Consider the following 72,089-nt stretch of genomic DNA (forward strand, 5'->3'; position numbering starts at 1 on the left):
AGTTGATATTGGACAAGGAAGACAACGTAATGAGTTATGTCTTGCTTACATCTGAGATAAAGTATGTTGTCATGGTTCCTCTAACTTGTTGAGCTTGCCTTTCCCCCTCATGCTAGCCAAATTCTCAGTACCAAGTAGAAATACTACTTGTGCTTCCAAATATCCCTAAACCAGTTTTGCCATGAGAGTCCACCATATCTACCTATGGATTGAGTAATATCCTTCAAGTAAGTTGTCATCGGTGCCAAGCAATAAAAATTGCTCTAAATATGTATGATTGATTGGTTTGGGAGAAATAAGCTTTATACGATCTTGTGATGTGGAAGTAATAAAAGCGACGGACTGTGCTACGTCTTGAGCTTGCGTTGGTTTTCCCCGAAGAGGAAGGGATGATGCAGCAGAGTAGCGTAAGTATTTCCCTTAGTTTTTGAGAACCAAGGTATCAATCTAGTAGGATGCCACACGCAAGTCCCTCGTACCTACACAACACAAAGAGCTCAATGCAACCAACGCGATTAGGGGTTGTCAATCCCTTCACGGTCACTTACGGAAGTGAGATCCGATAGATAATATTTTTGGTATTTTTGATATAAAGATGCAAAGTGAAAAGTAAAAGGCAAAGTAAAAACAAAACAAGATTAAAGTGATGGAAATTGATATGATGAGAATAGACCCGGGGGCCATAGGTTTCACTAGTGGCTTCTCTCGAGAGCATAAGTTTTCTATGGTGGGTGAACAAATTACTGTTGAGCAATTGACAGAATTGAGCATAGTTATGAGAATATCTAGGCATGATCATGTATATAGGCATCACGTCCGTGACAAGTAGATCGAAATGATTCTGCATCTACTACTATTACTCCACTCATCGACCACTATCCAGAATGCATCTAGAGTATTAAGTTAAAAACAGAGTAACGCTTTAAGCAAGATGACATGATGTAGAGAGATAAATTCATGCAATATGAAATAAACCCCATCTTGTTATCCTTGATGGCAACGATAAAATACGTGTCTTGCTTCCCCTCCTGTCACTGGGAAAGAACACCGCAAGATCGAACCCAAAGCTAAGCACTTCTCCCATGGCAAGAACTACCAATCTAGTTGGCCAAACCAAACAGATAATTCGAAGAGACTTGCAAAGATAACCAATCATAAATAAAAGAATTCAGAGAAGATTCAAATATTGTTCATAGATAGACTTGATCATAAACTCACAATTCATCGGTCTCAACAAACACACCGCAAAAGATGAAGATTACATCGAATAGAGCTCCACAAGAGAGGGGGAGAACATTGTATTGAGATCCAAAAAGAGAGAAGAAGCCATCTAGCTACTAACTATGGACCCGAAGGTCTGAGGTAAACTACCCACTGTTCATCAGAGAGGCTAGGATGATGTAGAATCCCTCCGTGATGACGGCCCTCTTCCGGCGGAGCTCCGAAACAGGCCCCAAGATGGGATCTCATGGATACAGAAAGTTGCGGCGGTGGAATTAGGTTTTTGGCTCCTGTTCTGATCGTTTGGGGGTACGTGTGTATATATAGGAGGAAGAAGTACGCCGGAGGAGCAACGAGGGGCCCACGAGGCAGTGGGCGCGCCCTAGGGGGGCGCCCCCCACCCTCGTGACCGCCTCTTTTGTTCCTTGGAGTAGGGTCCAAGTCTCCTGGATCACGTTCGGTGAGAAAATCACGTTCCCGAAGATTTTATTCCGTTTGGACTCCGTCTGATATTATGTTTCTTCGAAACACTGAAATAGGCAAATAACAACAATTCTGGGCTGGGCCTCCGGTTAATATGTTAGTCCCAAAAATAATATAAAAATGGAAAATAAAGCCCAATATAGTCCAAAATAGTATATAATATAGCATGGAGCAATCAAAAATTATAGATACGTTGGAGACGTATCAGGCATCCCCAAGCTTAATTCCTGCTCGTCCTCGAGTAGGTAAATGATAAAAAGAGAATTTTTGATGCGGAGTGCTACTTGGCATAATTTCAATGCAAAATTTCTTAATTGTGGTATGGATATTCAGATTAGAAAGATTCAAGACAAAAGTTCATATTGACATAAAGAATAATAACACTTCAAGCATACTAATAAAGTAATTATGTTTTCTCAAAATAACATGGCCAAAGGAAGTTATCCCTACAAAATCATATAGTCTGGCTATGCTCTATCTTCACCACACAAAGTATTTAAATCATGCACAACCCCGATGACAAGCCAAGCAATTGTTTCATACTCTAACTTTTTCAAAACTTTTTCAATCTTCACGCAATACATGAGCGTGAGCCATGGACATAGCACTATGTGGAATGGAAGGGTGGTTGTGGAGAAGACAAAAAGAGGGGAAGATAGTATCACATCAACTAGGCGTATCAACGGGCTATGGAGAGGCCCGTCAATAGATATCAATGTGAGTGAGTAGGGATTGCCATGCAACGGATGCACTAGAGCTATAAGTATATGAAAGCTCATCAAAAGAAACTAAGTGGGTGTGCATCCAACTCGCTTGCTCACGAAGACCTAGGGCAATTTGAGGAAGCCCATCATTGGAATATACAAGCCAAGTTCTATAATGAAAAATTCCCACTAGTATATGAAAGTGACATAACGAGAGACTCTCTATCATGAAGATCATGGTGCTACTTTGAAGCACAAGTGTGGTAAAAGGATAGTAACATTGTCCCTTCTCTCTTTTTCTCTCATTTTTTATTTGGGCCTTTTCTCTTTTTTTATGGCCTCTTTTTTTTCTTCCGGAGTCTCATCCCGACTTATGGGGGAATCATAGTCTCCATCATCCTTTCCTCACTTGGGACAATGCTCTAGAAAATGATGATCATCACACTTTTATTTTTCTTAAAACTCAACAATTACAACTCGATACTTAGAACAAATATGACTCTATATGAATGCCTCCGGCGGTGTACCGGGATATGCAATGAATCAAGAGTGACATGTATGAAAGAATTGTGAATGGTGGCTTTGCCTCAAATACGATGTCAACTACATGATCATGCTAGCAATATGACAATGATGGAGCGTGTCATAATAAACGGAAAGGTGGAAAGTTGAATGGCAATATATCTCGGAATGGCTATGGAAATGCCATGATAGGTAGTTATGGTGGCTGTTTTGAGGAAGGTATATGGTGGGTGTATGATACCGGCGAAAGGTGCGCGGTATTAGAGAGGCTAGCAATGGTGGAAGGATGGGAAAAAGTGCACATAATCCATGGACTCAACATTAGTCATAAAGAACTCATATACTTATTGCAAAAATCTAGAAGTTATCAAAGCAAAGTATTACGCGCATGCTCCTAGGGGGATAGATTGGTAGGAAAAGACCATCGCTCGTCGCCGACCGCCACTCATAAGGAAGACAATCAATAATTAAATTATGCTCCGACTTCATCACATAACGGTTCACCATACGTGCATGCTACGGGAATCACAAACTTTAACACAAGTATTCTTTAAATTCACAACTACTAAACTAGCATAACTCTAATATTATCACCTCCATATCTGAAAACAGTTACCATGCTTCAATCTTCTCTTAGTATTCAACGCACTCAAAAGAAAATTTCACATATCTTGAACACCAAGCATATTTATATTAAGCAAATTACCATGCTATTGAGACTCTCAAAATAATTTAAGTGAAGCATGAGAGATCAATAGTTTCTTTTAAAACACACCACCACCGTGCTCTAAAAGATCTAAGTGAAGCACATAGAGAAAAATTATAACGCTCAAAACATATAAGTGAAGTGCATAGAGCAAAACTACATAGCTCTAAAGATATAAGTGAAGCACATAGAGTATTCTATCAAATTTTAATTCATAGATGACTCTCTCAAAACGTGTGTACAATAAGGATGATTGTGGCAAACTAACAAACAAAGACACAAATAATACAAGACGCTCCAAGCAAAACACATATCATGTTGGTGAATAAAAATATAGCTCCAAGTAAATTACCGATGGAAGTGGACGAAAGAGGGGATGCCTTCCGGGGCATCCCCAAGCTTTGACTTTTTGGTGTCCTTGGATTATCTTGGGGGTGCCATGGGCATCCCCAAGCTTAGGCTCTTTCCGCTCCTTGTTCCATAATCCATCAAAAGAACTCACCCAAAACTTGAAAACTTCACAACACAAAATTCAATAGAAATCTCGTGAGCTCCATTAGAGAAAGAAAACATAAAACCACTTCAAGGTACTGTAATGAACTCATTCTTTATTTATTTTGGTGTTAAACCTACTATATTCCAACTTCTATATGGATTATAAACTATTTTACTAACCATAGATTGATCAAAATAAGCAAACAACACATGAAAAACAGAATCTGTCAAAAACAGAACAGTCTGTAGTAATCTGTAACTAACGCAAACTTCTGGAACTCCAAAAAATCTACCAAAATTAGACGACCTAGATAATTTGTTTATTGATCAGCAGCAAATGGAATCAGTATTTTATTACGTTCTGATGATTTTTAGTAATTCGGGCACTGAACGAAAAGTTTCTGGAAATTACAGCAAGATCAAATAACTATCATCCAAGAAGATCCAATAGGTCTAGCTTGGCACAAACACTAATTAAAATACAAAACCACATCCAAACAGAGGTTCGATGAGTTATTTATTCCCTAACAGAAGAAAAACACAAAAAACAAAAAAAATAAAATTGGGTTGCCTCCCAACAAGCGCTATCGTTTAACGCCCCTAGCTAGGCATAAAAGCGAGGATAGATCTAGGTATTGCCATCTTTGGAAGGCAATCCATAAGTGGCTCTCATGATGGTTTCATATGGCAATTTTATTTTCTTTTTTGGAAAGTGTTCCATGCCCTTTTTTAATGGAAATTGGAATCTAATATTCCCTTCCTTCATATCAATAACCGCACCAACCGTTCTAAGGAAAGGTCTACCAAGAATAATAGGGCAAGAAGGATTGCAATCTATATCAAGAACAATGAAATCTACGGGCACATAATTCCTATTTGCAACAATAAGAACATCATTAATTCTTCCCATAGGTTTCTTAATAGTGGAATCCGCAAGATGCAAGTTTAGAGAGCAATCATCAAGATCGCGGAAATCTAGCAAATCACACAAAGTTTTGGGGATAGTGGAGACACTAGCACCCAAATCACACAAAGCGGAAAACTCATGATTTTTAATTTTAATTTTGATAGTTGGTTCCCACTCATCGTAGAGTTTTATAGGGATAGAGACTTTTGACTCAAGTTTTTCTTCATAAGATTGCATCAAGGCATCAACAATATGTTCGGTGAAGGCTTTCTTTTGACTATAAGAATGCGGAGAATTTAGCACAGATTGCAACAAGGAAATACAATCAATCAAAAAGCGAATTTCATAATTAAATTCCTTGAAATCCAATATAGTGGGTTTAGCAACATCTAAATTTTTATTTCTTTCAATCCCACTTTCGTCAATTTCATCATAAAGATCTAAATACTCCAATTTTTTGGAACGCCTTCTAGGTAAAGGAAGATCATATTCAGTTTCATCAAGATTCATATTGCAAAACAAAGATTTGATAGGGGACACATCAATAACTTTTAGATCTTCATCTTGATTTTCATAAGAATTAGAAGAACACGCTTTAATAAAGGCATCTTTGGAAGCACGCATCCTGGCGGTTCTTTCTTTACACTCATCAATTGAAATTCTCATGGCTTTTAGAGACTCATTAATATCATGCTTAGGTGGAATAGATCTAAGTTTCAAAGCATCAACATCAAGAGCAATTCTGTCAACGTTCGTAGCCAAATCATCAATCTTAGGCAATTTTTCTTCAATCATAGTATTAAAATTCTTTTGCGAAGAAATAAATTCTTTAATATTAGATTCAAAATTAGAGGGCATCTTATTATAATTTCCATAAGAGTTGTTGTAGGAATTCCCATAATTATTAGAAGGATTACTAGGATAAGGCCTAGGATTAAAATTCCCTCTATAAGCGTTGTTACCAAAATTATTCCTACCAACAAAATTCACACCCACAGATTCATTGTTATTCTCAATCAAGGTAGACAAAGGCATATCATTAGGATCAGAAGAAACACTCTTAGTAGAAAATAATTTCATAAGTTCATCCATCTTTCCACTCAAAACATTGATTTCTTCTATCGCATGCACTTTTTTATTAGAAGATCTTTCAGTATGCCATTGAGAATAATTAACCATAATATTATCTAGGAGTTTAGTAGAATCTCCTAAAGTGATTTCCATAAAAGTGCCTCCCGCGACCGAATCTAAAAGATTTCTAGAAGCAAAATTCAATCCGGCATAAATTTTTTGTATAATCATCCACAAATTTAAACCATGAGTAGGGCAATCACATATCATTAATTTCATTCTCTCCCAAGCTTGTGCAACATGTTCATGATCAAGTTGCTTAAAATTCATAATATCGTTTCTAAGAGAGATGATCTTAGCGGGAGGAAAATACTTAGAGATAAAAGCATCTTTGCACTTGTTCCAAGAATCAATACTATTTTTAGGCAAAGATGAAAACCAAGCTTTAGCACGATGTCTAAGCGAGAAAGGAAATATCTTCAATTAATGACATCATTATCGACATCTTTTTTTCTTTTGCATATCACATAAATCAATGAAGCTATTCAGATGAGTAGCGGCATCTTCACTAGGAAGGCCGGCGAATTGATCTTTCATAACAAGATTCAACAAAGCAGTATTGATTTCACAAGATTCAGTATTGGCAAGAGGAGCAATCGGAGTGCTAAGAAAATCATTATTGTTGGTATTGGTGAAGTCACACAATTTGGTAGTATCTTGAGCCATCGCGACAAACAAGCAATCTAACACGAGCAAACAAAAGCAAATGGGCAAAAAGAGGCAAATAGAGAGGGAGGATAGGGAGAGAGAGGGTGAATAAAATGGCAAGGGTGAATTGGGAGGAGAGGAAAACGGGAGGCAAATGGCAACTAATGTAATGCGGGAGATAGGGATTGTGATGGGTACTTGGTATGTTGACTTTTTGCGTAGACTCCCCGGCAACGGCGCCAGAAATCCTTCTTGCTACGTCTTGAGCTTGTGTTGGTTTTCCCCGAAGAGGAAGGGATGATGCAGCAGAGTAGCGTAAGTATTTTCCTCAGTTTTTGAGAACCAAGGTATCAATCCAGTAGGAGGCCACGCGCAAGTCCCTCGTACCTACACAACACAAATAGCTCAACGCAACCAACGTGATTAGGGGTTGTCAATCCTTTCACGGTCACTTACGGAAGTGAGATCCGATAGATAATATTTTTGGTAACCTCTGCTTCCCTCTGCGAAGGGCCTATCCTTTATTATTATCTTCTACCTTATGCAAGAGTCATGGTGATCTTGACCTTTTCTTTTTCATTTTATCCTTTGGCAAGCTCAGCATGTTGGAAAGAACATGATATATATATATATATATATATATATATCTAATTGGATGTAGGGGAGCATGAACCATTATTGTTGACATTACCCTTGAGGTAAAAGGTTGTGGGGCAAAACTATAAGACCCTATCTTTCTCTGTGTCCGATTAAAACTCTGTAACCACAAGTATCACGTGAGTGTTAGCAATTATGGAGGACTAAATGATAGTTGAGTATGTGGACTTACTTTTTAGCTCTGACATAGACTCTTTCCGATGTTATGATAAATTGCAATTGCCTCAATGACTGAGATTATAGTTTGTCGGAGCCCAATAAGGTTTATGATTTATACTTTTGCATTGTGAATAGATCATCACTTGAGCATAAGTAATCATATGACAAAACCTATATATGTTGCTGTTATAAGAATAATCATGATGCCTTCATGTCCGTATTTTATTTTTATCGACGCCTCTACCTCTAAACATGAGGATATATTTATTGTTATCGGCTTTTCGCTTGAGGACAAGCGAGCTCTAAGCTTGGGGGAGTTGATACGTCCATTTTGCATCATGCTTTTATATCGATATTTATCGCATTATGGACTATTATTTCACTTTATGGCACAATACTTATGGCTATTCTCTCTTATTTTACAAGGTTTACATAAAGAGGGAGAATGCCGGCAGCTGGAATTCTGGTCTGGAGAAGGAGCAAATATTAGAGACCTATTCTGCGCAACTCCAAAAGTCCTGAAACTCCACAGAACGTCTTAAAAGAAATAAAGAAAAATCCACACCAAAGATGAAGGCCAGGGGGCCCACACCCTGCTCACGGGGGTGGGGGGTGCGCCCCTTAGGGCGCGCCCCCCTATCTCGTGGGCCCCCTGGTGGCTCTCCGATGCCCATCTTTTCCTATATGAGGTCTTTCGATGAGAAAAAAATAAAAAGGAACTTTTTAGGACGAGACTCCGCCGCCACGAGGCAGAACCTTGGCGGATCCAATCTACAGCTTCCGGCAGAGCTGTTCTGCCGGGGAAACTTCCCTCCCGAAGGGGGAAATCATCACCATCGTCATCACCAACGCTCGTCTCATCGGGAGAGGGCAATCTCCATCAACATATTCATCAGCACCATCTCATCTCCAAACCCTAGTTCATCTCTTGTATCCAATTCTTGTCTCAAAGTCCGGGATTGGTGCTAGTAGGTTGCTAGTAGTGTTGATTACTCTTTGTAGTTGATGCTAGTTGGTTTAATTGGTGGAAGATCATATGTTCAGATCCTATATGCATATTATTACCCCTCTGATTATGAACATGAATATGCTTTGTGACTAATTACGTTCGTTCCTGAGGACAAGGGAGAAGTCTTGCTATGAGTAGTCATGTGAATTTGGTATTCGTTTGATATTTTGATAAAATGTATGTTGTCTAGCCTCTAGTGGTGTTATGTGAACGTCGACTACATAACACTTCACCATTATTTGGGCCTAGAGGAAGGCATTGGGAAGTAATAAGTAGATGATGGGTTGCTAGAGTGACAGAAGCTTAAACCCTAGTTTATGCGTTGCTTTGTAAGGAGCTGATTTGGATCTATATGTTTCATGCTATGGTTAGTTTACCTTAATACTTTTGTTGTAGTTGTGGATGCTTGCAATAGAGGTTAATCATAAGTGGGATGCTTGTTCAAGTAAGAACAGCACCCAAGCACTGGTCCACCCACATATCAAATTATCAAAGTATCGAACGTGAATCATATGAGCGTGATGAAAACTAGCTTGACGATATTCCCATGTGTCCTCGGGAGCGTTTTCCTATTATAAGAGTTTGTTCCGGCTTGTCCTTTGCTACAAAAGGATTGGGCCACCTTGCTGCACTTTATTTACTTTTGTTACTTGTTGCTCGTTACAACCTATCTTATCACAAAACTATCTGTTACCACTTATTTCAGTACTTGCAGAGAATACCTTGTTGAAAACCGCTTATCATTTCCTTCTGCTCCTCGTTGGGTTCGACACTCTTACTTATCGAATGGACTACGATAGATCCCCTATACTTGTGGGTCATCATATACCGATCTTGGATGCCTATTATATTAGGACTATATTCTTAACCAAAGAAAATTACCATGCTGTTCTAAAGGACTCTCAAAATAATATAAGTGAAGCATGAGAGATCAATTATTTCAATAAAATAGAACCACCACCATGCTCTAAAAAGGTATAAGTGAAGCACTAGAGCAAAAATTATATAGCTCAAAAGATATTAGTGAAGCACATAGAGTATTCTAACAAATTACGAATCACGTGTGTCTCTCTCAAAAGGTGTGTACATCAAGGATGATTGTGGTAAACTAAAGAGCAAAGACTCAAATCATACAAGATGCTCCAAGCAAAACACATATCATGTGGTGAATAAAAATATAGCTCCAAGTAAAGTGACCGATAGACGAAGACGAAAGAGGGGATGCCTTCTGGGGCATTCCCAAGATTAGGCTTTTGGTTGTCCTTGAATTTTACCTTGGGGTGCCTTGGGCATTCCCAAGCTTAGGCTCTTGCCAATCCTTGTTCCATATCCATCAAATCTTTACCCAAAACTTGAAAACTTCGTAACACAAAACTCAAATAGAAAATCTCATGAGCTCCGTTAGTATAAGAAAATAGACCACCACTTCAAGGTACTGTAATGAAATCATTCTTTAATTATATTGGTGTTAAACCTAATGTATTCCAACTTCTCTATGGTTTATAAACTTGAAAGTGCGTTATATCGACTAGAGGGGGGGTGAATAGGCGATTTTTATGAATTCTTCACTGAGGAATTTTAGGGTGAGGAAATTCCTTGGCGGAGAACTACTTGCAGTGGAATAAGTACTCAGAAGTAAACATAACAGAACACAAGCCTGGTCATCATGATGAAATGAAGACAAGCACAAAGTACGGAAAGCGTAAACACAGGATGACACAGGATGAAGACAAACAGACTGAAGAAATTGAATTGGGGAAATTGAGAAAGTCCTCAGTCAAAGTCTTGAAACATATATGAACAAGCACTCAACACATAAATGAGAAAATGGAAGGGTTGAGGAAATGGAACCAGGTAGCTTGGTGAAGACAATGATTTGGTAGACCAGTTCCAACGGTTGTGATAGTTGTACGTCTGGTTAGGGCGGCTAGGTATTTAAACCTGAGGACACACAGTCCCGGACACGCAGCTCAAGAAACTTAGTCCTCACCGTATTCCCCTTGAGCTAAGGTCACACAGACCTCGCCCAATCACTCATGGTAAGTCTTCAGGTGACTTCCGAACCTTCACAAACTCAGTCACTCGGCGATCCACAATTCCTCTTGGATGCTCTAGACCATGATGCCTAACCGTCTGGAAGATGCACAGTCTTCAAAGGTAACAAGCGTCGGATCCATGCAGGATCAATCTCTTCAGTAATGCTCAATCACTTTGGGTTTGTAGGTGTCTGGGTTTGGGTTTCCTCACTAAAGTCTTCACGCTTCATGTTCCTCGAATGAATACCAAGTCTTCAAGGTCACACCAATTTCTTCACTTTCAAAGTCTTCAGAAAGTCTTCTTCCAAAGTCTTTAGTCGAAGAACTTCATTTTTAGGGGTCGTCTTTCTCTGTAAATATCAAACTCCTCATAGTCTTATAGACCTGTGTACACTCACAAACACATCAGTCCCTTAACCTATAAGTCTTCAATATACCAAAATCACTAAGGGGCACTAGATGCACTTACAATCTCCCCCTTTTTGGTGATTGATGACAATATAGGTTAAGTTTTCAATGGGGATAAACATATGAAGTGTAAATACTAATATTGAGGAATTTGATTGCAAGATATAGAAGAACTCCCCCTGAAGATGTGCATAGTGAGGAATTTGCTTTTAAAGCAATGCACACTTGAAGAGTTGAATCATGGAGATCTCCCCCTATATCTTGTAGTTCATAAACGCATTTGACATAATATGAAGAATTTGAAATGCATGATGAAATATGGTGACTGAGTAATTCAACATGCGTGCATTAACATATATGAGGAATAAGCATGCAGAAAAACACATCAAAAGTATCAGAGCAGCATCGGGTTTAAGTTTACAACTCAATCCAATAAAGTTTCAGAAGAGCGAGAGTGATAACTTAGCCAAAAAAACGCCCATATAAGATAGACCCGCTTGAAGACTAACTCAAATTTCTCCCCCTTTTTCATCGAATGACCAAAAGGATCGAAAATGAGGACTAATGCCCGTGAAGGATGTCAAGTTGAGGAAGGAGTGCCAGCGTTGTTGGGGTCGTTTGTTGATGTAGGGCCTACCGCAGTGTCGTCCAAGTCTTCATGCTCATCGGTGTCGCGCGATGAAGAATATGAGCTGGCCTCCAAGGAAGGAACTTTGACCTTCTGGAATTTCTTCGCTGGAGGTGCAGACCAGTCAAAATCTTCCTTGAGACCCATTTTCTTCAGATCTTCTGCACTATAGACATGGGATAGAATAGCCCAGGTGCGACCAAAGACCTCATGGAGGTAGTAATGGTTTTTATTCACTGCATTGTGTGTAGCGGTCATGTTGTGAAGAAATGAACCAAACTGATGCTTAACCCATTTATGGTTTCGATCCACCTTCTGGTGAAGACTAAGCAGAAGCTCATGACCAGTCATCACACGAGGAGCAGTGGCTTGAGGATTTGGCTTGGAGGCATGGGCAGCAGAATCATGAGTGGCAGAGTCATCATTGGTGGAATAAGATGCAGCTTTGCGAAACTGACCATCCAATGGACGAATGCCTTCATCAATGAGAGCAGGAGCCTTGCCCTTTTCATCAGTTGAAGTGAAATTCTGCTTGAGGACTTCAATCGGGGGCAAGTAGCTGAGGTGATTCTGAAAATCAGCCTTGTAGTTGAGTGAAGACCTTGTCCTGAGGAATCTCATAATCCAAGGTGCATAAGGCTTCAGCTCAAACGGAGAAACTGCAGCATTTGCCAGAGTCCTCATGAAGAAATCATGATAGTTGATAGGAATGCTATGAATGATGTTGAATAGCAGATTCTTCATGATGCCAACTATTTCCTCATCACATGAGTCGTGGCCTTTGATAGGACTCATTGTCCTCGTCAGAATGCGATAGACTGTTCTGGGCACATAGAGTAAGTCCTTTACGAGGAATTTGGTCCTTGGGGCTTAACTGGGCTTCAGAGGCTTCATTAACACTTGCATGTAATGAGCAGTGAGTTCAGGTTCTTGGTACAGGCAGTGAGCTCCTTCACTGGGTGGACTGATGGGCAGGGCGTGAAGCAATTCAGAGGCCGGTGCCTTATAATGAGTATTATTGGTCATCCAGTCCAAGACCCAGGTGTTCATGTCTTCAGGACCACCAGTGATGTGCAGTGTCGCATAGAACTGAAGAATGAGCTGTTCATTCCAATCAACAATGTCATAGAAAAAGTTGAGGAGGCCCGCGTCATGAAGCACACTGAGCACAGGAGTGAAACAAGGCAATGATTCCATGTCCACATGAGGAATATGCTCATGGTAGAAGATTTTGTCCTTGCTGAAGAGTAGTGAAGAATAGAAATTGGCCTGGCTGGCAGTCCAGAAGCGCTTCTCCTAAGACGAGCAGAATCATAGGGATTGTAGTCAGTGAAGAACACGTGCTCGCCGAAGAAATCATCAGCCTTGAATTTCTGCTTCTTTGAGAATGGATCCTTTGGTCTGGGGTGAGGAGTGTTAGTCAATTGCATCACAACCTCAGGAATCTCGATCTCGGGTTCCACGGGCTGAGGAATTTCCGGTACTTCTTCAGTGGCAGCCTGGGACTTCAATTCTTCATTTAAATTTTCATTAGCACTAGTGGCTGGAATTTCTTCATGGATAGACGGAGTTGCACGAGGTTCTTCAGATCCCATTTGGACCTCAGTAGGTACCGAGGACTGAGGAATTTGTTGCAATGGTGTGAAGAGTGGAGAGTTGGGGTGCTGACTTTCCCAAAAGCCATGACTTAGCCCGGTTGTGGTACAACCAGTGTCCACATCTTCATCTTACATTTTTTTCAACGCCGGCCTCTTCAGCAGTAAACTGAGGCATATGCGAGGAGACAACTGGTGTTGAAGGGATTGTATCCACTTCAATTTCTTCATCCATCTGCTCTGACGAAGCAGCAGAGGGATTCTCTTCATCGGATTCACTTGGAATCTCATATTCTTCATTAAAAGAAACAAGGTCCTTCGATGGCATGGTTGAGATAGGAACAACATCAATTGGGTTTGCAAACGAGCTGGTCAAAGACTTCATCTTCTTTGAAGCTGAAGAATCTGATGAAGTTGATGCCTTCCTTTTCTTCACTGCTACACGCTCTACAGCCTTAGTCTTCTTCACATCTGAAGCAGATGGAAGGATCGGAGTTGGGGTAGGCGCATGAGGAGCAGAGGAATTTGGTTGAGTTTCTTCAGGGACAACTGATGCAGTTGCCCTGACTTCTTCATTTTCTTCAGGCGCACCACTAGTGGATGCCCTGGCAATTTCTTCAGTGGTTGGAATGCAGTCATCAGCCCTGGAATTAGCATTTTCTTCAGCAGCCTGATTATCATCAGCGGTGCTGGAATTTTCTTCAGTCGGCTGAGCAGATGCTTCAGCCTGAGGAATTTCATGTTGCACTAGGGCTGCAACAGTGGAAGTGAACTTTTTAGTCAATTTCACAAACCTGACTTTGGCTCCAAGCCAGTCAGCACGGTATGCATCAAATTCATCATTGAGTTTCTTGAACTCTGATTGAATTGTGACAAGTTCTTCTGTTGTCATAGATACAACGTTCTTCTTCAAGAAACACTCCTTTTTGTACTGCGCCCTCTTGATCTGCCTGGCCTTCTCAAACTTCCATTTTTCTTCTTATATGAAATGAGTCAACATATGACTTTGGCCAGGAGTCAGCTTGAAATCAGGCATAGGAGTATTTGGGTCCTTGTGCCATAAGTCAATGTACTCAAGGATCAACTCTGGATCCAAAAGTAGAGGCACACTTGTGCCCTTGGCTCTAGCAGCCCTGACTTTCCTGTCTCTGAGGATTTCGGCAAGTTCCTCATCATCAGCTTAATCTTCATCAGAGGGCACTTGGAAGGCGACCTGCTTCTTTTGAGGACTTGGTTGAGAGCCTCATCCAGCAGTTGCCTTGGTCTTCAACAGAGGTGGACCAATTGAAGAATGCAGTGGTGCTGAGGAACTAGCAGATGCTCCTGAGGCAATAGAGATGCTCGTCGTCCTTTGGCATGTGGCGAGATGCGCAGGTGCTGAGGATTTTGTCGGAGCAGCTAAGGACTTTGGCGGAGCAGCATGATGACTTAGGAGCAGCATGAGGAGTCGGCCGTGAGGGCTTTGAAGAGTCTGGCTGAGAGGGCATTGTTGAGGAACTTGTCCGTGAGGGCATTGCTGGTGAAGCACTTGGCTTGTGAGCAGGCTTCTTTGGCATGGCCTTCTTTGGCTTGCTTGCAGATGCCTCAACAGTGGCAATAGTAGCAGCAGAGTCTTCATTGAATTTCCTCACTGCTTCTCTTGCTTGTCCAGCCAACTTGGCCTGGCGCTTGGCCCATTCATCAGGATAATCCTCACCGCGCTTGAGCCTGGTGGGATCTGCTTCTTGGCCAGGTGCCAACAGAGGTCTTGGTCATGGAGGATTGATAGCGAATTTCCTCATGTATTTTGGAGTAACATATTTGTACTCCCTCCACTCTCTTGCCCATCTCCTCTCTATTCTTTGGATGCACACTTTGCACTCATTCTTGGTTTCCTTTCCATGAGTGGCCTCATCAGGAGTGCAATAGTCCTTGTATATGTCATCAGGGATCTCAAAAGCAGTATTGACCTCATGCCTCTTTCCTCCTTTCTGTGGCTTCTTACCGTCAGCTATTTTCTTCAATTGAGGAATTTGAACAATGGAATTCTCTGAAGATGTATGCAACTTTTCTTCGAGGAACGCTGCAAATGAGTTAAGTTGATGAGAACCTAGTGATTCAGCAGCTGACATGAGTACCTGTGAACAGAGTATAGTTGCGAGGAATTTGGAGAGGTCATATGCGTTCTCAGAGGGCTTTTTTTCAAAAAGGACAAGTTTGAGGAATTTGACCAGACGAGTCTTGAAGAATTTCACTAACCGTTCTTTGTCTTAGGTTCCAGAGATGTATAGATCGAAAATCCACACATTTGAGGAATCTTGAAGAAAACATAGCTTAGAGAAATGAATCAAGAACAGATGACATGTGAGGTGATTTAGTGTGTGAAGATTTGAAGAAAAACACCTTTGAAGATTTTGTAGAAATCATTTGAATCAAAGAGGGAAGTAAAAGTAACTTTTAATTACCCTGGACGAAGAACTGGGAAGTGGAGATGTGAAGTTCGTCAGTGTAGATCTTCCATTCCCTAACTCGGCAGAGGAAGACAGCTACGGCGGCAGCGGAGTGAAGAAATCCGCAGCAGGCGCGAGTATGACGGCGACGAGGTCGAGGCAGTGAAGCTCTTCCTCACCAGTGACGATGAAGTAGCGGCGGCGCTAGGGTTTGAGAAGCTCGAGCTGGAGTGAGGTCGAGTGGAGTAAAAGAGAAGTGAGGAAGGGGAGGGGGTATTTATAGCCACTGTGAAAAACTGTTCGCCTGAAGAATTTGGACGAACGTGCCCCTGACCCTTCTCATTCGCTTGACATGTGTCACCCATGTACTGAGAAGTGGAGATCGTGGGTGAATGGATAAGTGTTGTCGTGGGATGTGGAATGGTTTGAGCGGCAAAGCCGAAAATTTAGATAAGATAGGTTTTAAAGTTCCGTTCGCAATTTCTTCAACTGACAAGGACACAGTGAAGATTTTGAACGAGTTTCAAATAGAACGCACATGAAGAATTTGTGAATAGAATGGGTTGAGTTTAGCATAGAGGGGGTAGGGTCCGATCACATTCACTTAGAAAAAAAACAACTTGAAGAATTAGCCATAAGTGAATGCTGTAGAGGACATAAACTTATATATATGTATATATATATAGCCAATGAAGAAAAACGTCGGAAATCGGAAACAGTGAAGACAATGCAAAGTTGAAAAACAACTGAGGAATTTCAAAGAACTGAGGAAAAGCTCAATTGAAGATTATCCACTTTTTGGTGGTGGCGTGACCCACCGTATAAGAATGATGATTTCAGACACCGCGCACAATTGTCGTAGGGTTCTGAGAATCAAATTCTTCACACTTAGAGTGTTAGTCTTCATTGATTGAAGAAAAACGTTTCTTCATGTGTTGCACATCTAAGTCATCAATTTTGCATATGTGTTAGGATGAGTGTCCCTTTTCAAAGAACATTCGAAGATTCAAAGATATTTAGCTCACACCGCAACTTTCTAAATCTCTTCTCATCCAAGGGCTTTGTGAAGATATCGGCTAGCTATTCTTCAGTCTTCACATGCTCAATAGAAATGTCGCCCTTCAACACATGATCACGAAGAAAATGATGATGAATCTGAACGTGTTTTGTCTTCGAGTGCTGAACTGGGTTGTGAGAAATCTTGATGGCACTCTCATTGTCACAGAAGAGAGGCACATTCTTCACATTGACGCCGTAGTCCTTGAGAGTTTGCTTCATCCACAGCAATTGAGCACAGCAAGAACTAGCAGGAATGTACTCAGCTTCAGCAGTAGACAGTGATACGCAGTTCTGTTTCTTCGAGGACCAACAAACCAAAGATCGTCCGAGGAAATGACTTGTACCAGATGTTGACTTGCGATCTACACGATCACCAGCATAGTCAGAGTCAGAATATCCAATGAGATCAATAGCCGAGCCCTTGGGGTACCATAATCCAAGTGTTGGTGTGTGAGCTAGATATCGAAGAATATGTTTCAATGGTGTGATTCCTTCGGTGTAGCTTGAAATCGGGCACACATGCAAACACTAAGCATTATATCTGGCCTAGATGCACATAAGTACAATAAAGAACCAATCATGGAGCGGTATACCTTATGATCGAAGTCAATACCATTTTCATCAGTGCACAAATGGCCATTTGTGGGCATAGGAATTTTGACGCCTTTACAATCTTGCATGTCGAATTTCCTCAGTACATCCTTGAGGTAGTTCTCCTGAGATATGAATATGACATTGCATTATTGACGAATTTGAAGACCTAAGAATAATTTCAATTCTCCCATCATAGACATTTGATATTCTTCACTCATCATATAGGCAAATTCATCACTATAACGTTGGTCAGTACAGCCAAAGATAATATCATCAACATATATTTGGCACACAAATAGTTCACCATTATAAGATTTAGTGAAAAGAGTAGGGTCGAGTGAACCGGGTTTGAAGCCTTTCTTCACGAGGAATTCCTTCAAAGTATCATACCACATCCGTGGGGCCTGCTTGAGGCCATGGAGGGCCTTATTGAGTCTGAAGACTTTGCCAGGATGCTTTGGATCTTCAAAACCCGGGGGTTGAGCAACATATACTTCTTCCTCAAGCTTACCATTGAGGAATGCACTTTTCACATCCATTTGATATAAAGTGATATCATGATGGTTAGCATAAGCAAGTAATATGCGAATAGCCTCAAGTCTAGCAACAGGTGCAAAAGTTTCATCGAAGTCAATTCCTTCAACCTGTGTGTAGCCTTGAGCTATAAGTCGTGCCTTATTCCTCACCACAAGGACATTTTATCTTGCTTGTTACGGTAGATCCACTTTGTGCCGATGATATTGTGCTTGCGAGGATCTGGACGTTTCACCAGTTGCCAGACAATGTTGAGCTCGAACTGATGTAATTCTTCTTGCATGGCCTGAATCCACTCAGGTTCCAGAAATGCTTCATCTACCTTAGTGGGCTCTGTGATAGAGACGAAAGCAAAGTGCCCACAAAAGTTAGATAAATGTTAAGCTCTTGAGCGTGTGAGAGGACCTGGAATGTTGATGTCGCTGATGATTTTCTCAATTTGCACTTCATTTGCGACGCGAGGATGAGCGGGTTGACATTGAGGAATTTGATCAGCATTTTCTTCAGCACCATTTTCCTTAGGTGCATCAGCATGACGTTCTTCATGTTCTGGAATACCTTCTTCAGCAGATTCTTCAGTAGGAATGACATCCTCTTTAGCCTTGAGCTTAATAGATTCCTCAGGAGGTATTTCATCTGTCACAGGAGGTAGGTGCTCTCTTTGCGAGCCATTAGTCTCATCGAACCGCACATATACAATTTCAACAACCTTGTGATGACAGGTGTTGAAAACTCTGTAGGTGTGCGAGTCCTTACCATAACCAAGCATAAAACCTTCATGTGCTTTCGGTGCAAATTTAGAACTGTGATGAGGATCTCTAATCCAACATTTAGCACCGAAGACTTTGAAATAACTCACATTGGGTTTCTTGTCAGTGAGGATTTCATAGGCAGTCTTCTTGAAGAATTTGTGAAGATATACTCTGTTGATGATGTGGCACGCAGTATCAATTGCCTCATGCCATAAGCGAGGAGGCGTCTTGTACTCATCAAGCATATTGCGGGCCATCTCAACAAGAGTCCTATTCTTGCGCTCCACGACGTCATTTTGCTGAGGAGTATAGGGAGCAGATAGCTCATGAGTGATACCAAGTTCATCAAGATAGTCATCAAGGCTAGTGTTCTTGAACTCAGTTCCATTATCACTCCTGATGTGCTTGATCTTCACACCAAAGTTAGTTGAAGCCCTCGAGGAAAATCATTTCAAGACTTCCTGCACTTCAGTTTTGTAAGTGATAATATGGACCCATGTATATCGAGAATAATCATCAACAATAACAAAGCCATATAAGGATGCAACATTAGTAAATGTGGCATAGTGAGTAGGGCCAAAGAGATCCATGTGAAGCAATTCAAATGGTCGAGTAGTAGTCATGATAGTCTTTGCTGGATGCTTGGCCTTGGTCATCTTTCCAGCTTCACAGGCTCCACATAAGTGATCCTTGAGGAATTTGACATTTTCAATGCCAATTACATGCTTCTTCTTCGCGAGCGTGTGCAGATTCCTCATGCCATCATGACCAAGTCAGCGATGCCATAGCCAGCCTTCTAAAGCTTTTGCAAGTAGACATGTAGCAGGTTGTGGTCCTGTAGAGAAATCAACAATATACAAATCTCCTCTCCTAAAGCCTTCGAAGACTTTGGAATTGTCAGCTTCCATGATCACAACACAACGATACATGCGAAAGACAACCACCATATCAAGATCACAAAACATTGAGACAGACATGAGGTTGAACCCTAAGGAGTCAATTAGCATGACTTTGTCCATGTGTCGATCCTTTGAGATTGCAACCTTACCTAGACCCAATACCTTGCTTTTGCCTTTGTCAGCGTAGGTGATGTGCTTCAGATGTGATGGAGATAAAGCAGTGTCCATCAATAAGCTCCTGTCACCAATCATGTGATTTGTACATCCACTATCGAGGACCCACTTAGTGGCTTTGGGTTGATCATCCTACAGATGAATTAGTGCAACTTACGAACTCATATACTTCATCAGTGAAGAATATGATATCAATTTCGTTAGACAATAGAACAGATAAAACAGTATGAGGACGTGAGAAATGAAAATTCATTTCTTCATGATTGTGTTGCGTCCTTTCAAGCATATTCAAGTCTCCAGCAAATTCTTCAGAAGATTAAGTTCGTCTGGAGACCTAACCCTGCATAAGAGGTTAGTTCTTTTTCTTCACCACCCACATCTGAAGGGGTGACAAAGAGTTCATCATTCTGCGAGCTCCATAAGAGAAAGGTGGCATAGATGCCAATCCACTTCGTTTCACATAAGAGTGGTTAGGGTAAGTATTAGAGTAAGCAGAGAAATTTTCGAGGACTTATGAACATAATGATTTGAAGAATAATGCACATATCCATAATCTTTAGATCTTCCCTACGAAACATATGGGTTAGCATGATGATGTTCATATGAGGGCATTGATCCTTTTGAGGAATTTGATCCACATGAGGAGTTTGGTTTGTATGAGGACTTGGATCCATATGAAGAATTTGATCTGGGATTCCTATTCTTCACAGGTGACGTCATGATGACATTCACCTGAAGATTTTCAAGGCATCTTTTGGAAACCCAGATTTTCTTCATAGGAGGATCGCTCTTGCAGTTAGTGCCAACATATCTAGCAAATACTTCACCATTCTGATTTTTGAACAGTTTATAATTGGAGCCAAATGACTCATTAGAAGAATATGAAGATTCACACGTCAAACCAGATAAGGTAGATGGATCCACTGAAGGTCCCTTTGCAGAAACCCATGAGGTTTTGGGATACTCCTCAGGTTTCTAGTGGGTCCGATCAGCATTGATTTTCCTTTCAAAGGCAATACCCTCTTTCCTAGGGTTCCTGTTGAGGATCTGCTTTTTAAGCACGGCACAAAGAGCCTGATGCCCTTTGAGGCTTTTGTACATGCCTGTCACATACAATTCCTTCAGCCCTGCATCATCAGTGATACTAGCAATGTCCTCAGATGAGGAATTAGTGATAGCAGAGTGTAACGCCCTCGATGCGGCTATATCTCCTACGTGTCGAAGCATGACTAAGAGGCATAACCGCATTGAAAGCAAATGTCGCAAGTGAGGTAATCTTCACACAACCCATGTAATACATAAGGGAAAGAGATACATAGTTGGCTTACAATCGCCACTTCACACAAATACATGAATAAAGCATTACATCAACCAGATACAAACATGGTCCGACTACGGAACCCAAAATAAAAGAAGACTACCCCAAATGCTACACAGATCCCCGATCGACCCCAACTGGGCTCCACTACTGATCAACTAGAATGAAACAATACAAAGGACAAGATCTTCATCGAGCTCCTCCTTCAGCTTGGTTGCATCATCTGCACGATATCATCGGCACCTGCAAGCTGGTTTTGGAGGTATCTGTGAGTCACGGGGACTCAGCAATCTCACACCCTCGCGATCAAGACTATTTAAACTTATGGGTAAGGTAAAGGTATGAGGTGGAGCTGCAGCAAGCGACTAGCATATATGGTGGCTAACATACGCAAATGAGAGCGAGAAGAGAAGGCAAAGCACGATCGAGAAACTATGATCAAGAAGTGATCCTAGAACAACCTACGTCAAGCATAACTCCAACACCGTGTTCACTTCCCAGACTCTGCCGGAAAGAGACCATCACGGTTACACACGCGGTTGATGCATTTTAATTAAGGTCAACTTCAGGTTTTCTACAACCGGACGTTAGCAAATTCCCATCTGCCCATAACCGCGGGCACGGCTTTCGAAAGTTCAAATCCCTGCAGGGGTGTCCCAACTTAGCCCATCACAAGCTCTCACGGTCAACGAAGGATATTCCTACTAGCGGGAAGACCCGATCAGACTCGGAATCCCGGTTACAAGACATTTCGACAATGGTAAAACAAGACCAGCAAAGCCACCCAGATGTGCCGACAAATCCCGATAGGAGCTACACATATCTTGTTCTCAGGGTACACCGGATGAGCAAGACGTCGGGTAAGCCAGCCCAGAGTTGCCCCTGGTAGCCTCGGACATCGCTCAGTTGGACCAACACTTAGAGAAGCACTGGCCCGGGGGGGTTAAAATAAAGATGACCCTTGAGTCTGCAGAACCCAAGGGAAGGTGGTAGGTTGTTAGTGCAAATGGTAAAACCAAGGTTGGGCATTGCTGGAGGAGTTTTATTCAAGGCGAACTGTCAAGGGCTTCCCATTATAGCCCAACCGCGTAAGGAACGCAAAATCTGGGAACATAACACCGATATGACGGAAACTAGGGCGGCAAGAGTGGAACAAAACACCAGGCATAAGGCCGAGCCTTCCACCCTTTACCAAGTATAGAGATGCATTAATTAGATAAGAGATATTGTGATATCCCAACAAGTAAACATGTTCCAACAAGGAACAACATCTCCATGTTCCAACAAGGAACAAACTTCAATCTTCACCTGCAACTAACAACGCTATAAAAGGGGCTGAGCAAAGCGGTAACATAGCCAATCAACGGTTTGCTAGGACAAGGTGGGTTAGAGGCTTGGTTCAACAATATGGGAAGCATGATAAGCAAGTGGTAGGTATCGCAGCATAGGCATAGCAAAAGAGCGAGCAACTAGCACGCAAAGATAGAAGTGATTTCGAGGGTATGATCATCTTGCCTGAGATCCCGCAAGGAAGAAGAAGAGGCCATGAAGAAGACAAACGAACGTAGTCGAACGAATCCTCACAAACGCGACGTTATCAGAACTAACCCGAAGAAGCAACACCGAAAAGAAGCAAACAACATAGTAAACAACCAACACATGAACATGGCATGATGCACAACTAAGTATGATGCATGTCCGGTTTAATGATAGATGGCATGTCAAAGTGCACGAACAACACTACAAATTAAGTGGAGCTCAATATGCAACGAGTTGCATATTGACGAAACACCACATGACTTATTTAGTTCTCTCTCGTTTATGTACCCAACAAGATTAAATGTTGTTAGCATGGCAAGAGACGAAGCATAAAGGGATTATCTATCTAAACAATTTAAATGGGGCCGGATATAGCAAACAACAAATCCGGTAAATCCCCATCTGCATTAGTAATTTGATGCAACAACAATTTAAGCCATCTTAATGTTGTTAACATGATGCGGATGACATGCTCAATTTTTATGCAATTTTAAGAAAATTTGACAAGAGCATATTAAGAAGCATTTGGTTGCCATGGCGGAACAAAAGGGGTGTCACGGCAACTACAACGGAAATGGTGCCACGGCAACATTCCGGGTGATCCGACAACTCATTGAGATGTCGGTGCAAGAGAAAATGTGGATGAACGGATCATGCGAGGATGGTGGGGTAATCCTGGATACCGGTTTTCCCCTGGGTCGATGGCATGGCAACCGAGGAGGAATGACTAACGTACACGGGCGAAAACAACAACTAAACATGCATATCATACAACACATGCTTTCGTCCACGGGTCATCGTCTCGGCGGTTATACCTTCCAGGTGCATTCTCGGAGCGGTTCGGGTTCGTAGAGGAAGTAGTCGTCCACGACGACGGTGGTTGTACACAGGCCTTCGGCCACGGAAGTAGTCGTACAACGTTTTCGTAGAGGGACTTGACGAATCCGAGTAACTTGGGTTCGAGGGTGGTCGTCCACATCCATAGTCGCACTAGGTTCCGTCATATCGGTGTTATGTTCCCGGATTTTGCGTTCCTTACGCGGTTGGGCTATAATGGGAACCCCTTGACAGTTCGCCTTGAATAAAACTCCTCCAGCAATGCCCAACCTTGGTTTTACAATTTGCACTAACAACCTACCACCTTCCCTTGGGTTCTGCAGACTCAAGGGTCATCTTTATTTTAACCCCCCGGGCCAGTGCTTCTCTAAGTGTTGGTCCAACTGAGCGATGTCCGAGGCTACCAGGGGCAACTCTGGGCTGGCTTACCCGACGTCTTGCTCATCCGGTGTGCCCTAAGAACGAGATATGTGCATCTACTATCGGGATTTGTCGGCACATCTGGGTGGCTTTGCTGGTCTTGTTTTACCATTGTCGAAATGTCTTGTAACCGGGATTCCGAGTCTGATCGGGTCTTCCCGCTAGAAGGAATATCCTTCGTTGACCGTGAGAGCTTGTGATGGGCTAAGTTGGGACACCCCTGCAGGGATTTGAACTTTCGAAAGCCGTGCCCGCGGTTATGGGGAGATGGGAATTTGCTAACGTCCGGTTGTAGAAAACCTAAAGTTGACCTTAATTAAAATGCATCAACCGCGTGTGTAACCATGATTGTCTCTTTCCGGCGGAGTCCGGGAAGTGAACACAGTGTTGGAGTTATGCTTGACGTAGGTTGTTCTAGGATCACTTCTTGATCATAGTTTCTCGATCGTGCTTTGCCTTCTCTTCTCGCTCTCATTTGCGTATGTTAACCACCATATATGCTAGTCGCTTGCTGCAGCTCCACCTCATACCTTTACCTTACCCATAAGTTTAAATAGTCTTGATCGCGAGGGTGTGAGATTGCTGAGTCCCCGTGACTCACAGATACTTCCAAAACCAGCTTGCAGGTGCCGATGATATCGTGCAGATGATGCAACCAAGCTCAAGGAGGAGCTCGATGAAGATCTTGTCCTTTGTATTGTTTCATTCTAGTTGATCAGTAGTGGAGCCCAGTTGGGGTCGATCGGGGATCTATGTAGCATTTGGGGTAGTCTTCTTTTATTTTGGGTTCCGTAGTCGGACCTTGTTTGTATCTGGTTGATGTAATGCTTTATTCATGTATTTGTGTGAAGTGGCGATTGTAAGCCAACTATGTATCTCTTTCCCTTATGTATTACATGGGTTGTGTGAAGATTACCTCACTTGCGACATTGCTTTCAATGCGGTTATGCCTCTAAGTCGTGCTTCGACACGTAGGAGATATAGCTGCATCGAGGGCATTACACAGAGGCAGTTGAAGAATTTGCAGCAATGGAAGTATTTGAGCATTCAGGTGAAGAATTAGCAGTTTCACGTTCAATGCACTTCAAACATGGTGGAACAAATTCATCCTGAGTAGCGCTGATCTGTTGAGCGAGTAATGAATCACGCTCCTTCTGCAGATCTTCATAACTCACTCTTAACTGCTCAAGATCTTGCTTTCTTTAAAGAAATTCATAAGTAAGCTTCTCATGATCAGATAGGAGAGTGTTATGATGACCTTGAAGATTGTCAAACTTGGACTGAAGTCTTTGAAGATTTTCAGCCAAAGCCTTGGAGCGATCCATTTCTTCACCCAATATATCGTCGCTCTCATTTAGCATATTCTGAACTTTTTCCAAAGCTCTTTGTTGTTTAGTGGCAAGGGAAGCAAGTTTGACATAACTGGGTCCAAATTCATCACCAGATTCATCATCACTGGACTCAGATAAGTAGCATTCAGTTACCTTGGCACCTTTTTGCCATAAGGCATGGTGCAGAGGATGATGATTCTGGATTGAAAGTCATAGCCTTGCGCGATTCCATGAGGTCCTCGAACCAGGGTTCATGGCGAGATCGATGACTTTCATAGACCTCAGAGAGTCGGTCCCAGATGAGTTTCGCATGGCTGAGGTGCATAACGTTCCTGAACTGGTTTTGTGACAAGCTGGAGCAGATGATGTCCTTCACCGTGAGGTTGAGTAGCATGTACTTGCAAATATCATCAGCCTCCGCCATCTTGCATAGGTCAGTAAGACCAATTTCGGTGACGGTCTAGAGTTCGCTGTTCATCGCCATGAGGCGCTTCTTCATCATGGCCTTCCACTTGGGATAATCATGACCGTCAAAGATGGGGCATGTCACAGTCTTCATTCTTGTAGTCAACATAACTAAAACTCCAGGTGGTTAAACCAAAATCACATACAACAAGGGAGTACCTTGCTCTGATACCAATTGAAAGTGTGTTATATCGACTAGAGGGGGGTGAATAGGCGATTTTTATGAATTCTTCACTGAGGAATTTCAGGGTGAGGAAATTCCTTAGCGGAGAACTACTTGCAGCGGAATAAGTACTTAGAAGTAAACATAACAGAACACAAGCATGGTCATCATGATGAAATGAAGAAAAGCACAGAGTACGGAAGTCGTAAACACAGGATGACACATGATGAAGACAAACAGAATGAAGAAATTGAACTTAGAAAATTGAGAAAGTCTTCAGTCAAAGTCTTCAAACAGATATGAACAAGCACTCAACACATAAATGAGGAAATGGAAGGGTTGAGGAAATTGAACCAGGTAGCTTGGTGAAGACAATGATTTGGTAGACCAGTTCCAACTGTTGTGATAGTTGTACGTCTGGTTAGGGCGGATAGGTATTTGAACCTGAGGACACACAGTACCGGACACCCAGTCCTGAACACGCAGCTCAGGACACTCAGTCCTCACCATATTCCCCTCGAGCTAAGGTCACACAGACCTCGCCCAATTACTCATGGTAAGTCTTCAGGTGACTTCCGAACCTTCACAAACTCGGTCACTCGGTGATCCACAATTCCTCTTGGATGCTCTAGACCATGACGCCTAACCGTCTAGAAGATGCACAGTCTTCAAAGGTAACAAGCGTCGGATCCATGCAAGATCAATCTCTTCAGTGATGCTCAATCACTTTGGGTTTGTAGGTGTTTGGGTTTGGGTTTTCTCACTTGATGATTTTCACTCAAAGTCCTCGGAGGATGGGATGCTCTCAAATGACAAGTGTCAGTTTCTATCGGAGTAGCCAACCAGCTAGTGGTTGTAGGGGGCGGCTATTTATAGCCTAGGGAGCAGCCCGACATGATAAGACATAAATGCCCTTCAATGATATGACCGTTAGGTGGGTAGATATTTTGGGACAGCTGGCACAAAGTGCAGCAAAGGTCGGAAATTTGAGTATCAAATTCCTCAGGGCTATCATGTTCCTCACTATGTAGGCAATCCGCACTGGCGAATTCCTAACTCCTCAGTCAGAACAAATTCCTCAGAGACCAGAAGAACTTCGTCTCTGTCACTTAAGAATATGACTGAACTGTATGAGATTTCCAATGGCTTCACTCGAAGGGATTGGTAGGTGTAGGATTTTGAGTTGAGCATCACATGGAAATTTTTCCTTAGTATTTCCTCGACCCCCTTTAACAATACGGTGTTTCCTATGATTCAAGAAAGAGAAAATGAAACAACGAAAACAAAAGTCTTCACGCTTCATGTTCCTCGAATGAATATCAAGTCTTCAAGGTCACACAAATTTCTTCACTTTCAAAGTCTTCAGAAAGTCTTCAGAAATCCAAAGTCTTCAGTCGAAGAACTTCATTTTTAGGGGTCGACTTTCTCTGTAAATATCAAACTCCTCATAGTCTTATAGACCTATGTACACTCACAAATGCATTAGTGCCATAACCTATAAGTCTTCAATACACCAAAATCACTAAGGGGCACTAGATGCACTTACAAAACACTTTTACTAGCCATAGCTTCATCAAAATAAGAAAACAACACACGAAAAACAGAATCTGTCAAAAAAAGAACAGTCTGTAGTAATCTGTAGGTTTCGACCACTTCTGGAACCCAGAAAATTCTAAAATAAGTTTCTGGACATGAGGAATTTATCTATTAATCATCTGCAAGAAGAATTAAATAAATATCACTCTCCAGTAAAAAAGGCAGCAATTCTCGTGAGCGCTAAAGTTTTTGTTTCTTACAGCAAGATCACAAAGACTTTCCCCAAGTCTTCCCAAAGGTTCTACTTGGCACAAACACTAATTAAAAGCATAAAACCACATCTAAACAGAGGCTAGATGAATTATTTATTACTAAACAGAATCAAAAAGCAAGAAACAAAAATAAAATTGGGTTGCCTCCCAACAAGCGCTATCGTTAAAGCCTTTTAGCTAGGCATAAGATTTCAATGATGCTCACAGGAAAGACAAGAATTGAAGCACAAAGAGAGCATCATAAAACACATGACAAACACATCTAAGTCTAACATACTTCCTATGCATAGGCATCTTATAGGCAAACAAATTATCAAGGCAAGCAAAAACTAGCATATGCAAGGAAGCGGAAAGAAACAATAGCAATCTCAACATAATGAGAGGTAATTTAGTAAGATGAAAATTTCTATAGCCATATTTTCCTCTCTCACAATAATTACATGTTGGATCATAAGCAAATTCAACAATATAGCTGTCACAAAACATATTCTTAACACGGTCCACAAGTATGCAAAGTTGACACTCTTCCAAAATAGTGGGATTAACATTAACTAAAGTCATGACCTCTCCAAACCCACTTTTATCAAAAACTTCATAAGATTGAACATTCTCCAAATATGTGGGATCTAAAGTTGACACTCTTCCAAACCCACTTTCAATAATATTGCAAACATTATTATCAATCTCATATTCATCATGGAGAGTAAATAAAATTTCAAGATCGTAAGAAGAATCACCCCAATCATGATCATTGCAACAAGTAGTAGACATAGCAAAACTAGCATCCCCAAGCTTAGGGTTTTGCATATTATAAGCACAATTGACATTCATAGAATTTATAATAACATCATTGCAATCATGCTTTTTATTCAAAGATCTATCGTGAATCACTTTATAAAACACTTCATCACAATTTTCAGATTCACGGATTTCAAGCAAAACTCCATAAAGATAATCTAGTGCACTCAGCTCACTAGCAATTGGTTCATCATAATTGGATCTTTTAAAAAGACTAGCAAGAGGATGAGGATCCACAACAATAGATTTTTAGCAAGGGAAGATGCAAGCAAATAGAAGGCACATGGTAACACGAGCAAACAGAAGGATGAACGGAAGAGGGGCGAAGAAAATGGCAAAGGTGAAGTGGGGGAGAGGAAAATGAGAGGAAAATGGCAAATAATGTAATGCGAGGGATAAGAGTTTGTGATGGGTACTTGGTATGTCTTGACTTGTGCGCAGACTCCCCGGCAACGGTGCCAAAAATCCTTCTTGCTACCTCTTGAGCACTGCGTTGGTTTTCCCTTGAAGAGGAAAGGGTGATGCAGCAAAGTAGCGTAAGTATTTCCCTCAGTTTTTGAGAACCAAGGTATCAATCCAGTAGGAGACCACGCGCGAGTCACCTCGTACCTACACAAACAAATAAGAACCTCGCAACCGACGCGATAAAGGGGTTGGCAATCCCTTCACGGTCACTTACGAGAGTGAGATCTGATAGAGATAATAATAATAATATAAATATTTTTGGTATTTTTATGATATAGATTGAAAGTAAAGATTGCAAAATAAAATAGATTGGAAACTTATATGATGGAGAATAGACCCGGGGGCCATATGTTTCACTAGTGGCTTCTTTCAAGATAGCATAAGTATTACGATGGGTAAACAAATTACTGTCGAGCAATTGATAGAATTGTGCATAGTTATGAGAATATCTAGGTATGATCATGTATATAGGCATCACATCCGTGAAAAGTAGACCGACTCCTGCCTGCATCTACTACTATTACTCCACACATCGACCGCTATCCAGCATGCATCTAGAGTATTAAGTTCATAAGAACGGAGTAACGCTTTAAGCAAGATGACATGATGTAGAGGGATAAACTCATGCAATATGATATAAACCCCATATTTTTATCCTCGATGGCAACAATACAATATGTGTCGTTTCCCCTACTATCACTTGGATCGAGCACCGCAAGATTGAACCCAAAGCTAAGCACTTCTCCCATTGCAAGAAAGATCAATCTAGTAGGCCAAACCAAACTGATAATTCGAAGAGACTTGCAAAGATAACCAATCATAGATAAAACAATTCAGAGAAGATTCAAAAATTGTTCATAGATAATCTTGATCATTGAGGGAGTCCTGGATTAGGGGGTCTCCGGACAGCCGGACTATATCCTTTGGCCGGACTGTTGGACTATGAAGATACAAGATTGAAGACTTCAACCTGTGTCCGAATGGGACTCTCCTTGGCTTGGAAGGCAAGCTTGGCAATACGGATATGTAGATCTCCTTCCTTGTAACCGACTCTGTGTAACCCTAGCCCCCTTCGGTGTCTATATAAACAGGAGGGTTTTAGTTCGTAGGACAACAATCATACCATAGGCTAGCTTCTAGGGTTTAGCCTCTACGATATCGTGGTAGATCAACTCTTGTAATACTCATATCATCAAGATCAATCAAGCAGGAAGTAGGGTATTACCTCCATCGAGAGGGCCTGAACCTGGGTAAACATCGTGTCCCCCGCCTCCTGTTACCATCCGCCTTAGACGCACAGTTCATCACCCCATAGCCGAGATCTGCCGGTTTTGACACCGACATTGGTGCTTTCATTGAGAGTTCCACTGTGCCGTCACCATAAGTCTTGATGGCTCCTTCGACCATCGGTAACGATGCAGTCCAGGGTGAGGTTTTCCTCCCCGAACAGATCTTCGTATCTGGTGGCTTCGCACTGCGGGCCAACTCGCTTGGCCATCTGGAGCATATCGAGAGCTACGCCACTGGCCATCAGGTCAGGTTCGGAAACTTAAACTACACTGCCGACATCCGCGGAGACTTGATCTTCGACGGATTCGAGCCCATGTCAGGTGCGCCGCACAATCACGACGAGCATGGCGTAACTCTGCCGTCGGACAGTGTTCGGGAGATCACACCCGCAACTACTCTGGACCTCAACCTGGAGCAAATCGCGCCATCCGAGGACGGTGGGATAGACCCCGCCATGGAAGCCACACTCTCAGTGGCGATGGAGCTAGATACTGACTTCACCCCTTACGAGAGCCGTGTTGCTGAACCACTGGATTCATCTCCGGCCACAGACTCCGAGCCGCCTGCGTCCGTGCCTATCGAATCCAATTGTGCACCGACCATGGAGTTCACCTCAGCGGATATCTTTCAGCACTCACCCTTCGGCGATGTGCTAAATTCATTAAGGTCTCTCTCCTTGTCAGGAGAACCTTGGCCGAACTATGTCCGGCTAGAATGGGATGCGGACAACGAAGAAATTCGCTCCCCACCCACCACCCACTTAGTAGCCACTGTCGACGATTTAACCGACATGCTCGACTTCGACTCCGAAGACATCGACGGTATGGACGACGATGCAGGAGACGAACAGGAACCACCGCCCACAGGGCGCTGGACCGCCACCTCATCATATGATATATACATGGTGGACACCTCGAAAGAAGGCAATGGCGACGAGACAACGGGGGATGACCCCTCCAAGAAGCAACCCAAGCACCGACGTTAGCGGCACAGCTCTAAGTCCCCCCATAGCAAAAGTAGTGATACCGGCACAAGAGACAATAACACTCCGGATAGTGCCGAAGAAGACAACAATCCCCTCCAACATGATTTAGAGCGGGAGGGTGAACAAGCTAGCCCTCCAGAGTGGGCAGCAGATAGAGAATTGGAGGAGGACAATTACATGCCTCTCTCCGAAGACAAGGTGAACCTCGGCGACGAAGAATTTATCATGCCTGAGGATCCCGTCGAGCAGGAGCGCTTTAAGCGCCGGCTTATAGCCACAGCAAATAGCTTGAAGAAAAAGCAACAACAGCTTCGAGTTGATCAAGATTTGCTAGCAGACAGATGGACCGAAGTCCTTGTGGCCGAGGAATACGAACTCGAGCGCCCCTCCAAGAGTTACCCAAAGTGCAGGTCGCTACCCTGACTTGAGGAGGAAGAATTGAAACCTACATCACTAGTGTACAATGCGGCTGACCGGCCACCTCGTGGCCGAGCCAGAGAGGCGTTTCAGCCTGATGTTCAGCCTGCACCCCGCCGCCACTCAAACAAAAATACCAAGGCCCGGGGCAACACACGGGACCTACGAGACGTATTAGAAAGCAGGGCAAAACATGCAAGGTCGATATACGGGTCACGGGGGCACACGCCAACGCGGGACGATGACCGTCATGCCAGATACAGTAAAAGTAAATCCGGCCGAGCCGAATACAGCAGACAAGACTCATATGAACTGCGTCGTGATATAGCCCGGCATAGAGGCTCCGCACACCCCTATGCTTCACTGATGAAGTTATGGATCATGAATTCCCGGAGGATTTTAAACCCGTAAATATCGAATCGTATGATGGTACAATAGATCCCGATGTATGGATTGTGGATTTCCTCCTCCACATCCACATGGATCGCGGTGATGATCTGCATGCCATCAAGTACCTCCTAGTAAAACTCAAAGGACCAGCTCGGCATTGGCTGAATAGCTTGCCAGCAGACTCCGTCGGCAGTTGGGAGGATTTGGAAGACCCATTCCATGACAACTTCCAGGGCACTTATGTGCGACCACCGGATGTTGATGACTTGATCCTTATAACTCAGCACCCAGGGGAATCGCCCAGGCAATTCTGGACACGGTTCCTAACTAAGACAAACCAAATTCTCGACTGTCTGGATGCAGAGGCCTTAGCGGCATTCAAGCATAACATCCGTGACTAGTGGCTCGCCCGGCACCTCGGCTAGGAGAAGCCGAAGTCTATGGCAGCCCTCACGACACTCATGACCCGCTTTGGCGCGGGCAAGGATAGCTGGCTGGCTCGCAGCAACAACACATCAAGGAATCCGGGCACTTCAGATATCAAAGATGCCAACGGCAGACCATGTCGTAACAGACACAAGCACCGCAACAATGGCGGTAACGCCGATGATACGATAGTCAATGCCGGATTCAGAGGCTCTAGATCCGGTCAGCGGAAAAAGCCATTCAAAAGAAGTACTCCGGGCCCGTCCAGTTTGGATCGCATACTCGATCTCTTGTGTCAAATCCACGGCATCCCCGATAAGCCAGCCAATCACACCAACAGAGAATGCTGGGTGTTCAAGCAGGCCGGCAAGTTGAATGCCGAAAACAAGGAGAAGGGGCGGCATGGTGATGACGAGGAGGAGCCCCGGCCGCCGAACATGGGAGGACAGAATAGGTCCCCCCCCCCCCCCGCAAGTGAAGACGGTGAACATGATATACGCAACCCGCATTCCCAAGAGGGAACGGAAGCGTGCACTAAGGGACGTCTGTGCGATGGAGCCCGTCGCCCCAAAGTTCAACCCATGGTCCTCTTGTCCAATCACCTTCAATCGCAGGGACCACCCCACTAGTATCCGTCATGGCGGATCCGCCGCATTGGTCCTAGACCCCATCATCGATGGATTTCACCTCACTCGAGTCCTTATGGACGGCGGCAGCAGCCTGAACCTGCTCTATCAGGATACAGTGCGCAAAATGGGTATAGATCCCTCGAGGATCAAACCCACCAAAACCACCTTTAAGGGCGTCATCCCAGGTGTAGAGGCCCATTGCACGGGCTCAATCACACTGGAAGTGGTCTTTGGATCTCCGGACAACTTCCGAAGTGAGGAGTTAATCTTCGATATCGTCCCGCTCCGCAGTGGCTATCACGCACTGCTCGGGCGAACCGCATTTGCAAAATTCAATGCGGTACCACATTATGCATACCTCAAGCTCAAGATGCCAGGACCTAGGGGGGTCATAACAGTCAATGGAAACACAGAACGCTCGCTCCGCACGGAAGAGCACACTGCGGCCCTCGTAGCAGAAGCACAAAGCAGCCTTTTAAGGCAAACCGCCAATTCGGCGATACAGCCCCCGGACATCGTCAAGCGAGTCCGAAGTAACCTGCAACAGGATAGCCTGGCATGTTCAGAGCTCGCCTAGAAATTTGGCCCCCGTCCCAGTCCCAGTCAAGCGACAAAATCTGTGCCGCACGTACATAATTACGCACTGAAAATACCATGGGCATAGGCGGGGGCACGATCAGGGCACGTCCCGCAATGCGGCTTAACCGCCCTAGGGGCTGCATACCTTTATCATTTTTTCTCTTTTAGGACCTTACTCTCTGGAAGCCCTTTCCGGCAGTATGATTGCCGGACACATTACGGGAAGGAACAACCAAGGAGGCAAGAAGCTAAGACGTACAAGGGAACCCCCAGGTGGTCTCTAATAACAATCGATATACCCGCTTTTTACTACCCATACGCAGCATGCCCTTGGATAGGACATGCCAAATAGTCCTATTTTTGCTTATTGCACTACTTGTATCAGTATGCTTCGACGTATTATTTAAATAACAATGCATAGCATTAGTCTATTATTGCATTATCCATTTCTTTTTTTTCTTATATGTTCATTTACGACAACTTGCACCCATACATTCTGGTACGGTCAGTATGCCAGGGGCTTTCGTTTACCCCATAATACGTCGTGAGAAGTCCGAACACTTCCGACAGTACGACACCCCAAACTTATAGCATTATATGCATCAGCTCTGAATCATGTCTTGGGTCAATAGTTGGGTTTGCCCGGCTCCCATGTTTTGGTACCTTACGTTCCGCTATATCGTCTAAGGTAGCGCTAGGAGAACTACTGCGATTGTGTCCCGGTTCTTCTGGACGAGCACCTCAGTAGAGAAAGCCGAAAACTGACTGTCATAATAAGGCCAGAGCTAGTCGCTGTTCGAGAGGTCTCAAGTCCTTAAAGACTTTTTCCGCTTCAGGCGAGGAGTCGGCCTTGCCCGACTTAGCATATATTGCGCCCCAAATTCGGCCTTCCGAATACTAGGGGCTTCGCCAAAATTTAAAATTGTAGACTTCTATGGCTAAGTGAGAGTGATAAAGCCTTATAGTCCAATTGCCTGGTTCGTTGTGCTGAACACCTCCCTCGAAGGATCCAAAATTGGGATAAAGAGTGCTTAGGTTTATCCCGAACACCCCAGTACTAGTTACATGGGGGCAGAAGCCGACGACTGGCCAACTCTTAGATTTTATAAACATCCGCACAGAAGGTAATATTTTAAATTCAAAAAGCGTTGCATAGCGCAAATGAACTCGTTTCACATTCCAGGATCACATGAGCATGTTCATTCAAAAATTACATCTCTAGCACATTCCTCCACCACAAGGCGGGAACCCTTCAGGACACTGTCATAATACATTTCGGGGCAGCGATGCTCCTTGCCCTCCGGCGGCCCCTCCTTCACCAGCTTTATGGCGTCCAGCCTCGCCCAGTGCACCTTCGCCCGGGAAAAAGCCCTGCGCACACCCTTGATGCAAACGGATCGCTTTATGACTTCAAGCCATGGGCAGGCATCCACAAGTCGCCTCACCAGACCGAAGTAGCTGCTAGGCAGGGGACCGCCAGGCCACATCCGGACTATAAGACCCTTCATGGCCTGTTCGGCCGCCTTGTGAAGCTCGACCAGTTGCTTCAGCTGGTCTCTCAAGGGCATTGGGTGTTCGGTCCCAGTATACTGAGACCAGAACAACTTTTCCATCGAGCTCCCCTCCTCAGCTCGGTAAACCTCCGCGGCATCAAGTACACTGCGGGGAAGATCTGTGAACGCTCGTGGAGAGCTCCGAACTCGGGTAAGTAAAAGGAAAGTTTCCTTCACATGCTTGCTTGGCATAATGAATGCCTTACCCGATGCTATGTTCTTCACCGCATCAATCTCCTGGAGGGCCTTGTGGGCTTCAACCTTGGCGCTCTATGCGCTTTCGAGCGCCTTCACAAGCTCAAACTCTTGCGTCTTAGAGTCAAGCTCCAAGGACTCATGTTTTTTGGCGAGAGCCTCAAGCTCTTGCTGCACCTCGCCTACCCGGGCTTCTTGCTTTTCCCGCTCAATGTGCTCCTTGGCCGCTTCGTCTTCGGCCTCGGACAACGCCTTCTTCAGGGTCGCCACCTCGGTCGTGGCCCCTGGCAAATTCATGATGATCCTATTACTTTACAACTGAATTTCTTTTTAATATATAGAAAAGGTATTGCTTACCTTTGCTCTCCTCAAGCTGCCTCTTGGTAAGGCCGAGCTCTTCCTCGGACCGCTCAAGGTCCTGCTTCAGTGCAGCGACCTCCGCAGTACGTGCGGCAGCAGCCAACAGTGAATCCTGCATATGCACATAAACATATTCTGATTAGACTCCTGAGTCATTATTTGATCCTCTATTTGGCCTTTCTTCGCGAATGCCAAACAAAGCATCAGGGGCTACTGTCTATGCGGTAATATTTCCCTATATTTTGATTTCTTACTTGAAAGCCTGTTAGGAGGCTGGCACAAGCTCCGGTTAGTCCATTTTTGGCGGACTGAACTTCCTCGATCACCGCACTCATGATAGTGCGGTGCTCTTCGTTGATGGAAGCGCCGCGAAGCGCTTCCAGCAAGTTGTCCGATGCCTCTGGATGGACAGAGGCCACCGGCACAGGCGGCTTGCCCCTCTTAACGGGGGATCGCCTGCCGGAGTCTGGAACCACCGAAGGTTCCGGCGCAGTGTTCGGCTGGGGGCCAAACTTGGAGCCCGTGGGAGTCTTGCTCCCTTTGCGCCCAGGGTCCGGAAGGTCGCCTGGAGGCGCCCCCAGGACTACCTCCCCTTGGCTTGGTGCCTATTGAGACAACACCTCGACGTTGTCTGTAGGGAAAGGGGTGGAGGCAGTCGGAATTGAATCGCTAATCATATCTGTCGTGGAATTTTCACGGGAGATGTCCTCTTGCAAGGACTTAATCGTGGAGCCATCGCAGCTAGGAAGCTTGAAGGGGTTAATCGGGACAAAGGACACGCGAGGTTTATACTAGTTCAGCCCCTTACGGTGAAGGAAGGCCTATGTCTAGCTGGGTTGGAATTGCTTGAGGTTTCGATGACCAGGGAGCGAGATACGCTATGCCCGGGTCTCGATTTGTTGTTTCTTACCCTAAGCCGCCAGCGGGTCGTCCCCTTATATACATGGGTCGACGCCCTACGGCTTACAGAGTCCCGGCCGGCTCATAAACAGTGTCCGGCTCGGTGACTAGTTACTTCTACCTTACAATACAAGTCACACCCTCATGGCGGTTTATCACCATGGGCCATAAATCGCCTGTGGGCCTTTAGACCCTTTACTGAACCGCCATCTTCACGTCTTGGTCTTGGGCTTCAGATGGGCTTCTCTTGCGTAACCCGGCCCCTCCTGGGCGGCTTACATAAATAGTTATATCCCCAACATTAGGCCCCAGATTGATTTGAACAGGTACATGTCAATCTTTAAAAACCTTATGAACTGGCCTTCAGTCTTCTGTTTTGTGCGGAAACTTTAACCCGCCGTGACGTCATCATCTGGATCCGGGTTAAATCTCCGTGACGTCATCTTCAATAAAACTCATATTTATTTCGTCATATCCTCCAACGGATCTTTGCCTTTACTGACCATCCCGAAAATCGAGGCGTCGGGGTTGTTATAAAATGATATTCTGTCTCCTCATTTCTCGCGCCATCTTGGTCGGCCCCTCCTTATAAATAGATGCGACCTAGGTCTTTTTCATTTCCTTCAGTCGTCTTCCTCCTCGCATCTCCTTCTTTGCTGCTCAAGCTCCGCCGCCGCCGCCGTCAACCCCCTCGTCTTCACCGACTCAGGCCGCTGCATCACCCTGATCTTGACCAGAAAACGACGGCGACCCTCCGCAGTTCTTTCGCATCTGTGAGTTCCTCTTTTCCCCCTTCTCAGATCTGCATTGAAACCGTCTTTAGTTCGTCATCGTTCATCGCCGCCCGACGCAAACCTCCATTAGCTCTCACCTCCAATGCCTTGTTTAGATTATAAAAACAACTTAGAACTGCTGCAGAAAATGTTTGTGCTTATCCTGTATGAGAACAGATCTCATTTCCCTTGTTTTGGAAGCCTTCTGCGAGTATACGAACTTTTCTGTACTATTTTAGATCTAGAAATATTTTCCTTTCCAGAGCATCGTTTGATCCAAAATAATGATTGCAACTTGTGAAACCTGTTTGTTCCACACTTAGCCAAAAAACTGCGTCTGTTGACTCTGTTTTAGCCATAGTAGTCCGCGTAGTCGGTTTAAGATAATACCGGCTGTCAGCACCGCTTGCCTCTCGCGACTTAAGAAAACCTTAATCATCTTTAATACCTGCAGCTATTAAACATTATCACATAGTTACCTGCATGTCATTAGGCCCCTTCTTAAGCCGCCATCTTAAATAACCCAACAATGTTTATTCTCCGGGTTATAATAAACCAGAAAAATTTCCTTTATCTTGTTGTAGGCTTCAATTTACCCAATGGCACCCAAAGCTGTTAAACTTCCGGTTACCTGCAACTGGGTCCCATCCATTGTTACAGAGAACAAACTGTCCGAGTTTGTAAAGTCTGGCCATCTGCCCAAGAAGGATGTCATGTCTTATCGTGCTCCCGAACCGTCTGAAGAGAAAGCTCAACCCAAGGAAGGGGAGGTGATCATTTTTACTGATCACATGAGCCGGGGATTTTCTCCTCCCGGTTCAAAATTCTTTAGAGACGTTCTGCATTTCTTTGACTTGAGACCTCAAGACATCGGGCCCAATTCCGTGTCAAATATCTGCAACTTCCAAGTTTTCTGTGAGGTCTACCTTGGAGAAGAACCCAGCCTACTTTTGTTCAGGGAGTTGTTCTATTTGAACCAGCAGAATGAGCGCGCCAATGGACCCAGTCTAGAACTTGGTGGCATCTCGATTCAGCAATGGAGAGACTGCCTTTTACCTTATGCTGAACTGCCGAGTCATCCAAAGGATTGGAACCAAACGTGGTTCTACTGCCAGGACACTTCTCCGGCTGGTGAAAACCCGCTGCCCGGCTTCCGCGCCTTGCGCCTTGAATCCAACCACCCACTGCCGGACAAGTTGACTGCTATTGATCGTCTGTCACTCACCCCCACTATTAGGAAAATCAAAGCTCTTTTGGGGAATGGTTTAGATGGCATCGACCTGGTCCGAGTCTGGGTTGCTTGGCGAGTGATTCCGTTAAGCCGCCGCCCCGGCTTAATGTGTACTTACTCAGGCGAAAAGGATGACCCACTGCGTCATAGTCCTGACGACTTACCAAATGATGCGGTGGAAGCTACAACCCAGTCTTTGCTGAAAGAGGGCACGGTGACTAGTAATGCCTTTGGCTTACTTCCTTTCTGCAAGAAGAACCCGACCCCTCCAATGAGTTATTATCCTCCACAATTATCTTTATCATGTTATACCTTACCTTTACTCATAACCCTTTATCCTTATTCATAGGCAAATAGCGACTTCTGGAAGGTCAAGTATGACCATGAGGCTGCCAAACAAGCCAGAGCAGCGAAAAGAGCCGAAAGAAGAACCGCTAAGACTGGAACTTCAAGAAAGAGGAAACCCAGCGCCTCAGATATGATGAAACTAGATGATACTGAGGATGATGAAGAAGAGGTAACTCCTAATTCCTCTAACTTTTTTATCATCATGTTATTGACATTAATTCCTTTCAGGAGGATACAGGCAACAGCCAAGCTGTTGAAGAGGTAAGTATAATCTCCTCTGACTCAGAGCGTTTACCGAAGTTGAAAATCCGAAGAGTGACCCGGAAAGTAAGATTTTCACATCCTTTAGCTTACCAAGACCCTCAATTTCTTTTGAAGCGACAGATTTATGAGAGCCGGAGGCAGACCCGGACCAGCAAAGACGCGGAACTCTCCTCCGGCTTACCTGATGTGACCAGGAAACGCCGGGCTGAGGTTATCTCCGGTTTACGCCTTCTTTTTCCTTTGGCGGGTTTCATTCGTCAGCCTCTCAATTCTTCTGACTCCAACTATCAGGATATTTCACCTTCCTCCGGTGAGTCTATGCAGTCCAACATGCCAGCCTTCAAAACTGCTCCCGGGTAATATAAACTTGTTGTACCTTATGCCTTATTTTACTCATATTTTTGTATTTAACCTGTCTACCTTTTCCACAGTGTGCAAGTAAAGCCCAGCAAAAGGGCAAAAAAGAATAAGCCGCCCCAAGAACCGGTTGTGACTGAACCAGAGCTGGGCACAGCTGCTCTTGACGCCTCTGCTCACGAGCCGCCACCTCAACCATCTCATGATGTTCCTATATCTTCCTCTGACCCGCCTACTGAGCAAACCCTCAACGATTCTGGTAACCCGGAGGCTCCTAGCCCCACCAAGGCAAATGATCTGGAAGTTGAGATTCTCAAGACTCAGTTTGTTGAGCCGGCACAGCCAACTGTACTTGCTAAGTGTTCTAAAGAGGAATTGGTAGAACGCCGAAAGGCCAAGCTGGACGTCACTGACTATACTCATTTGAGTATTGGAGAGATAGTCTCCGGCTATATCAATCAAGTACATAGCAGCCGTGACCTGGAAATTGACATGGTGAAGCAGATACAGCAAAAATCTGAGGTATGACTTATGCTAGCTTTCTTTAACCATACTTACTGTACCAGCCCCCAAGTCTATTGCTTATAAGTAAATATGCTGTAGACTTTAGAAAATTGCCTAGCACTGCTTATCCGGCTTAGGAAAAAGACATTTAACCCGGTTGTAGCACTTGCGATACACATTAGCCCCCAAGTGCCAAACATCTTTGCTTGCAATGTGCTTGGGACTTAATTTCCATGACCCAGAGTAGTAATTGAAAGTTCTTCAGTATACATTAGCCCCCAAGTGTCAAGTACCTTTGCTTGCAAAGTGCTTGGGACTTAATATTATTTACCGTAATCTTGACTACTACCCGGTGCAATGCAGGCCATCATAAGTCAATTTGAATCGGAGATTGTTGACCTGAAGAACCGCGTGGCAGCCCAAGAGATTGAAACTCAAAAGGCTAACTCCAAATTTGAATTCAGCGTCTTTGAACAAGAGAAGCTGAAGAAAAATTTTGAATCGGAGAAGAAAAATTGGGCTGATGAAAAGGCCGCACTGGTGACTCGGGCCGAGACAGCAGAGGCATCGCTTGCGGAAGCAACGGCCGAACTGTCCGACTTAAAGCGCCAGATATCTCGAATGGTCTCATCAATCTTTGGTGAGTGACTTACTCAAACCTTAAATGACCATTTCAGTTGTTTCCTCGGACTCACCTTATGCTTAATAACGCAGGCCCCAGGAGCACAAATCTCAAGCAGAACATGGTGATCAAGCAGATGGCGGTTTATAATCTGGTGGAACAGCTCTACACCGGGTCACAACGTGCTCTGGCCGTTGTGGCTTTATCAAATGATGTTCCCTATCTCCTGCAAGATGTGCTGAAGCGGCTTGCTGCGCTACCTCAGCGAATCCAAGAGTTAAGACGAGCATCTACAAGAGCCGGAGCTATAGCCGCATTGATCCGGGCCAAGGCGTGGCTTCCAGAACTAAACCCCGCTGATATTGCTCTTGGGTATCCAAGTTTAAAGGATGATGGCACCGTGTTTAATGATAAGGATTTCACCGCCTGTGTGAAGGATATACGTCCGGTGGCTACTCTTATTGGGAACGACACTGACCTCACCAAGTGTCAGCCGGGTTATGACAAGGAGAATCGGAGAATCCCCACGCCGCATTATGACAATGTCAACTTGATCCCTCCAACCTGTAAGCACACCTTTGCTCCTGAAGTCGACCCAACCGGTTTAATAGACGATGAAGCTGAGTTTGAGGCCTTGAGTGGCGTTGACTGGGCCTCATCATCCTTCCAGGACAAAGCAGCCGGCGGAGAGACGGAGAAGGATAACCCAGAGGCTTCAAATCAACCCCAAGAGTAGATTGTCAGGCATCACCTGCTTATGTCGTTGTAGAAAAACAATGCCGCATCATTCAGACTCGGGGAGTCTTGTAACAGAGTAAAAAATACCTTGAGTTTTGCTATGCCTTTGCGCATGCTTATGGCCCTTAATACTCTTGCAGAAATACCTTGCATTGCCCTGTGATGCTTACGGCTGCTTTTCCGGCTTATATAAACCAACCCCCGAGGGTAAGTTTAACTCCTGAAAATTGGCACATACAAGTTCACCTGGTACTCAAGAACCTGATGTAACCAATATTAATCCTGGAGGATTGTAATGTATTCCATTGTATTTTCAAGAGGGTCACAAGATATCCAATGTTGACACTTGTAAAATATGATGAACAAAATTCAAGGGTTTCTGATTCGAATACGATCAGTGAACCGTTCCAAAGAGGTTGAGCTAAGATTCAGATACGATCTGTTAGCCCCCAGTGGCTGTGGCGATGCCGATCAAGTGGGTATCGACAGCTATGTTCTCTTTGGTTTGAATACGACCTATGTTTGACCAGGAAGCCCCCAAGTGACCATAAGAGTTGTTTAATGACGCTAATTCGAATACGATCCACGTCAGACCCAAAAGGGGTTAAGCTATGATTCAAATATGATCAAGAAGCCCCCAGGTGGGTTTGGCAGTATGCCGATCAAGTGGGTATCGACAGCTATGTTCTCTTTGGTTCGAATACGACCTATGTTTGAACAGGAAGCCCCCAAGTGATCACGGCTAGATTCAGATATGATCATAAACCGGACCAAAGGAAAGCCGGATTCAGATATGATCCGCTTCTCCTTGGTTATCTCCACCACCCGACAAAGAAAACACATAAACCTTTTTTGGGAGTGGAAAAAAGGACAGAGGTCCTGCTTTATTGCTTTATGTAATATACATAGTATAAGTATATACACATTAGAGTCGATGGCTCAAGTATAATAAGGCCGAAGATGAGCGATATTCCACGGCCGACGGGTCTCCTCCTCCGACTTACGTGAGTTTTTGTGTTCTCGAACGTCGATAAGGTAGTATGATCCGTTGTTCAGATTCTTGCTGACCACAAAGGGTCCTTCCCAAGGAGGGGATAGCTTGTGCATGTCAGATTGATCCTGGATGAGTCGGAGCACTAAGTCGCCTTCCTGAAAGGTTCTGGACTTAACCCGACGGCTGTGGTAGTGGCGCAGGTCTTGCTGGTAAATCACCGAGCGGGCTATTGCCAAGTCTCGCTCTTCATCCAACAGGTCAAGTGCATCTTGCCGAACTTTTTCGTTGTCTTCCTCAACATAAGCCGCCACACGGGGTGAGTCATGACGGATGTCACTTGGCAGGACCGCCTCTGCTCCATACACCATAAAAAAGGCGTGTAACCCGTAGATCTGTTAGGTGTAGTATTGATGCTCCAGAGTACAGAAGGTAACTCCTCCACCCAACAACCCAATGTCCGCTGCAAGGGGACCAAGAGCCGGGGCTTGATACACCTCAAGATTTCTTGATTAGCTCGTTCTGCTTGACCATTAGATTGAGGGTGAGCCACAGCTGAAACGTCAAGCCGGATATGCTCTCGTTGACAGAACTCTTCCATAGCTCCTTTGGAAAGGTTAGTGCCATTATCAGTTATGATGCTGTGTGGAAAACCAAAGCGAAAAATCACCTTTTTCATAAACTGGACCGCCGTGGCTGCATCACACTTACTGACTGGCTCTGCCTCCACCCACTTTGTGAACTTGTCAACCGCCACCAAGAGGTGAGTCTTTTTATCCTTAGACCTTTTGAAAGGCCTGACCATATCAAGCCCCCAGACTGCAAATTGCCAGGTAATTGGAATCATCCTCAATTCATGAGCCGGCACATGGGTTCGTCGTGAGAATTTCTGACATCCGTCACATTTACTGACCAGGTCTTCCGCATCAGCATGAGCCGTCAGCCAATAAAACCCATGACGGAAAGCTTTGGCCACAAGAGATTTTGAGCCGGCGTGATGACCACAATCGCCTTCATGAATCTCACGAAGGATCTCCTGACCCTCTGTAGGTGACACGCAACGTTGAATCGCTCCAGTGACGCTGTAATGATGTAACTCGCCATTGACAATTGTCATGGACTTGGACCGCCGGCGATTTGTCTTGCCAAGGTCTCATCTTCAGGCACTCTCCCCGGGTCATGTAAGCCAAATAAGGCACTGTCCAATCCGGGATAACGTGGAGAGCCGCCACCAGCTGTGCATCCGGGTCTGGTATTGCCAGATCTTCCTCTGTAGGTAACTTAACAGAAGGATTATGCAAAACATCAAGAAAGGTGTTAGGCGGCACCGGCTTACGCTGAGACCCCAGCCGGCTTAAGGCATCAACCGCCTCATTCTTCCTTCGATAAATGTGTTCCACTACATAACCCTTGAAATGTCCAACCACAGCATCGACTTCACGACGGTAAGCCACCATGAGGGGATCTTTAGAATCCCACTTGCCTGACACCTGTTGAGCCACAAGGTCTGAGTCTCCTAAGCATCTTACCCGGCTCAAGTTCATCTCTTTGGCCATCCGGAGACCATGGAGCAGGGCCTCGTACTCAGCTGCATTGTTAGTACAAGGAAACATAAGCCGGAGCACATAACAAAATTTGTCACCTCGAGGGGAAGTTAATACAACTCCAGCCCCCGAGCCTTCCAACTGTCTGGACCCATCAAAGTGAATAATCCAATAAGTGTTATCGGGCTTCTCTTCAGGTGTCTGTAGCTCTATCCATTCGTTGATGAAATCCACCAAAGCTTGAGACTTAATGGCAGTGCGCGGTATGTACTTCAGACCATGAGGCCCGAGCTCGATGGCCCATTTGGCGACTCATCCTGTAGCCTCTCTATTTTGAATAATGTCTCCCAAGGGGGCAGAACTTACCAAAGTGATAGGGTGACCTTGGAAGTATTGCTTCAGCTTCCGGCTTGCGTTGAACACCCCATAAACGAGTTTCTGCCAATGAGGATATCTTTGTTTTGACTCGATGAGTACCTCACTGACATAATAAACTGGCTGTTGAACCGGATGTTCCTTATGAAGGAAATATGCCCTAGAGGCAATAATAAAGTTATTATTTATTTCCTTATAACATGATAAATGTTTATTATTCATGCTAGAATTGTATTAACCGGAAACATAATACATGTGTGAATACATAGACAAACAGAGTGTCACTAGTATGCCTCTACTTGACTAGCTCGTTAATCAAAGATGGTTATGTTTCCTAACCATGGACAAAGAGTTGTTATTTGATTAACGGGGTCACATCATTAGTTGAATGATCTGATTGACTTGACCCATTCCATTAGCTTAGCACCCGATCGTTTAGTATGTTGCTATTGCTTTCTTCATGACTTATACATGTTCCTATGACTATGAGATTATGCAACTCCCGTTTGCCGGAGGAACACTTTGGGTGCTACCAAACGTCACAACGTAACTGGGTGATTATAAAGGAGCATTACAGGTGTCTCCAAAGGTACATGTTGGGTTGGCGTATCTCGAGATTAGGATTTGTCACTCCGATTGTCGGAGAGGTATCTCTGGGCCCTCTCGGTAATGCACATCACATAAGCCTTGCAAGCATTACAACTAATATGTTAGTTGTGAGATGATGTATTACGGAATGAGTAAAGAGACTTGTCGGTAACGAGATTGAACTAGGTATTGGATACCGACGATCGAATCTCGGGCAAGTAACATACCGATGACAAAGGGAACAACGTATGTTGTTATGCGGTCTGACCGATAAAGATCTTCGTAGAATATGTAGGAGCCAATATGGGCATCCAGGTCCCACTATTGGTTATTGACTGGAGACGTGTCTCGGTCATGTCTACATTGTTCTCGAACCCGTAGGGTCCACACGCTTAAAGTTACGATGACAGTTGTTATGAGTTTTATGCATTTTGATGTACCGAATGTTGTTCGGAGTCCGAGATGAGATCACGGACATGACGAGGAACTCTGGAATGGTCCGGAGATAAAGTTTGATATATATGATAATAGTGTTTGGTCACCGGAAGGGTTCCGGAAATCACCGGAAGGGGTTCCGGATGTTTCCCGAAATGTTTGGGTACGAGAACACTTTATTTGGGCCAAAGGGGAAAGCCCACAAGGTTTTTGGAAAGCGCAAAAGGAAGTTTTGCGGAGTCCAGGGGCCAGACACCAGGGTCCCTGGCGTCTGGGTCCAGACGCCGGGATCCTTGGTGTCTGGCCCTGGAATCCGAGAAGGACTCTTGCCTATCGGGTTAAACCGACTTTGTGAAGGCTTTAACTCCAAGTTTCGATCCCAGGGCTCAAGATATAAATAGAGGGGCAGGGCTAGCACCAAAGATAGATCAAGAAACACAAGTTGATCCACGTGATCTATTCCTTAGCCGTGTGCGGCGCCCCCAGCCACCATAGTCCTCGATAATACTGTAGCGGAGTTTAGGCGAAGCCCTGCTGCTGTAGTACATCAAGATCGTCACCACGCCGTCGTGCTGACGGAACTCTTCCCCGACACTTTGCTGGATCGGAGTCCGGGGATCGTCATCGAGCTGAACGTGTGCTCGAACTCGGAGGTGCCGTAGTTTCGGTGCTTGATCGGTTGGATCGTGAAGACGTACGACTACTTCCTCTACGTTGTGTCAACGCTTCCGCAGTCGGTCTGCGTGGGTACGTAGATAGCACTCTCCCCTCTCGTTGCTATGCATCACATGATCTTGCGTGTGCGTAGGAATTTTTTTGAAATTACTACGAAACCCAACAGTGGCATCCGAGCCTAGGTTATTTATGTTGATGTTATATGCACGAGTAGAACACAAGTGAGTTGTGGGCGATATAAGTCATACTGCCTACCAGCATGTCATACTTTGGTCCGGCGGCATTGTTGGACGAGACGACCCGGACCAACATTACGCGTACGCTTACGCGAGACCGGTTCCCCCGACGTGCTTTGCACATAGGTGGCTTGCGGGCGACTGTCTCTCCAACTTTAGTTGAACCAAGTATGACTACGCCCGGTCCTTGCGAAGGTTAAAACGGAGTCTATTTGACAAACTATCGTTGTGGTTTTGATGCGTAGGTGAGATTGGTTCTTGATTAAGCCCGTAGCAGCCACGTAAAACTTGCAACAACAAAGTAGAGGACGTCTAACTTGTTTTTGCAGGGCATGTTGTGATGTGATATGGTCAAGACATGATGCTGAATTTTATTGTATGAGATGATCATGTTTTGTAACCGAGTTATCGGCAACTAGCAGGAGCCTTATGGTTGTCGTTTTATTGTATGCAATGAAATCGCGATGTAATGCTTTACTTTATTACTAAGCGGTAGTGATAGTCGTGGAAGCACAAGCTTGGCGAGACGACAACGATGCTATGATGGAGATCAAGGTATCACGCCGGTGACGATGGTGATCACGACGGTGCTTCGGAGATGGAGATCACAAGCACAAGATGATGATGGCCATATCATATCACTTATATTGATTGCATGTGATGTTTATCCTTTTATGCATCTTATCTTGCTTTGATTGACGGTAGCATTATAAGATGATCTCTCACTAAATTATCAAGAAGTGTTCTCCCTGAGTATGCACCGTTGCGAAAGTTCTTCGTGCTGAGACACCACGTGATGATCGGGTGTGATAGGTTCTACGTTCAAATACAACGGGTGCAAAACAGTTGCGCACGCGGAATACTCAGGTTATACTTGACGAGCCAAGCATATACAGATATGGCCTCGGAACACAGAGACCGAAAGGTCGAGCGTGAATCATATAGTAGATATGATCAACATAAGCGATGTTCACCATTGAAAACTACTCCATCTCAAGTGATGATCGGTTATGGTTTAGTTGATTTGGATCACGTAATCACTTAGAGGATTAGAGGGATGTCTATCTAAGTGGGAGTTCTTAAGTAATATGATTAATTGAACTTAAATTTATCATGAACTTAGTCCTGGTAGTATTTTGCAAATTATGTTATAGATCAATAGCTCGCGTTGTTGCTTCCCTGTGTTTATTTTGATATGTTCCTAGAGAAAATTGTGTTGAAAGATGTTAGTAGCAATGATGCGGATTGGATCCGTGATCTGAGGTTTATCCTCATTGCTGCACAGAAGAATCATGTCCTTGATGCACCGCTAGGTGATGGACCTATTGCAGGAGCAGATGCAGACGTTATGAACGTTTGGCCAGCTCAATATGATGACTACTTGATAGTTTAGTGCACCATGCTTAATGGCTTAGAATCGGGACTTCAAAGACGTTTTGAACGTCATGGAGCATATGAGATGTTCCAGGAGTAGAAGTTAATATTTCAAGCAAATACCCGAGTTGAGAGATATGAATTCTCCAACAAGTTCTATAGCTAAAAGATGGAGGAGAATCGCTCAACTAGTGAGCATGTGCTCAGATTGTCTGAGTACTACAATCGCTTGAATCAAGTGGGAGTTAATCTTCCAGATAAGATAGTGATTGACAGAATTCTCTAGTCACCATCACCAAGTTAGTAGAACTTCATGATGAACTATAATATGCAAGGGATAACGGAAACAACTCCCAAGCTCTTCGTGATGCTGAAATCAACGAAGGTAGAAATCAAGAAAAACATCAAGTGTTGATGGTTGACAAGACCACTAGTTTCAAGAAAAGGGCAAAGGGAAGAAGGGGAAATTCAAGAAGAACGGCAAGCAAGTTGCTGCTCAAGTGAAGAAACCCAAGTCTGATCCTAAGCCTGAGACTAAGTGCTTCTACTACAAAGGGACTGGTCACTGGAAGCGGAACTACCCCAAGTGATTGGCAGATAAGAAGGATGGCAAAGTGAACATAAGTATATTTGATATACATGTTATTGATGTGTACTTTACTAGTGTTTATAGCAACCCCTCAGTATTTGATACTAGTTCAGTTGCTAAGATTAGTAACTCGAAACGGGAGTTGCAAAATAAACAGAGACTAGTTAAGGGTGAAGTGACGATGTGTGTTGGAAGTGGTTCCAAGATTGATATGATCATCATCGCACACTCCCTATACTTTCGGGATTAGTGTTGAACCTGAATAAGTGTTATTTGGTGTTTGCGTTGAGCATGAATATGATTTGATCATGTTTATTGTAATACGGTTATTCATTTAAGTAAGAGAATAAATTGTTGTTCTGTTTACATGAATAAAACCTTATATGGTTACACACCCAATGAAAATAGTTCGTTGGATCTCGATCGTAGTGATACACATAATCATAATATTGAAACCAAAAGATGCAAAGTTAATAATGATAAGTGCAACTTATTTGTAGCACTACCGTTTAGGTCATATTGGTGTAAAGCGCATGAAGAAACTCCATACTGATGGAATTTTGGAATCACTTGAGTATGAATCACTTGATGCTTGCGAACCATGCCTTATGGGCAAGATGACTAAAACGCCGTTCTCCGGAACAATGAAGCAAGCAACAGATTTGTTGGAAATCATACATACTGATGTATGTGGTCCGATGAATATTAAGGCTTGCAGCAGGTATCATTATTTTCTGACCTTCACAGATGATTTGAGCAGATATGGGGATATCTACTTGATGAAACATAAGTCTGAAACATTTGAAAAGTTCAAAGAATTTCAGAGTGAAGTGGAGAATCATTGTAACAAGAAAATAAAAGTTTCTACGATATGATCGCAGAGGTAAAATATTTGAGTTACGAGTTTGGTCTTCAGTTAAAACAATGTGAAATAGTTTCACTGCTCACGCCACCTGGAACACCATAGCATAATGGTGTGTCCGAACGTCATAACCGTACTTTATTGGATATAGTGCAATCTATGATGTATCTTACCGATCTACCACTATCATTTTGGGGTTATGCATTAGAGACAGCTGCATTCACATTAAATAGGGCACCATCAAAATCCGTTGAGACGACACCTTATGAACTGTGGTTTGGCAAGAAACCAAAGTTGTCGTTTCTTAAAGTTTGGAGTTGCGATGCTTATGTGAAAAAGTTTCATCTCGATAAGCTCAAACTCAAATCGGAGAAATATGTCTTCATAGGATACCCAAAGGAGACAGTTGGGTACACCTTCTATCACAGATCCGAAGGCAAGACATTCGTTGCTAAGAATGGATCCTTTCTAGAGAAGGAGTTTCTCTAGAAAGAAGTGAGTGGGAGGAAAATAGAAAACTTGATAAGGTAATTGTACCTTCTCCCTTATTGGAAAATAGTTCATCACAGAAATCTGTTCCTGTGACTACTACTCCAATTAGTGAGGAAGCTAATGATGATGATCATGTAACTTCAGATCAAGTTACTACCGAATCTCGTAGGTAAACCAGAGTGAGATCTGCACCAGTGTGGTACGGTAATCCTGTTCTGGAAGTCATGTTACTAGACCATGACGAACTTGCGAACTATGAAGAAGTGATGGTGAGCCCAGATTCCGCAAAATGGCTTGAGGCCATGAAATCTGAGATGGGATCCATGTATGAGAACAAAGTATGGACTTTGGTTGACTAGACCGATGATCGGCAAGCCATAGAAAATAAATGGATCTTCAAGAGGAAGACGGACGCTGATAGTAGTGTTACTATCTACAAAGCTAGAATTGTCGCAAAAGGTTTTCGACAAGTTCAAAGTGTTGACTACGATGAGAGTTTCTCACTCGTATCTATGCTTAAATCTGTCCGAATCATGTTAGCAATTGCCGCATTTTATGAAATCTGGCAAATGGATAACAAAACTGCAATCCTTAATGGATTTCTTAAAGAAGAGTTGTATATGATGCAACCAGAAGTTTTTTGTCAATCCTAAAGGTGTTAACAAAATGTGCAAACTCCAGCGATCCATCTATGGACTGGTGTAAGCATCTCGGAGTTGGAATATACGCTTTGATAAGTTGATCAAAGCATATAGTTTTATACAGACTTGCAGTGAAGCCTGTATTTACAAGAAAGTGAGTGGGAGCACTACAGCATTTCTGATAAGTATATGTGAATGACATATTGTTGATCGGAAATAATGTAGAATTATTCTACAAAGCATAAAGGAGTGTTTGAAAGGAGTTTTTTTTTCAAAGAAAGACCTCGGTGAAGTTGCTTACATATTGAGCATCGAGATCTATAGAGATAGATCAAGACGCTTGATAAGTTTTTTCAATAAATACATACCTTGACAAGATTTTGAAGTAGTTCAAAATGGAACAGTCAAAGAAAGAGTTTCTTGCCTATGTTACAAGGTGTGAAATTGAGTAAGACTCAAAGCCCGACCACGGCAGAAGATAGAAAGAGAATGAATGTCATTCCCTATGCCTTGGTCATAGGTTCTATAAAGTATGCCATGCTGTGTACCAGATCTATTGTATACCCTACACTGTGTTAAGCAAGGGAGTACAATAGTGATCTAAGAGTAGATCACTGGACAGCGGTCAAAATTATCCTTACTGGAATAAGGATATGTTTCTCGATTACGGAGGTGACAAAAGGTTCGTCGTAAAGGGTTACGTCGATGCAAGTTTTGACACTGATCCAGATGACTCTAAGTCTCAATCTGGATACATATTGAAAGTGGGAGCAATTAGCTAGAGTAGCTCCGTGCAGAGCATTGTTGACATAAATATTTGCAAAATACTTACGGATCTGAATGTGACAGACCCGTTGACTAAAATTATCTCACAAGCAAAACATGATCACACCTTAGTACTCTTTGGGTGTTAATCACATAGCGATGTGAACTAGATTATTGACTCTAGTAAACCCTTTGGGTGTTTATCACATATCGATGTGAACTGTGGGTGTTAATCACATGGTGATGTGAACTATTGCTGTTAAATCACATGGCGATGTGAACTAGATTATTGACTCTAGTGCAAGTGGGAGACTGAAGGAAATATGCCCTAGAGGCAATAATAAAGTTATTATTTATTTCCTTATATCATGATAAATGTTTATTATTCATGCTAGAATTGTATTAACCGGAAACATAATACATGTGTGAATACATAGACAAACAGAGTGTCACTAGTATGCCTCTACTTGACTAGCTCGTTAATCAAAGATGGTTATGTTTCCTAACCATGGACAAAGAGTTGTTATTTGATTAACGGGGTCACATCATTAGTTGAATGATCTGATTGACTTGACCCATTCCATTAGCTTAGCACCCGATCGTTTAGTATGTTGCTATTGCTTTCTTCATGACTTATACATGTTCCTATGACTATGAGATTATGCAACTCCCGTTTGCCGGAGGAACACTTTGGGTGCTACCAAACGTCACAACGTAACTGGGTGATTATAAAGGAGCATTACAGGTGTCTCCAAAGGTACATGTTGGGTTGGCGTATTTCGAGATTAGGATTTTTCACTCCGATTGTCGGAGAGGTATCTCTGGGCCCTCTCGGTAATGCACATCACATAAGCCTTGCAAGCATTACAACTAATATGTTAATTGTGAGATGATGTATTACGGAACGAGTAAAGAGACTTGTCGGTAACGAGATTGAACTAGGTATTGGAAACCGACGATCGAATCTCGGGCAAGTAACATACCGATGACAAAGGGAACAACGTATGTTGTTATGCGGTCTGACCGATAAAGATCTTCGTAGAATATGTAGGAGCCAATATGGGCATCTAGGCCCCGCTATTGGTTATTGACCGGAGACGTGTCTCGGTCATGTCTACATTGTTCTCGAACCCGTAGGGTCCACACGCTTAAAGTTACGATGACAGTTGTTATGATTTTTATGCATTTTGATGTACCGAATGTTGTTCGGAGTCCGAGATGAGATCACGGACATGACGAGGAACTCCGGAATGGTCCGGAGATAAAGTTTGATATATCTGATAATAGTGTTTGGTCACCGGAAGGGTTCCGGAAATCACCGGAAGGGGTTCCGGATGATTCCCGAAATGTTTGGGTACGAGAACACTTTATTTGGGCCAAAGGGGAAAGCCCACAAGGTTTTTGGAAAGCGCAAAAGGAAGTTTTGCGGAGTCCAGGGGCCAGACGCCAGGGTCCCTAGCGTCTGGGTCCAGACGCCGGGATCCCTGGCATCTGGCCCTGGAGTCCGAGAAGGACTCTTGCCTATCAGGTTAAACCGACTTTGTGAAGGCTTTAACTCCAAGTTTCGACCCCAGGGCTCAAGATATAAATAGAGGGGCAGGGCTAGCACCAAAGATAGATCAAGAAACACAAGTTGATCCACGTGATCTATTCCTTAGCCGTGTGCGGCGCCCCCAGCCACCATAGTCCTCGATAATACTGTAGCGGAGTTTAGGCGAAGCCCTGCTGCTGTAGTACATCAAGATCGTCACCACGCCGTCGTGCTGACGGAAATCTTCCCCGACACTTTGCTGGATCGGAGTCCGGGGATCGTCATCGAGCTGAACGTGTGCTCGAACTCGGAGGTGTCGTAGTTTCGGTGCTTGATCGGTTGGATCGTGAAGACATACGACTACTTCCTCTACGTTGTGTCAACGCTTCTGCAGTCGGTCTGCGTGGGTACGTAGACAGCACTCTCCCCTCTCGTTGCTATGCATCACATGATCTTGCGTGTGCGTAGGAGAAATTTTGATATTAGTATGAAACCCAACACCTTACCAGCCTTCTTGCGCTCTACCACAATTGCCACACTGACGGCTCGTGAATTAGCAGCCACATATAATAGCAAAGGCTCTTTGTCAATGGGAGCCGCAAGAACCGGCGGCTCAGATAAGAGCCTCTTAAAATCCTCAAAAGCAGCATTAGCAGCATCACTCCAGACAAAGGTGTCTGCCTTCTTCATCAATTGGTACAGCGGTAGGGCCTTCTCACCTAACCGGCTTAAAGCGGCAACACGACCCGCCAATCGCTGAACATCATTGATACATGCCGGTTTATCCAAAGAAGTGATTGCCTTAATCTTCTCCGGATTAGCCTCGATGCCCCTGTTTGAGACCAAGAATCCCAAAAGCTTGCCTGCAGGCACACCAAATACACACTTCTCCGGGTTAAGCATCATTTTGTAAACCCAGAGATTGTCAAAGGTTTCTCTGAGATCAGATATCAAGGTTTCCGCCTCTCTGGATTTCACCACTATGTCATCCACATATGCATGAACATTGCGCCCAATCTGATTGTGGAGACAATTCTGTACACACCGTTGATAAGTCGCCTGGGCACTCTTGAGCCCAAAAGGCATAGACACATAGTAGAAGGCTCCAAACGGGGTGATGAAAGCTGTCTTCTCCTGGTCCTTAACTGCCATCTTGATCTGATGATAACCAGAATAAGCATCCAAAAAGCTCAAACGCGCACAACCTGCCGTAGCATCAATGATTTGATCAATACGGGGGAGAGCAAAAGGATCAGCTGGACAAGCCTTATTTAAGTCTGTGTAATCCACACACATCCGCCAGGTGCCGTTTTTCTTGAGTACGAGCACCGGGTTAGCCAACCACTCCGGGTGAAAAACTTCGACAATGAACCCAGCCGCCAAGAGCCGGGCGACCTCTTCTCCTATAGATTTTCGTCGCTCTTCATTGAATCGCCGCAGAAACTGCCTAGCCGGCTTATACTTCGGATCAATATTAAGAGTGTGCTCAGCGAGTCCTCTCGGTACACCCGGCATGTCAGAAGGTTTCCATGCAAAGATGTCCCGGTTCTCACGGATGAACTCGATGAGCGCGCTTTCCTATTTAGGATCCAAGTTGGCACTGATGCTGAATTGCTTAGATGAATTACCCGGAGTAAAATCAACAAGCTTAGTCTCTGCAGCCGATTTAAACTTCATGGCCGGGTCATGCTCTGTAGTCAGCTTCTTGAGAGAAGTCATATCCGTCGGGTCAACGTTATCTTGATAAAATTTGAGCTCCTCTGCTGCACAGACAGACTCGGCATAAGCCGCATCGCCTTCTTCGCATTCCAGGGCCACCTTTCGGCTTCCATGCACGGTGATGGTACCCTTGTAACCCGGCATCTTGAGCTATAATTAAACATAACACGGCCGCGCCATGAACTCGGCATAAGCCGGCCGCCCGAACAAAGCGTGATATGGACTCTTGATTTTTACCACCTCAAAAGTTAACTTTTCTGCCCTAGAATCATGCTCGTCTCCAAAGGCCACCTCTAGCTCAATCTTTCCCACAGGATACGCCGATTTACCAGGCACCACTCCATGGAAGACGGTGTTGGAAGTCTTTAAATTCTTGTCAGTTAAGCCCATGCGCTGAAAGGTCTCGTAATAAAGGATGTTGATGCTGCTACCTCCATCCATGAGCACCTTAGTAAATTTATAACCACCAACCTGTGGTGCCACTACCAAGGCCAGTTGACCCGGATTATCAACCCGGGGAGGGTGATCATCCCTGCTCCAGACAATAGGCTGTTCCGACCACCTCAAGTAACGAGGGACTGCCGGCTCAACAGAATTCACAGCCCTCTTATGAACTTTCTGATCACGTTTACACAAACTTGTGGTGAACACGTGATACTGCCCACTGTTTAGCTATTTTGGATGACTCTGATAACCCGACTGCTGCTGCTGCTGACCTCCTTGACCAGACTGTTGTTGATTATAACCACCCTGGCTTCCCTGAAAGCCGGATCCTGAACCGCCGCCCGGGCCTTGATTGCCATCAAACGTACTAGAATTCTTGAAAGCCTTCATGATTGCGCAATCCTTCCATAAGTGAGTCGCTGGTCATTCCCGGGTGCTGTGTTTCAAGCAAGGCTCATTGAGTAATTGCTCAAGAGACAGGCCTGACCCGCCAAACCGGGGTGGCTTTCCTTTGCGCTTCTGATTGTTACCCTATGCATTGGCCACAAATTCTGGGTTACCGTACGTCTTACGCTTATTACCTCCTTGACTCGCCGGGTTATGCTGCTGACCCTTTCCATTGCCGTTCTTCTTTCCCTTCCCTGTCTTTTCCTCATCAGACGCGAGATCCTTGGTACTATTAGAATCAACATACTTGACTAAAGCCGCCATTAGCGTCCCCATATCGTTGCAATCACGCTTAAGGCGCCCCAGTTTCTGTCTCAAAGGCTCAAAACGGCAATTCTTCTCCAGCATGAGAACTGCTGAGCCGGCATCCATCTTGTCAGACGAATGTATTATATCTTTGACCCTGCGTACCCAATGAGTCGTAGATTCACCTTCCTCCTGCTTACAATTTGTCAGGTCCACAATCGACATAGACTGCTTGCAAGTGTCCTTGAAGTTCTGGATGAAACGGGCCTTTAGCTCCGCCCATGAACCAATGGAATTGGGTGGCAAACCCTTTAACCAAGAACGGGCCGTTCCGTCCAACATCATGGTGAAGTATTTAGCCATCACTTCATCGCTAACCTCCAGCAGCTCCATGGCCATCTCGTAACTTTAGATCCACGCCCCAGGCTGTAAATCAGCCGTATAATTCGGCACCTTTCGAGGTCCCTTGAAATCCTTGGGCAGACGTACATTACGTAGAGCCGGTATTAGACAAGGAACTCCTCCGGTTCTAGTAGCAACACCCGCCTCAACAGAAGTCGTCGGGTAAGCCGGTGAGTCCTGTTGGGCTGCTAGCTGAGCCGCTAGCTGAGCTGCCCGCTCGTCCTCCTGACGTATCCGATCCTGAACCGGGTTATACCTGCCGGGCTGGTTCCGGCGCTGAGCGCTAATTGACAAGGCCTCTGACTCCATGTGTCTACTATAACTCGGGCTCCGGTTTGGACAAGGCGGAGCTAACCAGGGCGGAGGAGTTGAGTGAATCCTGTCCCGGCTGTAGGAGTAGGTCTCTTACTGAGCTAGGGCTGTTTGGACAAGTTCCCTGATCTTCCGGGTTTCCACCGCTGTCGGATCATCACCATCTACTGGGAGAGCCGCCAAACGTGTGGATGCTGCGATTAAGTTCTCCGTGGGGTTGGAGAAGTGACCCTGTGGTATTGGCACGTAATGGGGCGGTGCCATATTGCCGTGAAGAGGCGCCGTCATCGGAGGCTGGACTGGGCCTCCCGCTCTGGATGTCATAAACTGATTTGCACCTGGCGGGTTACTAGGGCCGGCCCCGGGTGTAGCGAAGAGATTCCGAGGATCATTAATCTGAGGTAAACGGGACTGAGTTTTCTGATGTCTCCTCCTCATTACCTCATTAGATGCATTTAAGCTCAACGTGAGCTGCAAGGCCTCTGCCTGAAGTTGCTGCGCCTGCACGTCCAAAGCCGCCCGTTCTGTTGCTAATCTAGCGTCTTCAGCTGCTAAGGTTTCCTTGGCCCGGGCGATCTCGTCGCGAACCTGTGCCACCTCTGCCTCATGCTCAGATTGGTTCGCAGGGATGACTGTAACAGTTAACAAAGCCGTAAGCTTATCCATGAGATCCATCAGCACCTGAGCCGGTGAGCGCACCGGGCCTCCTGCCCCGGCTGCTCCTAACCCGGACGTTATCGCCGCTGAGGCCGTAGAATTTTGGCTGGGTTGAGTACCAGCCATGAAGACTCCTGCCCAGTTTGGTGACTCTGAGGGGTCCGGAATAGTGCTGCCATCGGAACAGCCCCCAAGCACACCATCTTGAACTTGATACAGTGAATCTGTTGAGCCGGCGGACGAATCACCGTCAGAGAGGACGGCCGGCTCACCATCACCTTCAGATCCTTCAGGAAGTTCACCTCCGTGGATGCAACCCACAAAGGCACGCTTCACGACGGGTTGAGCTCGGGCGGGTTTCGCATGCTGAGCCGTCTCGACGGGGCCGGTGCAGCTGTCCGGCTCAGGGCCCGGCTCACCAATACGGCCAATGAAGACGTGAATTCCGCCAAAAGGGACCCGGTATCCGTACTCAATTGAGCCGGCGTCGGGGCCCCAGCCTTCGTCGTCGATGTAGATCTTGCCGTGACGACTCTTGGTCATCCGGCCAACTGCGTATCCCTTGAGCCCTTCGAAGCTGCCCTTCAAGAACTCAAATCCACCGTGCGCTGGCCCCACGGTGGGCGCCAACTGTCGTGGAATTGTCACGGCAGATGTCCTCTTGCAAGGACTTAATCGTGGAGCCATCGCAGCTAGGAAGATTGAAGGGGTTAATCGGGACAAAGGACACGCGAGGTTTATACTAGTTCAGCCCCTTACGGTGAAGGAAGGCCTACGTCTAGTTGGGTTGGAATTGCTTGAGGTTTCGATGACCAAGGAGCGAGATACGCTATGCCCGGGTCTCGATTTGTTGTTTCTTACCCTAAGCCGCCAGCGGGTCGTCCCCTTATATACACGGGTCGACGCCCTACGGCTTACAGAGTCCCGGCCGGCTCATAAACAGTGTCCGGCTCGGTGACTAGTTACTTCTACCTTACAATACAAGTCACGCCCTCATGGCGGTTTATCACCATGGGCCATTAATCTCCTGTGGGCCTTTAGACCCTTTACTGAACCGCCATCTTCACGTCTTGGTCTTGGGCTTCAGATGGGCTTCTCTTGCGTAACCCGGCCCCTCCTGGGTGGCTTACATAAATAGTTATATCCCCAACAATATCTGATGAGTCCAAAGAACCGTCCGATGAAGATACGTCGAGACGGGCTCGGGATGGACTGCATAATCATATTCGGCGTAAGGAGAAGCAGTGCAATAAAACATACCATGAATTACTATGGTATCCGGATACTTACGACTTCACCAGGGGCTTGTCCCTGGGTAACCAGTCGTCGTCGCTGTAGGCGGCCGTCGTCGAGCAGTCCGGAAGGAGGGTCCTTCCCTTCTTGGACCCTTCGGCCTCCCCGGTTGGGGCGGCCTTCCTTTTCTTGTCTCCCCCGGCTGGGGGGGAGAACTTTCCTCTTCCTCCTCCTCGTTTTCGTGGGAGGAGTGCGCTTAGGAGTTATCGGATGATGAGTCCGATATAACCTTGCGCTGGAGACCCTTACGGGTCCCCGTCGCCTTGTTCTTGGCCTTCTTCACCGGCACCTCGTAAGGCGCCGAAACCAGCATCTCCGTTAGGAGAGCATCTGCAGGATCTTCAGGCAGAGGGGCTGGGCAATCGATCTTCTCCGCTATCTCTACCCAGTCCTATTAATGGCACGGAAGCTTAGATCCCGCACATGATTAAACTGGGGCAAATAAATATCATGTGAGATATAAAAGCATACCAGATTGGCATGGCGCTTTGCACTGAGTCCGCGGTCCTCGGTAAGGGGAGGAGGTACCTCAGCGCCCTTCAACAACACCTTCCAGACATCCTTATACGTCGTGTCGAAGAGCTCTCACAGTTTCTGGTGCTTGGCCGGGTCGAACTCCCACAAATTGAATACCCGTCGTTGACACGGGAGGATCCAGCAGAAGAGCATGACCTGGACCACGTTCACGAGTTTGATTTTCTTGCTCATCATGTTCTTGATGTTGGCCTGGAGTCTGGTCAGCTCTACCGGGGAACCCCAGGACAGGACCTTCTCTTTCCAGGAAGTGAGCCGGGTGGGGATTCCGGATCGAAATTCGGGGGCCTCCACCCAGTTGGTGTCACGTGGCTCGGTGATGTAGAACCACCCCAATTGCCACCCCTTTATGGTTTCCACATAGGAGCCTTCGAGCCATGTGTCGTTAGGAATTTTGCCCACCATGGCGCCTCCGTACTCTGCTTGCTGGCCGACCACCACCTTTGGTTTAACATTGAAGGTCTTCAGCCACAGGCCGAAGTGGGGTCTGATGCGGAGGAAGGCCTCGCACACGACGATAAACACCGAGATGTTGAGGATCAAATTGGGGGCCAGATCATGAAAATCCAGCCCGTAGTAGAACATGAGCCCGCGGACAAACGGGTGAAGGGGAAATCCCAGTCTGCGGACAAAGTGAGGGAGGAATACAACCCTCTCGTTGGGTTCCAGAGTGGGGACGATCTGTCCCGCCGTCGGGAGACGGTGGCTGATTTTCTTGGCCAGATACCCGGCCTCCCGAAGCTTTTTGATATCCTTCTCTCGGACGGTAGAGGCCATCCATTTGCCTCCTGCTCGGGATCCGGACATCTTTGGAAGACCTTTTGTGGGCAGAGAAGGTGAACGCTTGGGCGTTGGAGCCTTAGCAGAAGGGAATGAATCGGGAAGAAGGTGAAAAGAGTCAATCCTTGTCCCTTTATAAGGGCAGAAGAGGCGATGCACCTCCCCACTCACCTGGTAAAACCTCTCATTCCCCAAGCGTCGTAATTGATGGCGTGGTTGGGTTACCCACATCCGTATTTATGAGAATCCCGTGATAAGGGGACACGATCTCTGCTTCAACAAGACGTGCCAAGGAAACCACCTCGCGATATGTGCAGTAGCTAGTTGAGAAAAATGGTTCGAATAATGACCGGGCCGTGGTATGATGTCATGCGGTCAAACGTGTCAGCAGATTAGATTTGTGGAAATATTATTCTCTCTACGGTGGTATGTGGAACTTGTTTTGCAGAGCCGGACGCTATCCTTGTGTTCAAAATCTTCTATGGAGTATTCGGAGGAAGAACCCGCCTTGCAATGCCGAAGACAAAACTGCGCGCCGGACTCATCGTCATTGAAGCCTGGTTCAGGGGCTACTGAGGGAGTCCTGGATTAGGGGGTCTCCAGACAGCCGGACTATATCCTTTGGCCGGACTGTTGGACTATGAAGATACAAGATTGAAGACTTCGTCCCGTGTCTGGATGGGACTCTCCTTGGCTTGGAAGGCAAGCTTGGCAATACGGATATGTAGATCTCCTTCCTTGTAACCGACTCTATGTAACCCTGGCCCCTCCGGTGTCTATATAAACCGGAGGGTTTTAGTCCGTAGGACAACAATCATACCATAGGCTAGCTTCTAGGGATTAGCCTCTACGATCTCGTGGTAGATCAACTCTTGTAATACTCATACCATCAAGATCAATCAAGCAGGAAGTAGGGTATTACCTCCATCGAGAGGGCCCGAACCTGAGTAAACATCGTGTCCCCCGCCTCCTGTTACCATCCGCCTTAGACACACAGTTCGGGACCCCCTACCCGAGATCCGCCGGTTTTAACACCGACAATCATAAACCCACAATTCATCGGATCTCGACAAACAAACCGCAAAAGAAGATTACATCAAATAGATCTCCAAGAGAATCGAGGATAACTTTGTATTAAGATCCAAAGGGAGAGAATAAGCCATCTAGCTAATAACTATGGACCCGAAGGTCTGAGGTAAACTACTCACACATCACCAGAGAGGCCATGGAGTTGATGTAGAGGCCCTCCGTGATCGATGCCCCCTCCGGCAGAGCTCCGGAAAAGGCCCCAAGATGGGATCTCTTGGGTACAGAAGGTTGCGGCGGTGGAAATAGGGTTTCGTGGTGCTCCTGGATGTTTTCAAGGTATATGAATATATATAGGAGGAAGAAGTAGGTCGGTGGAGCAACGAGGGGCCCACGAGGGTGGAGGGCGCGCCCCCTGCCTTGTGGCCTCCTCGATTGTTGCTTGAGGCCCACTCCAAGTCCCCCGGATCACGTCTGTTCCAAAAATAACTCTCCCGAAGGTTTCATTCCGTTTGTGTTCCATTTGATATTCCTTTTCGGCGAGACACTGAAATAGGCAAAAAACAACAATTTGGGCTGGGCCTCCGGTTAATAGGTTAGTCCCAAAAATAATATAAAAGTGTATAAATAAAGCCCATTAACATCCAAAATAGAATATATAAAAGCATGGAGCAATCACAATTTATAGATACGTAGGAGACGTATCATGCTACATTAGGGGCTTTACTACGACACGTGCCACTACTTACTCGGCCACGGTTCATCCTTACAGAGACACCAATTGACCAGTATGTACGTACACGTTCGCGACCAGACAGACAACACTATTCATGCTTTGAATGGGTGGGTCCTAGTGCAACTTCTTGAGCTTGCGTTGGTTTTTCCTTGAAGAGGAAAGGGTGATGCAGCAAAGTAGAGATAAATATTTCCCTCAGTTCAGAACCAATGTATCAATCCAGTAGGAGATAGAAGCAAGTCCCCAATATATGCACCTACACAAACAATCAAACACTTGCACACAACGCGATAAAGTGGTTGTCAATACCTTCATAGTCACTTGCAAAGGTGAGATCTGATAGAGATAGATATAAAAGATTACTAAAACATAAAACAAAATAAAAGTAAATAAATTACAGCAAGGTATTTTTGGTTTATAGATCTGAAAATATACGATAGAAAATAGACCCAAGGGTCATAGTGTGGCACCCCGGCTCAGACCAACCGGTTTACCTTGTAGTGCCAGCCCAGAGATCAAGTCTTCTAGAAACACACAACAACATGGTATCAAAAACAACCGCTTTATTGATACTAGCGGAAACATAGTTTGATATTACATCAAGTAGCGAGGCCAAGCGGCACACATGGTGCGACTGAACAATATGTAACTTATTTAATGACGTGAAGGGGCCTCGATCATGATAACTACGTGGTAGCGGAACAATGACGAAGTGGAACTCCATAGCACAGGGACACCAATGTGGACACGATCTAGACACGGGTAGCACTCCGATCTGATAAGACTTTCCTAAAATCTAGCATGACACGCCAGGTCAAATCATTTAATGTACTTGCAAGATCACAACAAGCATAAGCATAATGGCAAACAATATCATGACAATTAATCAAGTTAAATACAATGCAATAACATACTACTTATGAAGTGAAACATCTATAGCACTAGTCCCAGGGACTCACTTACCAGATGGGTTACCTTGTAACCAAAACGGTGATCGTACCGGGATCACAGACAAAACCAACACTTTGGTTCCCGCAAAGATCATCTCATGATCTCGCAAATCTCATCACTTAACCAGTTTCAACCATATAAATTTAGCATGCAAGATTACTTAATCATGTTGATCCATGGTGTGATTTACTTACGAGCTATGTCCATAACGAGGGCGTGGCTATTGATAGATTTAATAAACACTCTACAGAGGTTAGCACACTGTACCCACACCACAGAATCCATGGCCTCGCACTCCCATTCGGGTGGACCAACAGCATTCCGATATAACCCTCCCATTGCCATGACACTCTCCCGGCCACTCCGACCAATTCCCCTCTAGGATAAGTCATGGGTGGCCCCGTGTCTACCAAAGACATCAACGGCCACCATCGTGGCAAAACTTAAATGGTCCCAAACGGGGACAAGGTACCATAACAACAAATGGGCACACAAGGTTATGTCTCCTTACCGGGCTAGGGTACCGCACGCCCATAACCTTCCCTCGTTGGAGGTATTGACCAGAGGCATGACAACGGGCTTGATACGTCTCCAACGTATCTACAATTTTTGATTGCTCCATGCTATATTATCTACTGTTTTGGACTATATTGGGCTTTATTTTCCACTTTTATATTATTTTTGGGACTAACCTATTAACCGGAGGCCCAACCCAGAATTGCTATTTTTTTTGCCTATTTCAGTGTTTCCAAGAAACGGAATATCAAACAGAGTCCAAACGGAATGAAACCTTCGGGAACGTGATTTTCTCACCGAACATGATCCAGGAGACTTGGACCCTACGCCAAGGCATCAGAGAGGCGGTCACAAGGGTGGGGGGCGCCCCCCTAGGGCGCGCCCCCTGCCTCGTGGGCCCCTCGGAGCTCCACCGATGTACTTCTTCCTCCTATATATACCTACGTACCCCCAAATGATCAGATACAGAGCCAAAAACCTAATTCCACCACCGCAACTTTCTGTATCCACGAGATCCCATCTTGGGGCCTATTCCGGAGCTCCGCCGGAGAGGACCGTCATCATGGAGGGCTTCTACATCATCATAGCCTCTCCGATAAAGTGTGAGTAGTTTACCTCAGACCTTCGGGTCCATAGTTAGTAGCTAGATGGCTTCTTATCTCTTTTTGGATCTCAATACAAAGTTCTCCCCCTCTCTTGTGGAGATCTATTCCATGTAATCTTCTTTTTGTGGTGTGTTTGTTGAGACTGATGAATTGTGGGTTTATGATCAAGTCTATCTATGAATAATATTTGAATCATCTCTGAATTCTTTTATGTATGATTGGTTATCTTTGCAAGTCTCTTCGAATTATCTGTTTGGTTTGGCCAACTAGATTGGTAGTTCTTGCCATGGGAGAAGTGCTTAGCTTTGGGTTCGATCTTGCGGTGTCCTTTCCCAGTGACAGAAGGGGCAGCAAGGCACGTATTGCATCGTTGCCATCGAGGATAACAAGATGGGGTTTATTTCATATTGCATGAATTTATCTCTCTACATCATGTCATCTTGCTTAAGGCGTTACTCTATTTTTAACTTAATACTCTAGATGCATGCTGGATAGCGGTCGATGAGTGGAGTTATAGTAGTAGATGCAGAATCGTTTCGGTCTACTTGTCACAGACGTGATGCCTATATACATGATCATGCCTAGATATTCTCATAACTATGCTCAATTCTGTTAATTGCTCAATAGTAATTTGTTCACCCACCATAGAATACTTATGCTCTTGAGAGAAGCCACTAGTGAAACCTATGGCCCCCGGGTCTATTCTCATCATATCAATCTCCATCACTTTAATCTTTCTTTGCCTTTTACTTTGCCTTTACTTTTTTACTTTTCATATTTATACCAAAAATACCAAAAATATTATATCTATCAGATCTCACTCTCGTAAGTGACCGTGAAGGGATTGACAACCCCTAATCGCGTTGGTTGCGAGTAGCTATCGTTTTGTGCAGGTACGAGGGACTTGAGCATGGCCTCCTACTGGATTGATACCTTGGTTCTCAAAAACTGAGGGAAATACTTACGCTACTTTGCTGCATCATCCCTTCCTCTTCGGGGAAAACCAACACAAGCTCAAGAGGTAGCAAGAAGGATTTCTGGCGCCGTTGCGGGGGAGGTTCGCGCAAGTCAAGATTTGACTCCCGACAACGAGCCATTTCTGGCACCGTTGCCGGGGAGGTTCGCGCAAGTCAAGATTTGACTCCCGACAATGAGCCATTTCTGGCGCTATTGCCGGGGAGTCTACGCAAAAAGTCAACATACCAAGTACCCATCACAATCCCTATCTCTCGCATTACATTATTTGACATTTGCCTCTCGTTTTCCTCTCCCCCACTTCACCCTTGCCATTTTATTCGCCCTCCCTCTCTCTATCCTCCCTCTCTATTTGCCTCTTTTGCCTGCTTGCCTTTTTGTTTGCTCGTGTGTTAGATTGCTTGTTTGTCTCGATGGCTCAAGATACTACCAAATTGTGTGACTTCACCAATACCAATAATAATGATTTCCTTAGCACTCTGATTCCTCCTCTTACCGATGCTGAATCTTGTGAAAGTAATACTGCTTTCTTGAATCTTGTTATGAAAGATCAATTCGCCGGCCTTCCTAGTGAAGATGCCGCTACTCATCTGAATAGCTTCGTTGATTTCTGTGATATGCAAAAGAAAAAAGATGTCGATAATGATGTCGTTAAATTGAAGCTATTTCCTTTTCTCTTAGAGATCGTGCTAAAGCTTGGTTTTTGTCTTTGCCTAAAAATAGTATTAATTCTTGGAACAAGTGCAAAGATGCTTTTATCTCTAAGTATTTCCCTCCCGCTAAGATCATCTCTCTTAGAAATGATATTATGAACTTTAAGCAACTTGATCATGAACATGTTGCAGAAGCTTGGGAGAGAATGAAATTAATGATATGTAATTGCCCTACTCATGGTTTGAATTTGTGGATGATTATACAAAAATTTTATGCCGGATTGAATTTTGCTTCTAGAAATCTTTTAGATTCGGCCGTGGGAGGCACTTTTATGGAAATCACTTTAGGAGATTCTACTAAACTCCTAGATAATATTATGGTTAATTATTCTCAATGGCATACTGAAAGATCTTCTAATAAAAAAGTGCATGCGATAGAAGAAATCAATGTTTTGAGTGGAAAGATTGACGAACTTATGAAATTATTTGCTACTAAGAGTGTTTCTTCTGATCCTAATGATATGCCTTTGTCTACTTTGATTGAGAATAACAATGAATCTATGGATGTGAATTTTGTTGGTAGGAATAATCTTGGTAACAACGCTTATAGAGGGAATTTTAATCCTAGGCCATATCCTAGTAATCCTTCTAATAATTATGGGAATTCCTACAACAACTCTTATGGAAATTATAATAAGATGCCCTCTGACTTTGAGAATAGTGTTAAAGAGTTTATGAATTCACAAAAGAATTTTAATGCTTTGCGTGAAGAGAAATTGCTTAAAGTTGATGATTTGGCTAGGAACGTTGATAGAATTTCTCTTGAGATTGATTCTTTAAAGATTAGATCTGTTCCTCCTAAGCATGATATCAATGAGTCTCTCAAAGCCATGAGAATTTCCATTGATGAGTCCAAGGAAAGAACCGCTAGGATGCGTGCTTCCAAAGATGCCTTTATTAAAGCGTGTTCTTCCAATTCGTATGAAAATCAAGATGAAGATCTAAAAGTTATTGATGTGTCACCTATTAAATATTTGTTTTGCAATATGAATCTTGATGAAACTGAATATGATCTTCCCTTACCTAGAAGGCGTTCTAAAAATTCGGAGTATTTAGATCTTTATGATGAAATTGATGAAAGTGGGATTGAAAGAAATAAAAATCTAGATGTTGCTAAACCCACTATATTGGATTTCAAGGAATTTAATTATGAAAGTTGTTCTTTAATTGATTGTATTTCCTTGTTGCAATCCGTGCTAAATTCTCCACATGCTTATAGTCAACATAAAGCCTTCACCGGACATATTGTTGATGCTTTGATGCAATATTATGAAGAAAAACTTGAGTTGAAAGTTTCTGTCCCTAGAAAACTCTATGATGAGTAGGAACCAACTATTAAAATTAAAATTAAAGATCATGAGTTTTATGCTTTGTGTGATTTGGGTGCTAGTGTCTCTACTATTCCCAAGACTTTGTGTGATTTACTAGATTTCCGTAATTTTGATGATTGCTCTCTAAACTTGCATCTTGTGGATTCCACTATTTAGAAACCTATGGGAAGGATTAATAATGTTCTTATTGTTGCAAATAGAAATTATGTGCCTGTAGATTTCATTGTTCTTGATATAGATTGCAATCCTTCTTGCCCTATTATTCTTGGTAGACCTTTCCTTAGAACGGTTGGTGCGATTATTGATATGAAGGAAGGGAATATTAGATTTCAGTTTCCATTAAAAAAGGGCATGGAACACTTTCCAAGAAATAAAATAAAATTGCCATATGAAACTATCATGAGAGCCACTTATGGATTGCCTACCAAAGATGGCAATACCTAGATCTATCCTCGCTTTTATGCCTAGCTAGGGGCCTTAAACGATAGCGCTTGTTAGGAGGCAACCCAATTTTATTTTTATTCCTTGATTTTTTTCTCATGTTTAGTAATAAATAAATTATTTAACCTCTGTTTTGGTTGTGTTTTTTGTGTTTAATTAGTGTTTGTGCCAAGTAGAACCGTTGGGAAGACTTGGGGAAAGTCTTGTTGAACTTGCTGTAAAAAACAGAAACTTTAGCGCTCACGAGAACTGCTGTCATTTTTATTTGAATAGTGATATTTAGTTAATTCTTTTTTAATATGATTAATAGATAAATTCCTCACGTCCAGCAATTTATTTTAGAATTTTTTGAGTTCCAGATCTTGAGCTAGCTACAGATTACTACAGACTGTTCTGTTTTTGACAGATTCTGTTTTTCGTGTGTTGTTTGCTTATTTTGATGAATCTATGGTTAGTAAAATAGTTTATAATCCACATAGAAGTTGGAATAAAGTAGGTTCAACACCGATATAAATAAATAATGAGTTCATTACAGTACCTTGAAGTGGTCTTTTGTTTTCTTTCGCTAACGGAGCTCATGAGTTTTCTACTTTAAGTTTTGTGTTGTGAAGTTTTCAAGTTTTGGGTGAATTCTTTTGATGCATTATGGAACAAGGAGTGTCAAGAGCATAAGCTTGGGGATGCACATGGCACCACCAAGATAATCCAAGGACACCAAAAATTCAAAGATTGGGGATGCCCCGGAAGGCATCCCCTCTTTCATCCACTTCCATCGGTAATTTACTTGGAGCTATATTTTTATTCACCAACATGATATGTGTTTTGCTTGGAGTGTCTTGTATTATTTGTGTCTTTGTGTCTTAGTATGCCACAATCATCCTTGCTGTACACACCTTTTGAGAGAGCCATACATGAATTAAAATTTGATAGAATACTCTATGTGCTTCACTTATATCTTTTGAGCTATGCAGTTTTGCTCTATGTGCTTCACTTATATCTTTTGAGCGTTATAATTTTGCTCTATGTGCTTCACTTAGATATTTTAGAGCACGGTGGTGGATTTGTTTTAAAGAAACTATTGATCTCTCATGCTTCACCTAAATTATTTTGAGAGTCTCTTAATAGCATGGTAATTTGCTTAATAATAATATGCTTGGTATTCAAGATTTGTGAAACTTTATTTTGAGTGTGTTGAATACTAAGAAAAGATTGAAGCATAAAAATTGTTTTGATATATGGAGGTGATAATATTAAAGTCATGCTAGTTGAGTAGTTGTGAATTTAAAGAATACTTGTGTTAAAGTTTGTGATTCCCGTAGCATGCACGTATGGTGAACCGTTATGTGATGAAGTCAGAGCATGATTTATTTGTTGATTGTCTTCCTTATGAGTGGCGGTCGGGGACGAGCGATGGTCTTTTCCTACCAATCTATCCCCCTAGGAGCATGCGCGTAATACTTTGCTTTGGTAACTTCTAGATTTTTGCAATAAGTATATGAGTTCTTTATGACTAATGTTGAGTCCATGGATTATACGCACTCTCACCCTTCCACCTTTGCTAGCCTCTCTAATACTGCACACTTTTCGCCGGTATCATACACCCACCATATACCTTCCTCAAAACAGCCACCATACCTACCTATTATGGCATTTCCATAGCCATTCCAAGATATATTGCCATGCAACTTTCCACCGTTCCGTTTATTATGACACACTCCATCATTGTCATATTGCATATCCCGGTACACCGCCAAAGGCATTCATATAGAGTCATATTTTGTTCTAAGTATTGAGTTGTAATTGTTGAGTTGTAAGAACAATAAAAGTGTTATGATCATCATTATTAGAGCATTGTCCCAGTGAGGAAAGAATGATGGAGACTATGATCCCCCACAAGTCGGGATGAGACTCCGGACGAAAAATAAAATAAAATAAAAGAGGCCAAAGAAGCCCAAAAAAAAGAGGCCATAAAAAAGATAAAAGGCCCAAATAAAAATAAAAATAAAAAAATGAGAGAAAAAGAGAGAAGGGACAATGTTACTATCCTTTTACCACACTTGTGCTTCAAAGTAGCACCATGATCTTCATAGTAGAGAGTCTCTCATGTTATCACTTTCATATACTACTACGAATTTTACATTATAGAACTTGGCTTGTATATTCCAATGATGGGCTTCCTCAAATTTTCCTAGGTCTTCATGAGCAAGCAAGTTGGATGCACACCCACTTAGTTTCTTTTTGAGCTTTCATATACTTATAACTCTAGTGCATCCGTTGCATGGCAATCCCTACTCACTCACATTGATATCTATTGATGGGCATCTCCATAGCCCGTTGATACGCCTAGTTGATGTGAGACTATCTTCTCCTTTTTGTCTTCTCCACAACCACCATTCTATTCCACCTATAGTGATATAACCATGGCTCACGCTCATGTATTGCGTGAAGATTGAAAAAGTTTTGAAAAAGTTAGAGTATGAAACAATTGCTTGGCTTGTCATCGGGGTTGTGCATGATTTAAATACTTTTTGTGGTGAAGATAGAGCATAGCCAGACTATATGATTTTGTAGGGATAACTTTCTTTGGCCATGTTATTTTGAGAAGACATAATTGCTTTGTTAGTATGCTTGAAGTATTATTATTTTTATGTCAATATAAACTTTTGTCTTGAATCTTTTGAATCTAAATATTCATATCACAATTAAGAAGATTTGCATTGAAATTATGCCAAGTAGCACTCCGCATCAAAAATTCTCTTTTTATCATTTATCTACTCGAGGACGAGCAGGAATTAAGCTTGGGGATGCCTGGTAAGTCTCCAACGTATCTATAATTTTTGATTGCTCCATGCTATATCATCTACTGTTTTGGACTATATTGGGCTTTATTTCCCACTTTTATATTATTTTTGGGACTAACCTATTAACTAGAGGCCCAGCCCAGAATCTCTTTTTTTGCCTATTTCAGTGTTTCGAAGAAACAGAATATCAAACTGAGTCCAAACGGAATGAAACCTTCGGGAACGTGATTTTCTCACCGAACGTGATCCAGGAGACTTGGACCCTACGCCAAGGCATCAGAGAGGCGGTCACGAGGGTGGGGGCGCCCCCCTAGGGCGCGCCCCCTGCCTCGTGGGCCCCTCGGAGCTCCACTAACGTACTTCTTCCTCCTATATATACCTACGTACCCCCAAACGATCACATACGGAGCCAAAAACCTAATTCCACCGCCGCAACTTTCTGTATCCACGAGATCCCATCTTGGGGCCTGTTCCGGAGCTCCGCCGGAGAGGGCCGTCATCACGGAGGGCTTCTACATCATCATAGCCTCTCCGATGAAGTGTGAGTAGTTTACCTCAGACCTTCGGGTCCATAGTTAGTAGCTAGATGGCTTCTTCTCTCTTTTTGGATCTCAATACAAAGTTCTCCCCCCCTCTCTCGTGGAGATCTATTCGATGTAATCTTCTTTTTGCGGTGTGTTTGTTGAGACCGATGAATTGTGGGTTTATGATCAAGTCTATCTATGAATAATATTTGAATCATCTCTGAATTGTTTTATGTATGATTGGTTATCTTTGCAAGTCTCTTCGAATTATCCGTTTGGTTTGGCCAACTAGATTGGTAGTTCTTGCCATGGGAGAAGTGCTTAGCATTCGGTTCGATCTTGCGGTGTCCTTTCCTAGTGACAGAAGGGGCAGCAAGGCACGTATTGCATTGTTTCCATCGAGGATAACAAGATGGGGTTTATTTCATATTGCATGAATTTATCACTCTACATCATGTCATCTTGCTTAAGGCGTTACTCTGTTTTTCACTTAATACTCTAGATGCATGCTAGATAGCGATCGATGAGTGGAGTAATAGTAGTAGATGCAGAATCATTTCGGTCTACTTGTCACGGACGTGATGCCTATATACATGATCATGCCTAGATATTCTCATAACTATGCTCAATTCTGTCAATTGCTCAACAGTAATTTGTTCACCCACCGTAGAATACTTATGCTCTTGAGAGAAGCCACTAGTGAAACCTATGGCCCTCGGGTCTATTCTCATCATATCAATCTCCATCACTTTAATCTTGCTTTGCTTTTTTACTTTGCCTTTACTTTTTACTTTGCATCTTTATACCAAAAATACCAAAAATATTATATCTATCAGATCTCACTCTCGTAAGTGACCGTGAAGGGATTGACAACCCCTAATCGCGTTGGTTGCGAGTAGCTATCGTTTTGTGCAGGTACGAGGGACTTGAGCGTGGCCTCCTACTGGGTTGATACCTTGGTTCTCAAAAACTGAGGGAAATACTTATGCTACTTTGCTGCATCATCCCTTCCTCTTCAGGGAAAACCAACGCAAGCTCAAGAGGTAGCAGGGCTGAATAACGGCCTTCCCATAAGGGCAAATGTGGTTGCACTAGGAAAACTCGATTCAGTGGCACCATGACTCGATCAACATTATGTTTAAGTTGAATTAACATCAAGTTTAACTTGAAATGAAAATAACTCGAGTCACCATATGCCATGAACATGCAACTACCTGACGTGCATCAAATTCACATATCACAAAAGTAAACAGATCAACGTCATCAAAGTTTTCTACTTGCACTACTCATCATTTTAACTCATTGGTTTCAACTTCACTGGTTTTAACACTCATCGTTTTAGTTATGCCATAATATATTAAAATCAATTACTCACATAAAGAAAAATACTACCAATCATATCCAAAAGCATAACCAAACAATCAAAACTACTTCTATTGCCTTAAACTAGTCCTTGCATTCAAACAGTACTGTAAACTAAACATTTCAACCAGGACAAAGTAACTAGCATATGCAATATTCATTTAAATAATTAAATGCATGAAATAACTCATATTCAAGTTGGAAAAATCATGAATATTGAAATGACACCATACAAATGTTGGTGTGGCTTTCCTTAGTGTAGAGGAGGTTCATAGTCCCCCTGGTTATCTTCAAGACAAGCTTCTACCTTTGAAAATATCTAAAAACAGCAAAAGAAAATATCAAGAATCATTCTAAAATTCACCAAAAGTTCTAGACAGTAGAGAAAAATCTCCATTTTGGTGTGCTGCTAGAACTTTTCAATACAAACACAATGCAAAAAGAATCAATTCATTTGGACTTATGGTTTGAAAGTTATGGCTGGTCAGAGTTCCTGGTCAAAGTATTTGAATTAAATTTGAAATAAAAGAAATCCAGGGGTGACATCGAAGTCGTATTCTATGAATACGCCTCCACTCGTACTGCTTCGGGCGCAAGGGGAGAGGCTGACAGTGGGCCCCGCTCATCAGATGTGGATACAGAGGGAAACAGAGGGGTGGCGATGCTCCGCCGGAGCTCATGCCGGCGAGGAGGGCTCGTCAGCCGATTTGAGAGGGATGGA

The sequence above is a fragment of the Triticum urartu genome, chromosome 3A (genome assembly GCF_056163025.1).
Source record: "Triticum urartu cultivar PI428250 chromosome 3A, HENAU_Tu73, whole genome shotgun sequence".
Lineage (NCBI taxonomy): Eukaryota > Viridiplantae > Streptophyta > Magnoliopsida > Poales > Poaceae > Triticum > Triticum urartu.